This window comes from Lolium rigidum, chromosome 7 (assembly GCF_022539505.1).
Source record: "Lolium rigidum isolate FL_2022 chromosome 7, APGP_CSIRO_Lrig_0.1, whole genome shotgun sequence".
In the NCBI taxonomy this organism is placed as follows: Eukaryota; Viridiplantae; Streptophyta; class Magnoliopsida; order Poales; family Poaceae; genus Lolium; species Lolium rigidum.
Window position 1 is genome coordinate 288,482,307 of NC_061514.1, and position 66,085 is coordinate 288,548,391.

Consider the following 66,085-nt stretch of genomic DNA (forward strand, 5'->3'; position numbering starts at 1 on the left):
AATTCATGGGAGCCGCTCTTTGAAGGTTTGTCTGGCAAGGGGGTTAGAGTACCCATTACCATTCGTTGACAACAACAAACACCTCTCAAAATTTTACTTTTTATGCTCTCTTTATGTTTTCAAAACCAAAGCTCTAGCACAAATATAGCAATCGATGCTTTCCTCTTTGAAGGACCATTCTTTTACTTTTATGTTGAGTCAGCTTTACCTACTTCCTTCCACCTTAGAAGCAAACACTTGTGTCAATCGTGCATTGATTCTTACATACTTGCATATTTGCATTCATCATATTACTTTGTGTTGACAATTATCCATGAGATATGCATGTTACAAGTTGAAAGCAACCGCTGAAACTTATATCTTCCTTTGTGTTGTTTCGATGCCTTTACTTTGAACTTATTGCTTTATGAGTTAACTCTTGTGCAAGACTTTTGATGCTTGTCTTGAAAGTACTCTCCATGAAAAGTTTTGCTACATGTTATCTATTTGTTAGCAACTATAGATCATTGCCTTGAGTCACTTCATTCATTTCATATGCTTTGTAATAGTATGATCAAGGTTATGTAAGTAGCATGTCACTACAGAAATTATTCTTTTTATCGTTTACCTGCTCGGGACGAGCGAGAACTAAGCTTGGGGATGCCGATACGTCCCCGACGTATCCATAATTTCCGTCGTTTCATGCTTGTTTTATGACAATACTTACATGTTTTGCTTGCACTTTATGATGTTTTCATGCATTTTCCGGAACTAACCTATTAACAAGATGCCACAGTGCCAGTTCCTGTTTTCTGCTGTTTTTGGTTCCATAAAGGCTGTTCGGGCAATATTCTCGGAATTGGACGAAATCAACGCCAAACCTCCTATTTTCTCCGGAAGGCTCCAGAACACCGAAGAAGAGTCGGAGAGGGGCCAGGGGGCCACCACACCACATGGCGGCGCGGCCTGGCCTGGGCCCGCGCCGGCCTGTGGTGTGGCGCCCCGAGTGCCCCCTCGCGCCGCCTCTTCGCCTATAAAAGCCCTTTCGACCTAAAAACGCAGTACCAATTGACGAAACTCCGGAAAGACTCCGGGGCGCCGCCACCGTCGCGAAACTCCAACCCGGGGGACGGAACTCTCGTCCCGGCACCCTGCCGGACGGGGAAGTGCCCCGGAAGCCATCTCCATCAACGCCACCGCCTCCGCCATGCTCCGTGAGTAGTTCCCCCATGGACTACGGGTTCTAGCTGTAGCTATGTCGGTATTCTCTCCCCCATGTACTTCAATACAATGGTCTCATGAGCTGCCCTACATGATTGAGATTCATCTGATGTAATCGGTGTTGTGTTTGTCGGGATCCGATGGATTGTTACATTATGATTGTCTATCTACAAAGTTTATGAAGTTATCGTTGCTGCAATCTTGTTATGCTTAATGCTTGTCACTAGGGCCCGAGTGCCATGATCTTAGATTTGAGCTTTATAATTATTGCTTAGATTGTATCTACAAGTTGTATGCACATGTCACTGTCCGGAACCAAAGGCCCCGAAGTGACAGAAATCGGGACAACCGGAGGGGATGGTAGTGATGTGAGGATCACATGTTTTCACGGTGTGTTAATGCTTTGCTCCGGTACTCTATTAAAAGGAGTACCTTAATATCCAGATGAGTTTCCCTTGAGGCCCGGCTGCCACCGGCTGGTAGGACAAAAGATGTTGTGCAAGTTTCTCATTGCGAGCACGTACGACTATATATCGGAAAACATGCCTACATGATTAATGATCTTGATATTCTTGTCTTAATGCTATTTCAATCCTATCAATTGCCCGACCGTAATTTGTTCACCCAACACTTGTTATTGGAGAGTTACCACTAGTGTAGATAGCCGGGAACCCCGGTCCATCTTTCATCATCATATACTCGTTCTACATGTCAATCGTTTTCCGGTGCTATTGCTCTCATATTACTACTACCGCCGCTGTGTTACCGTTATTATTGCTCTCATATCATCGCTACTTTCACATCACCCCTGTTGCTAGTGCTTTTCCAGTGTGCAGCTGAATTGACAACTCAGTTGTTAAGGCTTATAAGTATTCTTTACCTCCCCTTGTGTCGAATCAATAAATTTGGGTTTTACTTCCCTCGAAGACTGTTGCGATCCCCTACACTTGTGGGTTATCATGGTGCCTCCGACCTAGCGTCGTGGACGTCTAGATATGGGCTTGGCCGGACTATGCCAGCCATCGTGTGTTTTCCCTGCGGTTGAGTCTAGTTGGGGCTAGTTCAGTGTGCGACTTAGCTTGGAGGCGCGGTTGTGATCTCCGCCTTGTCCGTTGTGCGCCCTCATGACGGTGTCCTGAATTTATGACCAGGCTTGGACCTCGACGAAAGCAGCGCATGGCTATGGCATGTGCCGATGGCGGCGTCACCTGCGGGTGTCGTTCCCTTGTTTAAGGCGTCCCGATGATGGCCCTCATGTTCGATATGATGGACTCTGTGCCTCCGCCTCAATGTGCTCCCCTTTCGGGCCTCTCTTCGTGTAAGCTTATCTAGTAGTGTTTTGTGGTTCACTTTGTGACCTCTCGCTGGTGTCGCATCCCTCTCGCAACATCGACCTGGCTACTTTTACACGGTTTGCTGCGGTAGCTGACTTCCTTCCTAGCGCCTTGGGGGGCTTTGCTATGTTGGCGTCTGGTCGCAGCTCTTGCCGGTGTGCCTATCCCAACGCCGATGGAAGATGTTGTGTATTTGGTCTGGACCTAGCCCGAGCTCCATGGGTGGTGGTTCTCGGGTCTGGGTGAAAACTTTGCAGGACCTCTGTCTCTGCTGACGATGATGACGCATTCTTACGCCTTTCACCTTCTTGGAGGCGTCGCCGAAAGACCCCCCCTCCTTTGGTTCCTCAAGTTCTGTTAGGTGGCCGACCCGTCGTTGAGTTCCCCCTTGGGTTGCAATCTTGGAACGGGGGAGGTTTGTTGGCGTGGACCGAGTCGTGATCGCTCCGGTGCAACAGAAGACAATGCTCCCTCTTCATGGATCAAAATAGCGCTTGGGATTGACATTTCTATGTTGTCTTTTGTTGTGGTTTGTGGTGTGTGCTTGGCGCGTGTGTGTTATAATTCTTGGTGTAACTCCTAGCCGGTTGATGGCTTCGTTAATTCAAAGCCGGGCTCATTTCTAGCCTTCCGTCTAAAAAAGTCTCGAATCTTCTGTGGGATATTCCCTAGCAATCATATGAAAAAGGCGATCCCATGTGACTTTAATATTTATTCCTATTAATATTGATCATTTTAAAATGATAAAATAAAAAAGATCACAAGTTTTAGCAAGAGTTGGATCCGGGCTGGATGTGTCAGTTCCGCACTAAAACCTTAAGAACCGTGACAAAAAATATTGTGCTCAGAGAATTGCCATGATGGGAACGATGTCCCAAAACTTAGGGTTCCGGATAGGAGGTGACATACTATTGGGAGAATATCAATGTAATCCAAGCCTATGTGGATGGATAGGGGTGGCGGCGGCGAGGTAGCAATGTCAATTGGGGGTGGGGGAGGCGTAGACAGTTAGGCTGGTGGAGGGGGCCAAGTCGCAACAACAAAGAAGATACACTAGCGGCGGGGGATGCATTTAGCTAGGCTCGTGATGGTGGGAAGGACGCGGTGGTACGGTGGAAGTAGGTATTTGATCGCGGGATAAATCCTAGTGGAGGCGGGAGGGTCGTGGCAAAGAAAAGCAAAGGCCATTAAAACCAAAGCTACTCGACGCAATTAGACACCCTAGTTTCCCTAGCTCTTCCTTGGCCGGAGTGGCATTTCATGCCTACAATTTCATGTGCGATATAAGTCATTATTACACATGTAGACTCGTATTGCATGCACCCTTATAATACCTATAGCTTTCCGGGAGCTTTCCAATACCGCCGGAGTTACTCCAATAGGTGTCGGTATGCAAAAGTTAGGGCACGTGGGTGGGCCGGTGCAACTTTCTGAGAGCGAGAATATTGGTCCGGAGGTTGTGGATCTATCGTTGTTCCTCAACTTCGTCGACAGGATGTGGTGGCTCTTGGTTCAAGGAAGCAAGGGACGTCCCCTGGTCGACGTGCCACAACAACATGTGTCTCGCTGGTTGCAGCGGGCAAGTTCATCGACTCACAAAGCCTTGTTGGTGATGGTGCTTCTTTCGATCTAGCAATGGTGGAGGCTCGGTGTCTCCTCGAGCGTGTGCCTAGGCGGTGTTGGAGTTTGGTGGCGGCAACTAGTTTCGGCGAGTAGATGGGCCGACATTGTGATCATCCCTATGTACATGGGCCGACATGAATTACATCGTCTTGATACCTATTATTTGATGCACGCCAACTAGCATTAAAATAACAGCGTGTGCCTTGTCACATGACATGATAGGTAACACGTAAATAGAGAGGGACGCCGACGAGATGGCATGCCAATGCGATAGGAAATGCGATGAAAGTACAACCCGTGGAAACCCTAGCTCCCCAATGCCACTAGTAACCCTGGCTTCCCTAGATCTTCCTCGGCCGGAGTGGCATTGCATGCCTATCATTCCACATGCACTATAATTCGCTGGCGCGTGCGCATGCTCATACTCCATGCACTTTTGAAAGCGGTGTCTTCTCAAGAGCTGTCGAATGCCGTCAGAATCGGCCATATCAGAGACTGTATGCAAAGTTAGCGTACGCAGGTGACCGATGCAACTTTTGGTGGGGAAAATGCCATTGGGCATGCATGGACCATGGAAAGTGACCGATGTAACTTTTGGTGGGGGAAATGCCATTGGGTATGCATGGACCATAGAAAAACCAACTATGATGAAAGATTGGTCTCATAGAAGTGATACGATGGGAACGGTGTCCCAAAATTTGGGCGGGAAAACTCCCAGGCTAAGATTTGGGAGGGAAAGCAACTGGAGCGGGAACAAAGTGACGTACTCCCTCCGTCTTAGTTTAACAGACACGCACATAGTTTAAGAAATAGCTTTGTCCATTATTTTAGTCAATAAAATATGAAATGTATGTCAACAAAATTATATCATTGGCAAGCTTTTTTCATATGAATCTAATGATATAGATTTTGTAGACATAACATTTATATTTTGTTGACCAAATCAATGGTCAAAGTGAGCCTTAGATTGTGCACGTGCTTGTTAAACCGAGACGGAGGGATAGATCCCTAAATTTTGGGAGGGACAATTCCAGACGTCTCTCGCCGACCCCTATAAAGTCTCGTAGTTTCTGAGACACCCGATCTCAGTAAAACAATGCTAACTTTGGCGTAGGCAGTTCGATTGTGACCAATTTTATGTCCATTAATACCTAAATAAAAATATACATGCCAGTTTTACCGGCTTCGGCAACGCTACCGAACTGTGGTCAGATTTGGCTTGTAAATTTGACTAACTAGCAAGGTAGCCCACTAGTACAAGTCCCAATGATGTCAGCATGACGTGACGCTGACCTCAACGTGTGCTCCTTGATAGAAAACCCGTGGAAGATCGATGTACATAGCTTGTTAATTAGTAGTAGTATACTTATGTTCAGTTCCGACCAGCACTACAAACGCCACATTTAACGAGCTACTCACATGCATTAATCATCGCTTGGAAAAATACCGGCCTATCATACTCCATTTATATTTGAGTTGAAATTATTCCGAAATGAGTTTCAAACTGTCGGTGGGTCTTGATAATTTTCTTGAAGACGAAACACGAAAACCCTGCAACACAATGGCACATCACTCGACGACTATGGCTTTCCTTGGTTTCGACCGCTGCAAAGAAAACAAAGCTAGTAGCCAGAGAATAAAAATTGGTCTCAACTTGTTCAGACTTGTGAATGTCTCCACTACTATAAACGGAGAGTTTCGTGATCTTGCACCGGAAAATAATCGGATCCTCCCACTTGGACATGATCAACCCAATTTTACATATGAGTAGTAGATGTAAAATCCATTGATAACCAGATTTTTTTAATATATAAATGCCTTCGTTAATTGTACTTGACCTACCGCAGAACATCGCAACGGGAAATGAGAATAATTTCTTGTACCCATGTACACCTTTAGAAAATAATAAAGGTGGACTTTGACGAGACAAAAATAGTCACCATATACAAGTTTCCAGATCTTATGCTTTACATCATTTTAAAGTTTTTAAAAATGTATTAAGCACCCCAATAACGTTTGGGGGGCGGCAGCGAAAATGGGCTTACACCGGTGAGTCCCAAACAGCGCCGGCGCTTTTTAGAGCCCAATAGAAGCGCCGGCAACCCCGTGCCGGCCCCTTGGCGAAGGACGCGAATCGGGCGCGCCGGCGCCTCGCGGAACGACGGTTTTCACGGGTGGGGCGCCTTGTCAGTGAGAGGACGCGGTGGTTCGCATCAGAAACGACGCATGAAGGTTGGTCGTCAGCGTTAATGGCCTCCCGCGCGGAAACCCAAGCGGCGAGGGCGACGACTGGCCACACGGCATTCACCTACCTTACCCACGCGCCTTCAATGCGCGTCCGCCGCCTCCCTTAAAACCCACTCTTTGTTCCCCGCCTTCCAACACTAGTCGCCGCCGTCCAACCGCCGCACAAAACTCCCACGCACCCACCGACGATGGCGCACAATGACGAGGCCGGCGACAGCGTGCTCCGCTCGTTGCAGCTCAGCCTCGACGAGGCCGATGTACTGTATTGGCACCGCGTCCCTGTGCCAGTACAGTACGAACTGCCGCATGGCTGGCACGTCTCCAACGACGGCTTCGCCGTGCCACCGTCGCCACCGCCAAGACCACAGACGCGGGCCCTCGCTAGGGAACGGTGGAGCCTGATGACGGCGGTGGAGAGGAACCTGCCGGCCAACGTGCTCGTCAGCCCGGCTTGGGCACGGAGATTTGAAGATGAGCGCGCCGTCGAGCTCGCGCGGGCGGCCAGACGCGCGAGTGGCTGCTTCAACACCGTCGGTCGCCGTTCCTAGTGGCACGACCGCGACGTCGACGCCACGATGCGGCAATACTGCTTCCGCCAGCGCGTCCCCACAACGGCGTTCATGGCGCCGGTGGCGCCGGCTCTGCACAGGGCGGCGGAAAGGACCGCGACGTCCGAGAGCTCGCGCAGCAGATCGTCCGCAGCGGGCGACCGCACGCGCTCGGCCGCGCCCGGGCTTCCTTCCGGAGGCGTCGTCATCCGCGACGAGGCGAGGCGCGCGTCCTCTGCTCCGACCCGTTGGACGATGGGGTCGGGCCGCCGCGTAAAGGAGGAGGGCGCCACGGCCTCACCACCACTTGAACCGGCGAAGAAGAAACAATGGTGGGAGAAGGAGGCGGAGGCGCAGGCGGCTCTCCGTGGTGGTGACGACGATGAGGAATTCCCCGGCCTAAACTTCATGGTCGGCTGCTCCGTCGACGAGGACTACCGGCATATTACGTTGGACCCGCGACAGGCGGCGGTGTGGTCCGCCAGAGACCACGGTGCCAACTTCGTCGACCTCGCCGGACCATCGGAGTTGCCGGTGCCAAAGAAGGAGAGGGCCGACGAGGAAGAGGCCGATGAGGATGACAACTGGTCCTTCGGGGCATCCTCCGACGACGGCGACGACCTGGACTTCAGTGCCTTCGACTCCCGGCGTCGCTAGATGTTTTCTTTGTTTTTTAGTTTAAATTCGCATTAAATTTGTACAAATTTCGTTCGAATTTCATATGAATATGATTTTAAAAATGTGATTTTAACTTTCAAAATCTATAGGGGCCGCCGGTTTGGGGGTGTCGGTGTGCGAGCAGCATCCCCAAATAGAGGATGCTCTGCCGGCGCCTATTTAGGGGCGCCGGTGGAGATGCTGTAAGTGCATCGTCATAGTAAAATGTTTCCTACTCTAAGTTTGCTTTTCATGAAGATTTCAAAATAGAGAATAGAAAATCAATGTCGTTAGAGGAAATAAGAAGCAATAGTTTTTTCGAGATCCCGTGTTGCGGAAGAGCCACCTATGGGAATTCGGGATGTCATGCAATATAGACCTTACCCCGTAGAAGGTTACAGAATCCAGCGGGAGCTTTTCAAAAAATATTCAGATTGGCGCCGAGTGGGAACTTTTGGAGCCAAACAAAGGCGCGAGTCCTATCCCGAAAATATTCGCGGGCAGTCGCCAAAATATTCGGGTTGGCGCCCAAGCGGGAGTTTTGGGTCAAAACTTTGGGAGTCAAACGAAGCGCGAGACGAAATCGCCTCCTCTCCTTCCCTAGCGCGATCCCCTTTCTCCCTCCGTCCCCACGCCGCCGCCGCCTCCTCCCCGCCGACCACGCCGCCCCTCCTCATCTACCACACCACCTTCCCCTGCTCCCCAAGACCCGCGCCGCCCCTGCCTCCACCAAACCCTACCGGAGCGGCTGCTGTCCGGCGTCGAAGACCACCGCCCGGTGCTGGCCCTCGCCGGACGCCGCCGCCAGCCGGGGCAATGAGAGGCCCTCGTCCGGCTGTAGATGCACCAACCGCGGCGACAAAGCAACACCACCAGCACATCGGCAGAGGATGAAGACGGCGCTGGATCTGCCTCACGGCGTCCGCGCCGAGCTCGCCGGCCACGGTAAGATTTCGATCCCATCTCCTCTCCGCCACCAGTACCTCAATTTCGTCTTGATCAAGCTGCTCCCGTGCAGAAAATGAAGAGGAGGTCAAGGCAGGCCTTCCCCAGCTCCTTCTCGTGTGTGGTCGTCGACAGAGCCAAGGACAGGCCGCGCGCCGGACCTGCTGCAGCTGGGCGTTTCTGGACAGCGACGAGGACGCACAAGGTTACGGCGTCCTTGACATGGCCGACCAGGAGGAGGAGCTCGCCCAGATCGATCCATACACCACGACGCCCACAAACCTAAAGGTCCTCTCTCTCTCAAGCATGGATGTGTAATAGTTGTGTATCAATTGGATTTAGTTTGAGAGAATATTCTGTGCAGCTCAGGGATTGAGGCCATTCCTCATCCTGGCCATCTCCAAGGTTGCCGCCATGGAGGGCCTCTTCGAGTTCCTCTGTAAGTTATTCCTCCTTTTCCTCCTATGCTAGTTCTTCCCCCCCCCCCCCCCAAAAAAACTGCTCTGCTCCAACAACGTGTTGCTGCACTACTAATGGCATTTGCAATTTTCTGTTCTGGTATGTATCGCTCATGACATGGTGAAGAGGAACTGGCCTGCTGGAAGGATGATGTGCCCCAGTTCGATCTGAATTCAGAAACAATTCATCGCCGAGCAGCCCGAGGCAGAGGCAAGCCATTTCCCCCCTTGTGTTGTCCGTCTTGGCTTCCTCGGAGAAGGCTTCGGTTCGAAATCTGCGGCCTTGTGCATGATCTGTGGTATGGCTTCATCACTTGATTTGTCCCTATTTTGCTCTGGTCTGTTGTATGCTATGTACGATGTGTAGCTAGATAGGTATGTATTTGTAGCTAGATAGGTATGTATGAGGTGGTGATGAGCTAATTGAAATTTACCACACTTTGGGCAGACTTGTCTTGATAGAGCGATAATTAGTATTTCGTAGTTTTTTTTTTTTTCCAGGCAATCCCCCACTGGGGATCGAATTTTCATTATCATGGGATAACGAAAATACATCGTCAGTTTTTGTCAAGTTATATATACAGCAAAAACAACAGCAAAATATGAAAAACTACTCCAGCACCAACGAGCTAAGTGGCCATAAGCTACCCCTTCTGATCAAAAGAAGAACTCAATTAGTATTTCGTAGTTGCTAAGCTAAGCAATCCAATGTTTGTTTAGTGCAAAAATGGCCTTGCTTTTCTGCAGTCTGCACTTGCTATTGGCCGAGAATGTCAATGACATGTACCAGTAGCAGTTCTGTCCATCTATATGCATATATCTGTCCTGCTTTTTCCTAAAGACTAATTGTCAGCAATGTTAGATATGCCTTCTGCAAAATATTTTGCGCCATTTAATATGTCTGTACCTCTATGTGCAGCTGCAACATTATAGCTTGCTCTTAAAAATATCATATTATTGCTTATGAGAGTGCTGTGATGTGTATACTACTGTATGCAAACCTTCTGTACATGTGCAGTTTGAGAAATTGAGGAAGGACATTTAGTCTGCTTGTGATTAGTATATTAATCATGCATTTTTTGGTGTTACTGAGCTGTCAATCAGTTGCAGTGAGAAACTGAAGAAGGACATTTATAGTACTGTATGAGCACCTAACTAGTTAACTAAATTGAAATGTTTAGTACTCCCTCCGATCCATATTATTTGATGCTAAAATGGACGTATCTACAACTAAAATGTGTCTAGATACCTCTATATTAGCATCAAGTAATATGGATCGGAGGGAGTAGTTGTTTCTGCACTTGATTGAGTGTTAGCTGAAATATTCTGTGCTGTTTGAGAATTGTTATCTGTCAATTTTCATTATTTATCTATGAATTTTCAGGTTTAGACTGTACTCAAGGGGAGTATTGCTCTGCGCAGTTGGTAACCAGAGAAGAGTAGAGGGTCTTTAAAAAGTCTGTTGAGCCATAAATAGTTTGAGGCTATACACACATGCCAAGGAAAGCTAGCGGGAGGGGATACGGCTTACCACAACGGCGATCATGGCGCCGTAGGGCGAGCCCTCCACCTACAATTCGACAGTCCCCGCCCTATCCTAGGCATCGGCAATCATTGCTGCAGAGAAAGGTCCGAGCTTGTTTGAATCTGACCATTGCTAATTTACTATGCTGGATTGGAGTGTTTTGTTCCAGTAACCTGAAGTTTGAGCTTATGTTCATCTTTTCTGAAAACAATGGGAGTGCTGCTTACGTGTATGCTTAATGAACGGTAGCTGATGATCATCTTATAGATGGACATGGTATATTGAAATATTATTTCATATATGAATAATTAAATGGGACAACTATCCCTTTGATGTATGCTAAATTAACCACAGTAGTTTAGCTAGATTGCAAATTAGGAGTGACTAAATTCTGGAGACATTCAAGAGTACGTTAACTCTCATTCATACGCTGATGCTCTTGTTTTAACTTTTAAGTATGCAATTACAGAGCACATTCAAGAGTAGCTAGATTGCTCTCATATTCATATCTTTCCCATGCATATTGCTGCATTGACCCAAAATTTTGACGTGCAGTAAGCTTCGCTACTCAGTCCGCGCCGCTGACGGGAGCAAGGATGGGGTTCTTCTCTCTTTGTAACAATGAAAATATCACACATGGCTAGAGAATCAAATCTGTATAGGCTGAGGTTAAATGAGCCTTAAATCTGTGCTGTTTACTTTGGCTTGAGAATCAAAATAGGTACCTGTTCTGTTTCTCGAATTGTGGTCTGGATATGCAAGTAAAGTAACCAGGTCATCCTAAAAAAAATCAGTTGTTGAAGGATAACCAGGAAGAGCACATCCAGGTTAGCAGAGAAGCTGGCAGACCTGTAGCAGCAACAGCCTGGTGCACCATTCTCACATGTCGGTAGCTAGAAGAAGACCCATTTTTATGCATGCCGCAGCCTTGGTCATGCCTGCCACCTGAGATCTCACATTCGACAGAATTTATTTAATCCATGTTTTGTTGTAATAGTTAACCATCAGTGTTTGTCCTAGAATTGGAACTTATTTGATGCTGTGCGTGGATCTGCTGGCTTTACCTTTGACGTGCTGGTTATGATGGTTGAGTTTGAGTCTTAAATGCTTAGATATGCCGACCTGTGCAAATTTGTTACTCACTGTTTTGTTGTGTGCTTGGGATGTCCCAGAAACAGAGCTAGCCATGCCCAAAAAAAAAATCGATGCAGAGAATATTCTAAACATATCCTTTTGTACTTTCTTAGCAAAGAATATTCTCAGATTTGGCAGGAGAAACATATGGTGGTGAACCGAATTGGCAAAGTGATTTAAGCTTGCTTTATTTTAAACATATCCCTGTTTTTCCTTCATATCATTCCTTCATATTTTCTAGCTATCTAGAATAGGACGTAAAGCAAGCCTTTGGTTTAGAGAAATTCGTGATATTTTGCTACAAGAATGGATCAGTTTCAGCTGTACGTGTGTTGCGGTTCACGCTAATAGGTGCGAGCTGGACAAAGAACTTCTCCCCAAGTTTGTTTTCGGTGGCGCCGGACTGCCGGAGGCTAGAGTCGATATGAAGACTACACTAGGGCGTTACCACCAGTAGCCTCCTCCGCAGGACTGAGCATTCAATAGAAAAAGTACTCAGTCGAACAGAGTTGAGCTCGGCAAGAGATGAGATAGAGGAGAGACTTGATGTTAAGAAAAAAGGCTGACAAGGAGAAAGTCAAGAAAATCAAAGGGAAGAAGAAATCTCGGCACACTTGTAAGATGCAGATGCGGAGAGATGAGACCTTCATCTCCAGCCCACTTTTAGTACAATAAGCAACCTGCCCGAGAGAGAGAAAGAGGGGAGACAAGACATAGATGAGAGCGAGAGGAGAGAATCGCCCCGACCCCCACGACCACGCCAAAGTCCAAAGTCACAAGTCACACGCGAACCTCGCACGCGGTTTTACTCACAATACCCTCATATATATAGACCAAGTGAGAGGGTGTGGAGGAAACTCATACCTCACTTCAGATCACATGCCAATGGGTAATCGTTTTGAGCTGTCGGATGGGGGAAGAATAGACGGTTGAGATTAGGTGGCGATGGGTAATCCGTGGGTGGTGGACAGCTGTGCTCTGATTGGTCCCTCTGGAATGCTGGAAGTACATCTAGTATAGCGGTGACCCCTGCTGGCTGTGTTGATGCTTGGCCTATCTGGGAATTGCCTTCACGTGATAGACCCAGTGGCATCGTGTATTTTAATGAACAACTGGTTCTAACAAACCTACCCTCTTGTTTCGGATACAGAATATCTAGATCTAGATTCACAATAGTGTTTCAGCTCGATGTAATTTACTGAAAATAATGATTACAAGGCAACAGATTCAATATCACCACTGAATATTTCAAAATTTAATCATTAGAGTTTAGCCCAATCGATATCCCCAAGAAAGAAACAAAGATAGTTAATTGTAGGGCTGTAACATATGAGATTTCCACAGACATAACATGAAACAAAGTAGAAGATAGCCGACGCGATGACAGAGGCCTTTGAAATTTGAGATCTACCACTCACGAGGTTTGATGAAAAAATCCTTAGCGGCCCTATCAGAATAATAATGGAAATGACATGAAAAATGCATACTAAGTTTCCGCGACCTCCCTGTAACATCTGACTGGTCAACTAGGCGACTTGTAGCAAAGAAGCTTCGTTTTAATTTTGAAATGCATATTCTTAGGAAAGCTAACATCTATCAACAACCGTGAAAGCATATTCCCTTGTAGGTCTAACTGGGATGGACAAAAAATGGTTGGCATACAGTGATCAACAACATTAAGTGTTACTCAATTACATTTTTTAATAATTGAGACACAGGAAGAAAACACTCACGCATTATCACGATTCATAAAACTATAAACAGCATGCTTATAAGAGAAAGGTGCTTGCAAACGGTTCTGAAGCAGCAAACACCTATTATTAAATCTCACCATCGGCACAGATCGCAGCGATGATAGGCTACAATGGAATGTAAACAGCAAATATTACCTCTGCTATTACATGATATTGGTCATTCTGATGATCACTTCGCACCATAGGCATACAGCACTAGAATTACAGCAGTGGTCCACTCACACAATTAAAGATTGAGAATAATCCCAATGTTTGTGATGGATGATAATACGCAGCAACCCAGTACAGTCAATTCCCTCTACCACCTTTGTGGTGGCCAATGGTAATTCTGTCGAGTGCTCTGAAATGGTGCCAGCCTTGGAATGGGGTACACAGGGACACACATTTCAGCATGATTGCAAGGTGTTTCCGCTGGGGTCTTATGACATGATACTGGGGGATGACTGGTTGAGTGAGCACAGCCCCATGTGGGTGCATTGGAGAAGGCGTATCATCAAATTTACACACAAAGGGCGTCGTGTGACATTAAGAGGTGTACAAGACACTCTCGCAGCCTGTCGTCCAATCACTACAACCAAGCTGCATGGATTGCTTCGCAGGGGTGGAGTCACGCATATGGTACAAGTGACACCGGCAAAAAAGTACCGCAACACTCCTGTCACAGTGCCTGACATTGCTGAAATTGCTGTTTCTGATGATCAAATACCGGAAGGGGTGTTAACTTTACTGCAGGAGTTCACTGATATGTTTAAAACTCCATCTGGCCTCCCTCCCAGGCGTGAAATTGATCATCGCATCCCCTTAATTCCTGGAGCTCAACCAGTAAAGAGTAGACCGTACCGGTACACACCAGACCAGAAGGACGAAATTGAGCGTCAAGTGTATGAGATGCTGGCCAACGGTATAATCCAGCGCAGCCATAGCCCTTTTGCTTCTCCAGTTCTGTTAGTTCGTAAAAAAGATGGAACATGGCGTTTTTGCATTGACTACAGACAACTGAATGAGTTGACAGTTAAACACAAATATCCAATGCCCATAGTGGATGAGTTGTTGGATGAGCTGGCAGGGGCTGGGTGGTTCACCAAATTGGATTTACGTTCGGGCTACCATCAGATACGGATGGCTGAAGGCGAGCACCCAAAAACTGCCTTTCAAACACATCAAGGGCAATATGAGTTTACTGTCATGCCTTTTGGCTTGACAAATGCTCCCGCCACATTCCAAAGTTTGATGAATTCTATTTTTGAACATCAGTTGAGAAAAAGTGTGTTGGTTTTCGTCGATGACATCTTGATCTATAGCAAGACTCTAGAAGATCATATTGCTCACTTGAGGACGGTTTTCAGTTTGCTGACCAAGAACAGTCTGTTTGTCAAAAGGAGCAAATGTTCGTTTGCTCGACAAGAGTTGGAATATTTGGGCTATATCATCGGAGCTGCGGGAGTGTCCACAGATCCGAGCAAACTCACGGCCATTCAAGCATGGCCCGTTCCTAGAACTGTCAAAGCTCTCCGAGGATTTTTAGGCTTGACAGGGTATTATCGGAAATTCGTCAAGCACTATGGCATCCTGGCACAGCCTCTCACTCAGTTGTTGAAGAAAGGAGTATTATTTCAGTGGAACACATCGCATCAACGGGCTTTTGAGGTGCTGAAACAAGCTATGATCAGTACTCCAGTTTTGGCGTTGCCGGATTTCACCCAACCTTTCCTCTTGGAGACAGATGCTTGCAACACCGGGGTCGTTGCAGTGTTGATGCAACAATCACACCCAGTGGCTTTCATGAGCAAGGCCCTCAGCCCTCAGAACCAGACCCTCTCTGCCTATGAAAAGGAGTGTGTGGCCATTTTAATGGCTGTTGACAAATGGCGTTCATATCTGCAGCACCAACCATTTGTCATTCGCACTGACCATAAAAGTCTATTGCACTTGGTGGATCAACGACTCCACACTCCTCTCCAGCACAAAGCATTTGTAAAATTAATGGGACTTCAGTATACCATCCAGTACAAGAAGGGCAGTACTAACCAAGCTGCAGATGCCCTTTCTCGTCAGTTTGATAGTGCTGCACTCATGGCTATCTCTGTGGCTACACCTGCCTGGTTGGATAATCTCCAGAATGGATACAAGGATGATCCTGTGTGCCAACAGCTCATTGCCGAACTCAGCATCAACCCAAGTAATGATAAAGGATATTCTTTGATCAATGGTATACTAAGGTATAAAGGTCGCATCTGGGTGGGGGCTAATTCCACAGCCCAAAATCATATTTTACAAGCCCTACACAGCAGTGGTGTTGGAGGACATTCTGGGCAGCTAGCCACGTACAAGCGCATCAAACAATTGTTTGCTTGGCCAAATCTCAAGAAGGAGGTCAGTCTATTTGTTCAATCTTGTGAGATTTGTCAGCAAGCCAAAGCTGAGCATGTACGCCTGCCTGGCCTTCTACAACCACTTCCGGTTCCAGATCAGGCCTGGGATGTGGTTACTCTGGATTTTGTGGAAGGTCTTCCAAAGTCAACTGGATATACTGTGATACTGGTAGTGGTGGACAAACTGACTCGCTATGCACACTTTATTCCTTTGGCCCATCCGTTTACAGCTCTGCAAGTGGCACAAGCCTACATGAATAATATTTTCAAATTGCATGGGCTACCGAAGGTAATAATCTCTGACCGGGACAAAATCTTTACTAGCACTGTGTGGACAGAACTATTTCGATTGTCAGATACGGCACTCCATATGAGTTCAGCTTACCATCCACAAACGGACGGCACAACTGAACGCATCAATCAGTGCTTGGAGGGATTCCTTCGCTGTTCCGTGCATTCGTGTCCTCAAAAATGGGCACTCTGGTTGCCTCTCGCCGAATATTGGTACAATACGGCGTATCATTCCGCTCTGGGTAAGTCCCCTTTCGAAGTTCTGTATGGCCACTCACCGCGTCAGTTGGGGATTTCATCTGGTGACTGTGCCTCACCTGATCTGGAAGCCTGGTTGAAGGAGCGTGCTACAATGACTGAGTTGCTGAAACAACAACTGTTGCGTGCCCAGCAACGCATGAAGACCCAAGCTGATAAAAAACCCAGAACGTCAGTTCCAAGAAGGAGACATGGTGTATCTAAAGTTGCAGCCCTACATCCAGTCGTCTGTGGCAACCAGAAGCAACCACAAGCTGGCTTTCAGGTTTTTCGGGCCATACAAAATCTTGCAGCGCATTGGTGCAGTAGCCTATAAACTGGAGCTTCCACCAGCGAGTCGCATACACCCAGTCATTCACGTTTCTCAATTGAAACATCATGTACCTCCAGCTACACAGGTTAGTGCCGATTTGGCATCTCTCACTGCTTTTGACATCCCTGTCCAGATATTGGAGCATGCATGGCGTCGTCGTGCGGGAGCAACACAGCGCATGATCAAGGTGCGTTGGCGCGATCCATCTTCGTCGTTCGTCACCTGGGAGATGAATGATCATCTGCGTCAACAGTTTCCGTGTGCCCCTGCTTGGAGACAAGCAGCTCGTTAAGCGGAGGGGAATGTCACGACCTGGTGTTGCATAGTCGTGTTGGGCTCGAACCCATGGGCCAGTGAGTTTGGCCTTGGGCCGTTGTTGGATGTTGTTTATCGGACGTCGTGGTATAAGGCGCCGAGAGCAGGACAAGGAAGGCAGCGATGGAAAAGAACTAATTCCCCAATCTCCGTCTCTTTCCCTGGCCATGCTCTCGTCTGCCTTTTCCTAGCCCCAATTCCTTCCCAAATCCCACAAATCTCAACAGATCTGAGTTAGGAACGTAACACATAGTCTACGATGGAACATGAACAGATAATATTACTTCTTCTAATACATGATATTAATCATTTCGATGATCACTACATAAGAAAGGCATAGTGTAGCATTGCGTCTGTCACTCTGTTGGCCACTCACACAATTGAAGATTGAGACTAATCCCAATGTGTGTCATCAATGGTGATATGCAACATTAGTAAGAGGGAATAGCAAAACCATCATTGGTTATATATAACAGTACTCCGTGTTACCAAAAAAAACCAGCCAATTGGCAGTAGGTTCTGCATGTAGGAAAAATCATTGCAAATACACAACTCTAGTGGCACTGTTTTAGTATTATTAGGACGTTTGTAGTGTACAGAAGATATGGCTCATTAACTAGGCGACCATATGGCTCAACAGATGCAGGGGAAGCGAGGGGCGGGTATATACCTCAACAAACTGCCACGCTGAGTCCTGCTTTCCTGTCCGCCTGGTCCTTCCTCAAGATATGCAGTGCGAAAGCTGGAATGATAACAAAGCAAGATATCGCATGGAAGCCAAGCATCCCCACATCCATGATCACAGAACCAATCATTTCTCCCTGAGATGTCGATCCCTCCACAGACGGCGACATACACATTACCAGAGCGCCAGCAACACTTAGCAGGGTGAAGGCCAAATCTGCGACCAATCCAAGGACCACGGCATGGGGAAACACAAACTTAATGAACTCCCGAATCGACTCCCGCGTGATTGGTCCAAAGGCGCGCTGGGGAGGGCAGCAATTTCAGTTAAGCCACAGGGAATGGACAATGATTATATATGGAATGGTGCAGATGAAGTGATAATTAAGCTCGAATGGGGAACTAGTACTACTAGTCATTAGAACAATTTGAAGTACAACTTAATCCGAATGAAATAATCTAGAGCTCATCCACCATACTAGTATAGTATATTAGTATCTGCTGCTGTATTCAATCGAAGTAATGATCAGATGGAGCTATGGAATGGTTCGAAACTGGAATGGTGCGGATGAAGTGATAATTAAGCTCGAATGGGGAACTAGTACTGGTAGTTATGAGAACAGCTTGAACTATATATGACAACTTAACCCGAATGTAACAATCTAGAGCTCAGTCAACTATCGTATCTGCTGCTGTAAAGATCAGAGCGAGCTATGTGCACGGCGATACCTTCCTGGGCTGAGAACCAGATCGAGATTCAACCGCAATCACGTAGGCGAGGCCGATGCCGCACAGCAGAACGGCTGGTACGAGGAAGAGGAAGGCGATGCAGATGGAGACCTTGAGAGCCGCGACCGTGAGCGCCACGAGAAAAACGAAGGGGGCGGAGGCGTCGCCCCAGGCGAGGTGAGCCAGGGACATGGCGGCGGCGAGCGCGGAGAGAACCCACGCAGTCGCCAAGTCCAGGCAGAGGAGCGGCCGGGCCGCGGCGCGCACGAGCGCCAGCACCGCGGCGACGGTATGCGCCGAGGCAGGCGGAGGCGGCGGCGGCGAGGGACTCGCGGCGTCTCCGGCGACGGCCATCGGGGCGGGAAACCCTAGCTTCTCGAAGCTTCTCGGCTTCTCCCTCTCGTTGTCGTTGGGAGCGGAGACGCGGAGTGGTTGGGATTAGCGAAGTGAGGAATGGGATTAGCGAAGAACACGAGGTGGGGTTTTACGGTGAAAGCTCTTCCCTTTCGGGTTCTAACCCGTTTGCGTTAATGGATTTGGGGTTTAATCGGTTATTATCCGGAACGGTTTGTCGAAATAACGCCAAAACTTTGGATCTTGATATTTTCTCGAAAATTTCACCGTTCTATTAATAATTAGCAAAAAGTAGCATAAACAATTAAAAAGTAATAAAAATTGCAAATAAGTATTTGCACCACATAGCGAAGACTACGGACACTAGCACGAGCTGAAGACGCGCCGTCGTCCTTGCCCCTCCATCATTGGAGTTGCGCAAAGCTTGTCATAGTAGAACTTGTAGTAGACATATGGGAAGTAGTTGTGCTAAAGCCGCGAAACCAATGCAGCAACTATCGTTAATAATGACAACTGTAGATCGGAAGAGACTGAAATAAAACCACACCAACGAATATGAAACCCGGCCGGATCCGAGGAGATCCGCCAAGCACACAACTCCATTCGTCCTCCGACGCTAGACGCACCATCGGAGCAAGGATATGACGGGAGGACCTTATTTTGACTTCCACCCCTGAAAAAACACTAAAAAATCAACCTAAAAAAATAGAAACTCCCCACGAATGAGGGATCGTGATCTGCCACACCTCAAGACCACAAGGGCATCGAAGGCATAGAGCGGAATGGCAGCATCACCGATGAGGAGAACGGAACCTTGGATGGGTTTTCTAGCCGCCGCCTCTTGATCGCCTCTTCCTTGCACCTCGATATATTAATAGATAAAAAAAGTTATATACAAATCCAATAAAGGCAACACAAGATTACTAGGTGTTCCGCAAGGCCCGTTTGAAATGTATGTTTTTGCTGCTATTTTTTAAAATAAATTATTAGTTGCGAGTTTTTGTAGGAATTCTTGATTTCGTGCTAGAATGATGTTGATATTTTCTGAGAAAAAAAAGGCTAGAATTCTGTCTTTTGGTACATATTGTATTTACAGAGCTCTAAATTTGTCAGTAGGGATTCACAAGTGAGCAACACTAATCTTTTAGACCAGAGTCGATCTACTATGACAAATTTAATTAAGAGCTGGTTTAGATCACACATATTGCCAAAATGATTTAAGAGTTTTGGTTGATCATGATGTTGGTTGATCATGATGTTGGTTCAAAAAATGGTTTACGTGACGAGTGCCTTAGAATGTGCCTTAGAAGTTAGAACATAGGTTCTAACCAACCTACCCTCCTGTTGGAGATACGAGATGTCTAGAGCTAGATTCAAAATAGTGTTGCAGCTTAATGTAATTTACTCAAAAATAATGATGATACGGCAAGATGAGAACATTCACATGTAACAGTCAGATGTAAACATTGGTAGTAAATAGATTCAAAGGTACCAAAGATTTTTCCAAGAAACAACACATAAATGCTACCCCAAGGGCCCTCACGAATCAAAGGCAAGATCAAGCCACTAAAGATATGTAACCATTCAACTTGAACATTTGTAGTTATAGATTGAAGATCGCAATTGTTAATTTCTGAAGCTTAAGCTACCAAAGATGAGTTCTGCAGACTGAAGATGACAGACCCACAACACAAATGAAGATCCTCTACAAAACTGCACACACATAACATCCAAGATCACCACACACATATCATGCTGTGATAACTGCTAGAGCCAACACCTCTTGCAAAGAAACAGTAGTCATCCAACATGAAACTGCAAACACGACCAATTCTATAGGCATTTAAAGCACTATCCTCCGGCAGGGTTTCAAACGTATTCCAGGCAATCCCACTAGCAGGTAAACACTGAAGTCTGAAACACCACAATGTCCAATCATGAGAGCTCCTAGCACACATGGAGCATTCAGTGGACCAATATACAGTCGTGGAATACATGTACTATGATCCAGTACTTGTCAGTGGCCATAATCTTCAGCGAAGTCTCTTGTATCTGCCCAGCGTTTCCTCACACCTTCAGTTCAGGGTTATGTCTGTCAATACAGAAGCCCATAATTTAATTAGACTAGCAGCATCAAATAGCAACTTGAGTGAGTATGTGTATGTTTAACAATATTAAACACCCAATACTATAAACCATATATGGTGATCTATGTAGAGGATAACAGTATGGCAATGGTCACTACAATGGCAGTGCAACTAGACCATTGACAGGGATTTTTTAATCAAGAATGGGAAGGGTTAGATTGCATGTCAGATCAGATGGAGAATACAACAATTGCAACTCAGCATATAAAGCGCAACTCTTGTTTGTCCGCATAACACAGGGTGCCTCAGTGGTGCAAATTCAATGTACATGGTAGCTAGCTCAAAACAGATTCTGAATTATAGAACACTCAATGGTAAATATGGCCTAATCAGTAGTTACCCACATATGGAAACCAGCTTGAGATCACAAGCCTCATAAATCAACATGCATTACACTATGAGGAATAGTGGGCAGAGCAAAGCATCACAAGCCACACTCCACAGGGCACAAGAGAATGGTATCAATAGTGGAAAAGGCAATTTCAATACTGTAGATCTAGTGGCATCCTGTAGCTTGTCTTTGTCGGAAAAAAAAATCATGTAGCTTGTCTGAATGAAATGTATTTGTCATTATGCAATTGACCTCATGACAGTAGTATTCTTCAGCACAAGAAGTGCAAATATAAGCAAAAAATACTATATAAAAAATATTTCTTACAAATTTCGCTAGGAAAACAAATCACCATTTTAGGGTAATAAAAGTACACTGAAAACACGTAAATTGGAAGAATTATCACTAAAACATCAACATGTGTCCTCAAAGGGCTTTGACAAAAATGTCATGGAACAACACCACAGGCAAGTATATACTAGCTACGGATTGAGGGAATGTCTGTCCTATATATCACCATCATAGTTTACCTACTTGAATAATCAAATTGAGTTTCTATTTGCTATCTTCACTAAGACAAAACGCCAAGTTGGTACGTAACAGATAAAACAGGGCATATGAATAACAAGCTAATGCAACAAAGTAGAAGATGGCCGACACGATGACAGAGGCCTTGAAATTTGAGATCTACCACATCGAGGTTTGATGAATAAATTCTTAGCATCTGATTGGTTTCCACTATTTTACTTCTGAAATGGAAATGACATGAACAATGCACCTATCAGAATAATCATGGAAATGACATGAACAATGCATACTAGGTTTCCACTGTTGACCTCCCTGTAAGCATCTGATTGGTCAACTGCAACTTGTAGCAAAGAAGATCTGTTTTACTTTTGAAATGCATATATTCTTAGGAAAAGCTAACATCTATCAACAGCCGTGAAAGCATACTCTCTTGTAGGTCTAACTAGGATGCACAAAAAGTGGTTGGCATAAAGTGAGCGACAATTGCAACAAAAGAAGAAAAAACTCACACATTATCACGATTCATAAAACTAGAAACATCATGCTTATAAGAAAGGTGCTTGCCAACGGTTCTGAAGCAGCAAACAGCTATTATTGAATCTCACTATCAGCACAGATAGCAATGATCATAGGCTACAATGGAATGTAAACAGAAAATATTACTTCTGCTATTACATGATATTTCATTTTGATGATCACTTCGCACCAAAGGCATACAGCACTAGAATTACAGCAGTGGTCTACTCACACAATTAAAAATTGAGAATAATCCCAATGGTTATGATGGATGATAATAAAAAAAAACGTTGACCAACGGGATGATGGATGATAATATGCAGCAACCAGAGGGAATAGCAGAAGTTTCATTGGTTTAATTTTTTTCCAAAAGGAGGATGATTCGTTTAATATAACAGACAAAAATCAACCACTAGGCATTAGGTTCTGCAGCTAAGAGAAATGGTTGCAAATACACAACGCTGGAGGCAGTACCTTCATGTTATTAGAAGGCTAACAATGTACACAAATTATGCTAATTAGTTGAGACGATAATATGGCTCATAGACATGGGAGAAGCCAAGGAAGAGGGGAAGGTATGTACCTCAGACAGTGAGTCCTGCTTTTCTGTCCGACTGGTTATCCCTCCAGTTACGCAGTGCTAAAGCTGGAATGACAACGAAGCAGGATATTGCACTGGTGCCAACTACCCCCACATCCACGATCACAGATCCAATCATTTCCCCCTTAGATATGGATCCATCCACAGGTGACGGCATCATGTCTTGGATCAGATAACCAGTGAAAAGCAGCAGCATAAAAGGCACATACGCGACCCATCCAAGAACTGCAGTGCGGGGGAAAAACTCCCGAGTCGAATGCTGCTTGAATGCTCCAAGGGCGCCCTGGGAGGACAACAATCTCAGTAAAACCCCAACTAGCTACATGAGTATATGCGAATGGAATGTTTCCAAAGCTGAACGATGCAGATGAAGACTCACATGGAACACTACTACATCTCATCAAGACAATTTAAACTCTGCTTGGCAAATTAATTGGAATGATGGACATGTACAATCTGACCGCAGCAAAGAGCAGAGGGGGTTATTTCGAAACTACCTTCTTGAACTCGGAACCGGAGCCAGATACAGCTGCCACCATGAAGGCCAGGCAAGCGCCGCACAGCAGAACGGCGGCAAGCGCGAGCAAGAGAAAGGTGCCGCGTAGGGAGACCTTGAAAGCCGCGTCCGTGAGCGCCTGGAGAAGCACGGCGGGGGCGGAGCCGTCGCCCCAGGCGCGGGCCGCCACGACCTTGGCAGCCGAGGCCGCGGCGAGAACCCAGATGACCGCGTAGCCCAGGTAGGGGAGCGCTTGGGCCGCGAAGCGGACGACGCGCCCGAGCGCCAGCATCGGGGCGAGGACGAAGGGCACGAGCGCTAGCACCGCGAGGACGAACCGCGGCGGCGGCGGCGGCGAGGGCTTCGCCGTGGCGTCGGCGATGGCCATTGGGGTGGGAAACCCTAGCTCCTCGAAGCTTCTCCCTCTCGGTGGGGGCGGAGTGGTTGGGTTGCGCAGCGGAGTGGGAATGGGGAATGGGGTTGGAAAGAACACGGGAGGGGGTTTTACGGCGAAAGCTCCTCTGTTTTCGGGTTTCTAACCCGTTTTTGTTATTGGACTTAGGTTAACCGGGTATTACCTGAAATGATGCGTGCCCGAATCAACTACACAATTACCTTCTCTCAGTCAAGCAGTGCCTTTCAAGCCACTGGATGTAATGTTTAGATTGGTTTTCTTGTCTTGGAGAAAAAAATAGATTGGGTGATTGGCTGCTGAATTTTTTTCCAAAAGATATAAAATTGCAACTTCCAGTTCAAATTAAAAAAATCCGGCTAAAGGTAAAAAAAATATTGTAGTTGGTTTTTTTCAAATTACAAATCAAAGTATAATAGAGTTCGGGAGCATATACTATAAAAGTCTGCTTGTGATTCTTTAAAGGAAAATGATCTATATCCTCCCGAGGCTACAAACCTCCCAACCTCCAGATTCCCCACCGTTGGATCCAATCAATCTGAGTCGTTAGATCGGGTTCTCTGTTCAGTTTTGCTTTAAATCCCACTTTTGCTTCACTAAAGCAGAAAAAACGGTTCGACTAAAAACAAAAACACAAAGACCATTCGGTTGTGGACCTCGCCGGAGACTTCGCTGGAGCACCGTACTTCGCCGGAGAACTCACCGGAGCACCGTATTTTGTGGTTAATAAAAGCGAACATGTCTGATTTCAGCTTGCTTCCAGTCTTAATTGTCAAAATAAGACCATTCATACATATGCAGTTGCAATACTTTTTACCTTGGTTGTTGATACCTAGGACAATTCTGTCTTTATTAGTATTTATGATGATGTTGAGTGAAGCCCAATGATTGTTTTGTTACTATTAGTGCTCCAGACCACAGCTATAATTTTTTAATCAGCATGATTTTATATATTCTTATTCTACCCCTCCGCCCAACAAAAGGATACCTTAACTTTCTCTAAATTTGGATGTACCTATACACTAAATCACGTTTAGATACATCCAAAAGTTGTTTTGAGTTTTCAGCCGGTGAACCCCGTATCCCCAACCCTGTTTTGAGTTTTCAGCCGGTGAAAAATGAATACAGGACCCTCTACTCGCGTTTTAAGGGGCAGAAAATAAGGGGTCTGTTAGACATGCTCTTAGAATTTCTCCTACTCCTTTACATCAGCATGAAAGGTGTTTTTATTAGAATGCCAAAGGACTGCTCATTATATGGAAGGGAAATCTTATGGTGTGATTAGGGCCTTAAGGGACTGCTCACATCGATGAACCCTCTCATGTCTTGGCATCCCGTTGCTTACTTCTGCTACACCCATATGTTCTTTTCTTATCTAAAGGTTGCTAAATTTTGTGAAACAAATTCATAACACAAATACAACAACTAGCTGTTCTGCCATAAATTTCCAAAACCAAACTTAATATGTAGTTCGGTTTAAAAAGAAGACAAACTCAACATGGATAGAGTTCATGATCAAATTCACATCCCAAATTCCCTCCAAAAAGGATCACATCGGAGTTTGAACTAGCTATTATTCACAGCTATATTGGTTTGCGGAATAAACATTTCAAGCGAGGCTTGCGGAACTCTCTTGGGGGTGTTGCCTTTGTTGGGTTTGTATATAACTTTTTCTCTATTAATATATCGAGGTGCAAGGAAGAGGTGATCATGAGGCGGCGGCTAGAAAATCGATCTACGGTTGTCATCATAGGCGATGATTTCTGCTCTAGTGCGCTGGTCCTTTTCGGCTTTAGCACGACGACTTTTCGTCCGTCTACTATAATAAGCTCTACTACGGTAAATTTTGCCCGACCTCGGCCGAGATGTGAGGACGACATCGTGCGTGCGGCTCGTGCTAGTATATGTATTCTTCTTTAGGTGGTGCAAACACCTATATGGAATTTTTATTTCACTTTTTAGGATGTTTGTACTATTGTGAAATTTTCGCAAATAAAATATCGAGGTGCAAAGTTTATGCATTATTTTGAAAAATAGCCGTGCAAGAATCAAGATCGATTGGAGACAAACCGTTTCAGATAACAACCGATTAAACCCGAAATCCACTAACCCAAACGGGTTGGAAGAGGTTTCAGCATAGAACCCCACCTCGTGTTCTTCGCTAATCCCATTCCCACAAACCCCTCTCACTACGCTGCGCAGCCAGCCACTCCGCGCCTCCGCCCCCATCGAGAGGGAGAAGCCTAGCAGCTTCGAGCAGCTAGGGCTTCCCGTCCCGATGGCCGTCGCCGGAGACGCCGTGAGTCCCTCGGCGCCGCCGCCTCCGCCTCCGTCGGCGCGGGTCGTCGGCGCGGTGCTGGCGCTCGTGCGCGCCGCGGCCCTACCGCTCCTCTGCCTGGATTTGGCGACTGCGTGGGTTCTCTCCGCGATCGCCGCCGCCATGTCCCTGGCTCACCTCGCCTGGGGCGAGGGCTCCGCCCCCTTCCTTTTTCTCCTGGCGCTCACGGTCGCGGCTCTCAAGGTCTCCATCTGCATCATTTTCGTCTTCCTGGTGCCAGCCGTTTTGCTCTATGGCCTGGGCCTCGCCTACGTGATTGCAGTTGAATCTCGATCTCGTTCTGAGCTCAAGAAGGTATCCCCGTGCGAATAACTCCCTCTGATCTTTATACTTCGATGTTGAATACAGCAGCAGATACTATAGTACGGTGGATGAGCTCTAGATTATTTCATTCGGATTAAGTTGTAGTTCAAATTGTTCTACTGACTACTAGTACTAATTCCCCATTCGAGCTTAATTATCACTTCATCTGCAGCGTTCCAGTTTCGAACCATTCCATATATTATCATGTCCATTCCCTGTGGCTTCACTGAAATTGCTGCCCTCCTCAGAGCGCCTTTGGACCAATCACTCGGGAGTCGATTCGGGAGCTGATTAAGATGCTGTTTCCACATGCCGTGGTCCTTGGGTTGGTCGCAGATTTGGCCTTCATCCTGCTAAGTGCTGCTGGTGCTCTGGTAATGTCCATGTCGCCGTCTGTGGAGGGATCGACATCTCAGGGACAAATGATTGGTTCCGTGATCATGGATGTGGGGATGCTTGGCCTCCATGCGATATCTTGCTTTGTTATCATTCCAGCTTTCGCACTGCGTATCTTCAGGAAGGACTCACCGTGGCACTTTGTTGAGGTATATACCTTCCCCTCTTCTTTCGCTTGCCCTGTATCTATTGAGACATATATGATCTTCCTAGTTAATGAGCCATATCTTCTGTACACTATTAGCGTCCTAGTAATACTAAAATAGTGCCACTAGTGTTGTGCATTTGCAATGATTTTTCTTAGAGGCGCAGAACCTACTGCCAATTGGCTGGTTTTTTGGTAACACGGAGTACTATTATATATAACCAATGATGGTTTTGCTGTTCCCTCTTACTAATGTTGCATATCACCATTGATGACACACATTAGGATTAGTCTCAAATCTTCAATTGTGTGAGTGGCCAACAGAGTGACAGACGCAATGCTACACTATGCCTTTCTTACGTAGTGATCATCGAAATGATCAATATCATGTATTAGAAGAAGTAATATTATTTATTCATGTTCCATCGTAGCCTATGATCTTTTCTATCTCTGCATTTAGTGAGATTATAAGAAAAGGTGCTTGCTATTTCACAACCGTTTGCAAGCACCTTTCTTATAAGCAAGATGTTTCTAGTTTCATGAATCCTGATAACATGCGAGTTTTTGTTTTTTGCTTCCTGTGTTTTACTTACAAACAAATGTACCGAGTAACACTTGTTAGTGTTGATAATTCGATGTCAAACCATTTTTCTATGCATCCTAGTTGACCTTCATGATATTCTGCTTTCTCCGCTGTTGATAGATGTTAAGAAAATTTGCATTTTACATGGATTTGGTTTGTTACAAGTTGCCAGTTGACCAATCAGATGCTTACAGAGAGATCATCAGCAGAAACATAGTATACACTGTTCATGTTAAGTCATTCATGATTCATGTGATTATTGTGATTGGGCAGATAAGAGTTCATTCATTAAACCCATCTTAAGTTGTAGGCCTCAAATTTCGAAGTGCTAGATCGTCGTGTGTCTTTTACTTCATTGCATTATCTTGCTGTGCATTTGCCTTGTTTTATCTGTTATGAACCAACTTCGTTTTTCGTTTTAGTGATGGTAGCAAGTAGAAACTCAATTTTGGTCATTCAAGTAAAAAAACTATGATGGTGTTATATACAACAGACCCTTCCCTTAACTCATAGCTAGTATGTACTTGCATGTGGTGGTGTTCCATGTCATTTTTGTAGAAGTGTCTTTGAGAACAACTGTTGATGATGTAGTGAGAAAATTTTCTGTTTTACAGATTTTCAGTGTCATTTTATTTCCTCAAAAGGAGATTTGTTTCACAAGAGCAATTTGTAAGAATTGTTTTTGAGATTCTAATATGTTTATATGTACTTATATTGGTGCTTCTTGTGCATTGTTTTTAAGAATACTACTGTCAGAGGGTCAATTGCAGGATCACAAATACAGTATGTTTTATTAAGACAAGATACAGGGCTGCTAGTTCCATTGAAAATTTTCTTTTCCTCTATTTATACCATTCTTGTGTACCCTCTGGAGTGTGGATTGACTTGATTTCTTCTGCTAACTGATCCTCATAGTGTAATGCATGCGAATGTATGGGGCTTGTGATCTCAAGATGGTTTCGAACTTTCCATATGTGGGTAACTACTGATTAGGCCATCTTTTGCCATCAAGTGTTATATAATTCAGAGTCTGTTCTGAGCTAGCTATCATGTACACTGAATTTGCACCACTGAGACACCCTGCCTTCCCAAATTAGGCTATTATCAGATCTGACGTGCAATTAAGCCCTTCCCATTCTTGATCTAAAAATCCCTATCTCTGGTCTAGTTCTATATACGCTTTATAACATTGGGTTCTTAGTATTGTTAAACATGTGATCCTCACTCATGTGCTATTTGATGCTGCTAGTCTAATAAAATCATGGGCTTCTGTATTGACAGGCATAACCCTGAACTGAAGGTGTGAAGAAACGATGGGCAGATAGAAGATACTTCGCTAAAGATTATAGCCGCTGACAATTACTGGATTATACTTACATGTATTCACGACTGTATATTGGTCCCCTACTTAGTATTGCATACTCCATGTGCTAGGAGCTCTGATGTTTGGACTTTATGGCGTTTCAGACTTCAGTGTTTACCTGCTGTTGGGATGCCAACACTGCCAGAGGATAGTGCTTTTCTAGGCGAATAGAATTTGCCATGTTTGCAAATGTTGGATGACTACTGTTTCTTGCAAGAGGTGTTGGCTCTGTGGCAGTTATCATAGAATGTTATGTGTGTCTGTCTCGGATGTTATGTGTCTACAGTTTTGTTGAGCATCTTCATCTGTGCGTTGTGGGTCTGTCTTCTAGAGAGCTCATATCTTATGTAGGTTAAGCTTTAAAAATATGCAATCATGATCTTCAATCTACAACTACAAATATTTAAGTCGGAGGGTTACAAGTGTTTAGTGTTTTGATCTTGCCTTTGATTTGTGTGGCGTAACATTTTTGTGTGTTGTTTTTCGGAAAAACCTCTGGTAGCTTGAGTTCATAAGTAATCAGCCATGATATTGAATCTATTTACAGTACTATCTGTGTTCACATCGAATGGATATTGTGAATGTTCTCATCTTGCCATGTCATCATTTTGTTTTTGAACTGCATGTCATCATTATTTTGAGTACATTACATTGAGCTGAAACATTATTGTGAATCTAGCCCTAGATATTCTGTATCCGAAACAGGAGGGTAGGTTGGTTAGAACCAGTTCTTCATTAAAATCTACACTTGTGAAGTCATAATAGTTTGACTCTAGTCTAAAAGATTAGTGATGTTCACTTGTAAAACATTTTTACCACGGATAAGGAAACCACTATCGTTCAAATTTGAGTTCTGCAAAATATTTAGAATCCTGATTGAGATTCTTTTTTGAATGACTAGCTTGAAATCTAGAAATTCCATCAGAAACCTGCAAAAAGTTTGAAAGAAATTTTTAGCAACAAATCTGAACATTTCAACCGGCCCTCTGCTCCCTACGGCACCACGCAGCAGACTACGGCCGCACCGAAATAACTGTTTTTTTATGGTGTGGCGATGTTCCAGCATTCGCCGCATACTACGGCTAGCCCAATTTTTCTACGGCAGGCTAAAAAAAAACCATAGGATGCACGGTATATATGTGGCACGCCTGACATCGCGTCGTAAACTTTAGCCTTTCTCCACCGCTTCCCGACCACTCTGAAAAATCCTCCCGCCGCTCTCGCCAAATAGCCACCGTCCGATTCATGCCACCGCTCCCCACCATAGATGCAGCTTTTCCCTACCTCCTTCGACTCGCGCCGCCGCCAATGGCACCGTGCCCCCCCCCCCCCACCCAGCTCTGACGGCTTCTTCGGAGTCCGCGAGCACCCCGCCGGCAACTACGCGGAAGAAATCTCCGCCGGCGGGCGGCGGTGCTGGATGGGGACCTACGACACTTGCCATGAAGCGGCGCGTGCCTACGACATCGCCGCATGGTGGTTCGGCCGGCCGCACGCTTATTGAACTTCCCGGAAATCCCCAACCATGAGACGGCAAAGATGCTCGTGCCACCGATGCGCCTTGTTTCAGCGGAGGAGGCCGCCCTGCAAGGGCGGTGCAGCAGTTGTTGGTCGCGGAGGCGGACGAGCGCCGCATGGCAGAGTGGAGGCAGCTGCATCCTTAAGACATCGAGTACAAGAATAATTATTGGGCGAAGGAGATATTGGAGCGTAGGGCAGCGATGGCGCCAAAGGCCTTCTCCGACGAGCAGTACCGGCTCATGGAGCTAGGACTGCCGATCATCCCCGGCAACAATGACCGCTAGCTCGACACCTTCCTGATAGACCATGAAGACACCGACAACGATCCAGAGTCAGTGTTTGTCGCGCCCTAAAATGCAGCTTTTGGAAAAGCACTAAAATTTTGGCCTAATACTTTTAGGCATGTGGATTGGCAGCAACCGTTTGCGCGTCATATACATAGACAGCCCGTGCTGTAAAGGCGAAAAACGGCATCTCAGTTTGTGCCGTCTGTTGGAGTTGCTCTTAGGGTCATGTAATCTCGAGTGCTCCTATTTTTTGAATTTAACTCGTTTTCTATTAATATATCAAGGCGCAAAGCTTTTGTGTCTAGGATCATGGGACGAACCATTTCTGATAACAGCCGGTTAAAACCAGATCCACTAACCCAAAGGGGTTAGAACCCGAAAAGGAACAACTTTTACGGTAAAACCCATCTCCTATTCTTCGCTAATGCCATTCCCACGAACCCTCACTTCGCTTCACAACCCCAAAGTCCCAAACCACTCCGCCCCCCATCGAGAGGGAGAAAGCTTACATGAGCTAGGGTTTCCCGTCCAGATGGTTGCCATCGCCGTGAAGCCCACACCGCCGCCACCGCCGCCCGCGCGGATCATCGTCACGGTGCTGGCGTTCGTGCGCTTCGTCCTCGCCCCGATGATGGGGCTCGTGAGCGTCGCGGCCCGAGCGCTCCGCTACCTGTGCTTAGCGACTGCATGGGTCATCTCCGCGTCTCGTCCACAACGATCGTCGCACGCCACGCCTACCGCAAGGGTTCCGCCCCCTCGTCTTCCTCGAGGCGTTCACGGACGCGGCTTTCAAGTTCTCCATCTGCATCATCTGTATCTTCCTCGCGCTCGCGGCCGTCCTGCTGTTTGGCATGTGCCTGGTCTACCTGGTTCCAGTTGTATCTAGATCTGGTTCGAAGGTCAAGAAGGTATCGTGCAAATTACTCCTCTGACATTTACTTCGATCGAATTACATCTGTGGATAGGCTAATGGCTGAGCTCTACATTATCAATTAAGTTGCCATACATAGTTCAAGTAGTCCTGATGACTAGTAATATTTAGTGTTCCTTCCATGGGGATAGGAAGTTAATTGAAATGATTTTTAACTCCATTCCATCATTCAGTTGTATCCTTCCATTTTCGAACCATTGGACATATACTCATCTCAATCTCAGCGGTTTCGGTTAAATTGTTGTGCTCCTCAGAGTGCCTTTGGAGCAATCAGGCAGGGGTCAACTCGGGGTTTGTCTAGGCTTCCCCGTGCTGTGGTCGTTGGATTGGTCGCAGATCTGCCCTTCATCTTGCTAATTGTCGCTAGTCTTCTGGTAGTGATGATGACGTCGTCGCCTGTGGGGGGGGGGTCGATATCTCAGGGAGAAATGATTGGTACAATGATCGTGGAGGTGGGAATATTTGGCTGCCATGCAATATCTTGCTTCGTTAGCACTGGATGTCTGAAGGGATGACCGATCTGACACAAAAGTAGGACTTGGGGTTGCAGATTGTTGAGGTATATATACCTTCCCCTATTCTTTGGGTTCTCCTATGTACATGAGCCATGCGATCCTCTCAGTTTTTTTTTTTTTTTTTTTTTTGCATGGTAATGCGATTCTCTCAGTTAACGAGGCATTATTAACCTCATAATAACAACATGAAAATGGTGTCTCCCTCTAGTGTTGTGTATTTGCAGTCATTTATCTTAGCTACGGAACGTACTGCCTACTTGTTGATATTTGTTAACATGGAGTATTAAACCAATGAGTGTTTTGCTATCCCCTGGTTGTTGCATTCATGACATTGGGATTAGTCTATCTTTAATTGTGTGATTGGCCAACTACCGCAATTCTAATGTATGCCTTTGCTACGAAATGATCATCGAAATGATCGATATCGTCTATTAGAATAAGTAATATCATATGTTTACATCGGAGCTGGTGATCGTTTTTATCGGTGCACATAGTAAGATAATAAAAAAACTTGTTTCCTGTTTCAGAACCATCTGTGAGCATCTTTTTTATAAGCATGATGCAATTATATACATACATAACCGAGTAACACTTGCTAGTGCTGACAGCTTTATGCCAAACCATATGTTTGTGCATCCCAGTTGGACTTACAAGAGTGTTTGCTTTCACGGTTGTTGATAGATTTTAGCTTTCATAAGAATTTTTGCATTTAAAATGGACCTTCTTGGTACAAGGCGCCCAATTGACCAATCAGGTGCTTACAGACAGATCATAAATGGAACCTAGTATGCATTGTTCATGTTTAGTCATTTTTCTTTTGATTGGGCCACTAAGAATTTATTCATCGGACCCATCCTAATTGGTAGGCCCGCAAATTTCGAAGTGTTGGGAACGTCGGGAATCTTCTACTTTATTGATATATCTTGTTATTACTTGCCTTATTTTATCGTGATAGGTGGTGCGTAGGAGATATCCTACCACTGCGCGGAGGTCTCGCGCAATACTGAAATGCGCACTATGTAGCCGCTTGACAAAAAAAAAAGGCCGTTCCGGCACCCCAAAAATGAAAACACCGTCGCCCGTGGGTCGGATTAGAAATCCGCGACCGGGGCCTTGCTTCCCATCCTAGGGCCCACGCACTGCAAAATATGGCCTCATTCCCACAAACTATGTGGTGCCACGGCCTGTTTCCTACTCATTTCCCTAAAAGCCATAGAACTCCGGGCGTGATAGCCCTGTTCGTGAAGGGTTTTTCAAGATAATTTCCGTATCCTAATTCCGTCTTTTGCAGTGGTTACTAGGACACATAAAATGATGCCATGTGGCTCAGCGCGATTTTTTTGACTTTGTTTACTTTGCCAAATGTGCAAAACGGGTCCGCCGGGACATGCGGTATGGCCGTACCGGACGCGCGGGTGCACCAGTCCGCCAACGCACTAAACGGAAAACATTTAGCACATAAAATGACGCGTCGTAGACCTAAATTTTTTCCGGCATTTATTGAGCGAAGGAAAGTGTGGCCCCAGTTCAAATCCGGCCAGTTTGCATCGGATTCGGCGGGACACTGCAGGAAGCCAGGGGGATTGCCAGATGGCTAGCGCGCACATATGACATATGATAACTGGTGCGTAGGAGGTATCCTACCACTGAGCGGAGGTCTCGCGCAATACTAAAATGCGTACCATGTAGCCGCTTCACAAAAAATAGGCCGTTATGGCACCCCGAAAATGGAAACACCGTCGCCCGTGGGTCGGATTAGAAATCCGCGACCGGGGCCTTGCTTCTCATCCTAGGGCCCACGCACGTGCCAAATATGGCCTCGTTCCGAAAAACTATGTTGTGCCACTGGCCGTTTCCTACTAATAGCCATAGAACTCCGGACGTGATAGCCCTGTTCGTGAAGGTTTTTTCAAGATAATTGCCTTATCCCAATTCCTTTTTTTTTTGCAGTGGTTACTAGGACACATAAAATGATACGTCGTAGACCTAAAAACATTTTTCTGGGTCATTTCCACCCCCCGAGGCTCGATTTCCAGGAAAACCCTAATCCGTTGGCCGCGCGGTCTACAACATTGATTATTCCCCTGCGGCGGTGCGGCGGTGGCACTGTGCCTTCCTTTGAGATTTTTTTATGTCATGGGGACATGTGATGGCAATTATGGATCCATGATATCTCAAGTTTCCCTCCGGTTCACCCCACCGGTGAGTTCCGCCCTATACATCCAGGACATGTCTAAGTGCCGTCAGCGCATGTGCGTGTAGCCGGAAGGCCCCGGGGGTACAACATTGGACAAACAACACCCCACTGTGCTAGTGTACACACCATGTGCTCACACAAATTTTTCTGGGTCATTCCCACCCCCGTGGCTCGATTTCCAGGGAAACCCTAACCCGTTGACCACGCAGTCTACAACATTAACTACTCCCCAGCGGCGGTGCCGCGGTGGCACTGTGCCTTCCTTTGAGCTTTCTTAGGTCATGGGGACATGTGGTGGCAAGTATGGATCCATGCTATCTCAAGTTTCCCTCTGATTCACCCCACCGGTGAGTTCCGCCCTATACGTCCAGGACATGCCTAAGTGTCCTCAGCGCATGCGCGTGTAGTCGGAAGCCCCTGGGGGTACCACATTGGATCAAACAACACCCCACAATGCTAGTGTACACACCATGTGCTCACACACATTTTTCTGAGTCATTCCCACCCCTCGAGGCTCGATTTCTAGGGAAACCCTAATCCGTTGACCGCGCGGTGTACAACATTGACTACTCCCCAGCGGCGGTGCCGTGGTGGCACTGTGCCTTCCTTTGAGATTTTTTAGGTCATGGGGACATGTGGTGGCAAGTATGGATCCATGTTATCTCAAGTTTCCCTCCGGTTCACCCCACGGTGAGTTCCGCCATATACGTCCAGGACATGCCTAAGTGTCGTTAGTGCATGCGCTTGTAGCCGGAAGCCCCACGGCGCAGATCTCCCGCCGGTACTCAAAAAAAAATTGATGACTCCAGAACATTACCGATGTCAATCTCCCAATCACGAAACCATCAAATAAGTTTCACGGCAAATCAAACTACTTTAAGCATGTGACCAAAAAGTTCGATAATCCTATTTCAAGAAAAGTTATTTACCAATTCAAAATATTCTATAACAAATATGATTGCATAGTACGTGCTTAATTTTAGTTATTAAGACTATAATATCCCAAAAACTACAAAATTGGTCGGCCCGATTCGCCACTGATCCTCCCGTAGGAGCTTGTTTTTTTTCATTGGTCGTGTCCCTTTGTGATACTAGAAAATTCTTGTCGATCCCTCAATAAAAGGAAAATCTTATCGAGATCGTGAACAACCATGGCTCAAATTTAAGGCTAGTGTAACCTAGGATCGATTTCAATGGATCATCTAGTAAAGAAGATGCGCGGCGAGGTTTATCTGGACGAGGGCGTGGTCACCCAGATCCTGGTCCACCTTCCGCCGAAGTCCGTGATCCGCTTCGGCGCCGTGTGCAAGGAGTGGCTGGGCATCACTGCGTGCCCATCCTTCGTCGCCGCGTACGGGCGCCGTTTCCCGCTGGAGGTGCTCCTCTACACCACCAGAAGGTCCAGAACTACCGCTGCCTCCGTCGAGCTGCAGGAGCTGGACGCTTTGGACGTCTCTGCTGACCGGCCGGTGCCGCCGCGGCGTCCTCTAGCGCGCTACCCCGCGTGGGCCGGGCTCCCACGAGAGTGCGAGCAGAGGCAGTACTGCTCCCTTGTGGCCTCGTGCGACGGCCTCCTCGTGCTTCAAAACGGTGTGATCGCCGACGCCGATGCCCGCGAGCAGTACCTGGTTTGCAACCCCGTGACGCGGCAGTGGAGCCACCTCCCGCGGCTGAGACTGGGCCGGAACGTCCAAGTCAGGCAACGCAAGTGCGGCTTCTACTTCCACGGGCCCTCCGGCGAGTACCGGCTCTTGTGCCACATCTCCTTCACGTCCACGGCCTGGCCACGGGCGCCGTGCTACTGCATCTTGTCGACCGGCGCCGACAGGCCGCGGCAGCTGAGCGTGCAAGCGACGCCCATTGACGACCGGGGCGTCGACTCCGATCTGTTGTTCGAGAACCTGATGACGCCGGCCGTTCTGCACGGCCACCTGCACTGGCTGAAGCACATGGAGGGCGGGGTCGCCGACGAGATGGTGGCCTTCGACACCGTGGCCGAGACGTTCCGCCGGATGCCTCCTCCGCCTGTGACGTTCAGGGAATGCTCGAACCTGCTCGTCGGAGACGGGTCGCTCATGGCCGCCGAGCTGGGCCATCGCTTCGTGTTCGTGGACCTCTGGGTGCTCCACGGCTACGCCGGCTGCACGGGGGAGGAGATCAGGTGGGTGCGGCGGCACCGCGTCGAGGTGCCGTGGCAAGACGACAGGCTGCTGTTGCAAGAGGACAGGCTGCTGCTCGCGGAGGCCGGCGACGGAGGGGACGTCCTCCTGGGCTGGCGCCGCGGCGTGGTGGCGTACAACGTGAGGAGCGGCACCGTCAGGCAGGTCGTCGGCGTCGACGCTTCCAGGCACGGCATTATTTCGCTCTCACGGCGTGTGTTTAGGGGGAGCCTGGTGCGGCACGACTTCTTCCAGGCGCGGCCGCATCCAGGCTTGCCGCTCTTCAGGTTCTCTGCATGAGTTTGATGCCCGATTCGATGAGCTAGTTAGGGTTCTCAACATTCGTTTACAGAAAAAATAAATTTGTCAATATCAGCCTGAAGAATTTAAAGCAAATAATGCGACAGCTTTCAGTACTTGGTATACTACCCAAGTCCAATTCGATGAGTTAGGGTTCTTAACTGTTCTGCACAATATCACGTTCCGCGCATTCGTTTACTTTGTGAGCATCAGCCTGAAGAATTTAGACCAAAGAAAACTGCGACAGCTTCAGTACTTGGTAATTGGTACTACTCAAGTCCAAACTAAACTTCTCTTTTCCATCCTCACCAATTAATTAACTAGCTTGTTCTTAGACATTCTCTACGTGCTGCAAATGAACTCATTGTGTTCCTTTGAGAATGTAAAAACAGGAGAAAACCCAACCACTAAGCTCTACTATTCTGAGGTTCTCGGTATTATGTGTACTCCTGTCCTGAACAAGGATAAAACCCAACCAAAACAGGAGTATGATGTTGATTGCTCATAAGTACTGAGTATAAAAAAAATCGATCGCTGTCTGGCTACATGATTACATTAAGAAAAAAAGACAGAGCGGGTGTCAAAATATGGAGATGTTTCTGTGATGATCTGATGAAGTCAAACGAAAGCTTTTGATTATGGTCTGTGTCAGTTTGGCGTTGTAAACCTGCTGCCCTTCCTGTAGTTTCGTTATTGTGATGATAATGGAACCCGATCCTAATCCTAGTTTATTTGGGATCCTATAGAAGAAAAATAACACTGCGTATGGTACTATCCACCGTACCGGCTTGTGTATATAGAGCTAGTACCCATCAGCAGTTCAGTACTACTAGCAATATACATATAAACACTAAAAGGTACAGACGGTTTAATATTATTCTTGATAAAGACCGTGTAATATTATATGATGATATCCCGGACACCATTAAAACTGTCCGACTTCACGACACGAACGTTCCTAGCCAAAGCCTGTGAACCTTGCATTTGAAGGGTGCAGATCACCTGTATGTCACGCACACCAGGTGACACAATTCCCGGATGTTGCCGTGATCTCAGCAACTTAACTCAGATTCAGGGAAAAATGCAGTATACAGAGAAAAACATCATCATGGATTACCCGCAAAAAACGCTCATGTAGAATGTTTCTTTTTTGTTCCTTCATTCCTTCACCAAAACACTACTACACTATAAATTAAATCATCCAACCAGTGTTTCCATCATAGTCTAACCATGATACTGTAAACGGAGTAACATATTCAGTTTCAAGGTTCATAACACAAAATCTATCTCCTCCAAAGTCCCTCCAGGAACCAGGAAGAAGCACATTTGAGTTTATAATTGAGTCAACAGCAATGAAGCAGTACCATGAAGGGAATACTAGTAGCAATAAACTACCCTTTCCTTCAAAAAATAAAAATAAACTGCCCTTATGAAGCTTACCATGTATTGATAGCTAACCCTAGGAGAATGCCTGAGGCAAATAGGGTAGATGAAAAGAAGGGTTTACATGGAGACACGAATGCTACCGCAACTTTTTTGTCCGCCCTTCTGGCAACCAAAAGGTTAAGTAATCACATCTATGCGTGATCACAATGGTCAAATCATTTTCAAGAAAAGACAGATAACATATAGGTGATAAAGTGGAGGGGCAGAATAAGTACTGAAAGTACCATGTTGTCATTAATATAGCGCGATTCAGAAATTTGGATGCAGCATTTAGCGAGTTGGAAATCCATCTCAATCATAAGCCATTTTCAATAAAACACAAAAGTGACAACTTGAAAGCGCAGAAAAACTACTGAAAGTACATCTTGTTTGCTAAATATAGAAAGCCTCAGGAATTTGGCTGTAGCATTAGAAAGTAAGAAACAAATCAGACCATCATAAAGGGATCATGAGAACGCGCCATCATACACTACAGATCTGAAACTGGCTATAAAATCAATGTACCAGCAAATTTGCTGAAGAACATTTCAGACATAAGAGAGGCAACAGAAATGTAGATATCCGGAGTAACGAGTTACCAAATTTAGCTTCTAACCGATTGGTTACAGAAACCAGATTTCATTAAGTTGATTCCTCCACCACCTTAAAGACAGTATGATTCCCTTAGATCATGCCGGTAACACAGAGGTCAGACCACCAGAAAAGGATGGATGTCGCGTACTCCAGGATCACCAGGCAACCTGCTATATGCCACCTCAACTGTCTTGGCTCTTATGTTGAGAAAGAAGATATGATGGTAATCATTGGTTCCATCTACCAAGAACACGGAATCAGCGTAATCCCCAGCTCTGAATAGGCGCAGAACATCATAATCCACATTATCTGGTTGCACATTCTGGTCAGAGTTTACTTCATCTTGCCCGATCAATCCAGCCAGATCACCAAACACCTGAGGCAGAGATATTACAGCGTCCAACAGCCAAATGTTTGCAGCATCGTGAGCAACCTTCATGACCCACACAGATAGAACTGATCCTTGGAGCTGGATGAAGTATACACTAGAACCATGACCTCTGGATATTATGTGCTTGTCAAAGATTTGATCATTGTACATTGCTACAAAGTCGATGCCAGCCGGAAGTTCAATGGTAAGAAACGTCATGGTCATGGGGTTCAAATGACTGAACTCAAGCTGCAGAATATAGCCAGTGGAGGACAGCATGTACACATTTCGGTGTTGCAAACGGTTATCCACTCGAAGCCCACCAGCAGCTAGACCAGTGGCATTGAAGATCTCTGTAGACCAAGCATCATAGCGCAACAGGGACAACTGAACTGTAGGAGATGCAATGCGGAACACAGAAGACATATCCATCACGAGAACTGAAGTTCCGTCCCAACAGTCATCGGGGAGGTGCCAAACAGATTTGTTGCCGTCCATGGTATGAGGAAGCTTGGGCAAGAGCGAGATGACTGACGGCTCATCCAGCGGTCGGAGCACAGCATAAGTCCCGTCATCGCCCCGGTGTAGATTGAGGAGAACAGTTCCATTCCTGCAGTCGAGCACAAGCGATTGCTCTCCGGGGTCGCCGCCGTTGACGATGTCAGCGAGCACCGGGCTGTGGGGCATGGGCACAAACTTACTCCGAGGGGGCGAGCTTTCGAAGACAACGTAGAAGCCAAGGGGTCGAGCCCGCAGCGCGAGGCGGTCGAGGAAGCGGGAGACGAACTTGGGGTGGCGGCGGCGGTTTCGCCAGAACTTGTTGGTTTTGCAGGCGAGGATGATGTAGGCGGGGCTGTCGAGGCGGAGCAGGATCTCGTCGAGGAGGTCGCCGTTTCCGAGCACCTCCGGAAAGAGGGCCGGAAGCTCCTCCACCGCCTCCATCTCCGGCTGGTCTACCTCCATCTCCGGCTGGTCTACCTCCATCTCCGGCTGCTCCGCCTCCGCCTCGACTTGGAGAGAGTGGGGTTTTTTTTTCTCTCTTTTCCTCCGGGGTGCGTTGTTCTGGGTGATTGGTAGGGGCTTCCGGGGAAATGGATGAGGAGGGTTTCACGTGGGGAGAAGAGATGGCCTCTTTACAAAGGCCACAATGGGCTGCAATTTTAAGTGGCTATTTTATTTCGTGGAAATAACGTTGATGATATTTTTTAAAATAATCATATCTCGTTGATGACATTTTTCAAAATAATCATATATTTCATTATACAATCCTTTTAAAGAGATTATATATATGGTCACCACATTATAAAAACATGCATGTCAATTAACTTTGCACAAAAAATCTCGTAGGAAGTACAATTAAAATTTCACCCTTGGACAAACTTGTGCCTCGCCTAATCGTCGTCCACCCTTGTCCTCTGACGATGCCACCATGGCAGCGCCGAAAAAGAGGCGGACATCTACCATACTTGATCTAGGAGAGCAAATTTGCATACCAGGATGTTTTTCGAGCCGACGAACCGGGCAGTCGCATGCGACAAGGCAGAGCCTTCGTGGCACATCAACTAGGGATATATCCTCGTGGTCACAAGATCCCAACATCGTCAACATCCTCCAACGCGTCTAAGTAGAGGAACGTTGCCACATGTCGTTATCCTCGTGCACAACTGCAAGACACCAAAACACAACTAATCCGGCAGACACACCCGCCACCCACGAGAGTGTCGATCGTCGACCACCATACACGAATCTCGCTGGAGCCCCCCCCCCCACCCCCACCCCTTCCCGACAACACCGGTTGGAGCGACGCCGAGATGGAGGAAGAGAAGAGACAACTTATTTTAACGTGTCACCCTCTCCTCCATAGAAGCAACACCCCAAGGAAACACTAGGCCAGCCCAAGCACCGGGGTCCCCACCCACTCCCGTTGCCGGAGCGACGGATGAAGGAGGCAGGGATCGCGGCTTTGGCACTATAGTTGGGGCAGATAGATCTCCGCCACCCATGTCCCTTTTTCTCGCTAGAGAGCGGTTCATGGGATTTTGTTTGTTTGAGGATCTTATTTTCTGCAAGGTGAACTCAAACACTCCCTCTGAAAACTTGTTCTTCATCAGCTAAGTCCTCGCATCTAAGAAAAGTTCTAGACAATATTTCTTACCCTTAGATTTCCTTACCCTCGAATTCCATGAAGAGGAACATGATTGAGTAAAACAACTATTTTGGAGTTTTACCATGGCCCGTTTGTGGTATTGGGTTGGCACTGAGACCAGGTGTACTTCATGTATTCTTGATGTAAATACATTATTTAAATAAAAAAAAAACCCCGACTCGCTTGTCTAAGCAGGACTTGGTCTTTTCAAAGTTTGTACGGGTTGCCCACGGCGTCATCATCAGCCCAACCCATTTAACTCGTTAAACTGGACACCCACAGCAAGCACAAAGAAAAACTAATTATATCAAGTAATAATTATCGATCAAGTAATAGATCAATATTACATTTTTCTATAGGTCTAATTGCAAGCATATTATACAGATCTTTTGATAAAACAAAAACACTAGATCCTAAATTTAATATAGCATGCCAAGTTTATTTTCAATGGTCACTTGCACTTTTGGGATCCATAAATCCTGAACTTAGGTGTTATCATGGCTTATCTATTATATCGTTATATATTTTATTTAAGCACACGATTAGCTATTAAAGATCAAAACCCCACTGATGAATATTAAAAGAGGAATCACCAGCTAATTTTTGCAATAGATTAATTAATGCATGCAAGCTTCATTTATCAAGATCACATAAAGGTTTAGAAATAATATCACTTAGCATTTTAACTTCCTTATATCGATCATCAAATGGTTCATCCACAAGTCCTTTTTCTAGACTTTCACAAATTTTAATTTCCAAAAGCATGCCATCTAGCAAAACATGAGCATCCGCAGTAGTCATATTCATGAAAGCCTTTCCACATTCATTGTCTAGATTAGACATGGAGTTCATTTTTAATCCACTATGGAAGTTGTGCATTAACACCCAATTTCTAAGCCCAGGTCTAGTTCCATAAACTAATCCACTAAATCTTTCTCAAGCTTCTACAAGTATTTCATAATCCACTTGCTTAACGGAAAATGTTAACTCTTTATTGTAACATATGACATTAACAACACCAAATCTTTCTACAAATGAAGCCTTAATATTGAACCAAGAGATAAAGTTTCCAACAGACCATTTTTACACCCAATCTCTTGATTTTCCAGCAAGTGAGTAGGGAAAAACTTTACATTTGAATATATTACTGCTAATATCACTCAATTTTAAAGCCTCGCATCTATGATTAAATTTTCTTAGATGCAAAATAGAATATTCCCCACATTTTCCATAAAATCTATCATCATAAATTAATTTCAGTAATGCATGATTGATGCATCTAAAATGCAAACATGAATTTTGTAGTCTATTGCCACATATTCCTTCATATTTGCATCTCATATAAGGTTATATCAATGTTTTATATTTTTTGGGGATTTTCCAATGATCTCCGTTATTTTGGTTATAACTCGATCTGCAAAACAAGAATCTCGATCTTGTTCTGTGTATTTTTTATTTTCAGGGACCTATACGGAGTCAAATGTATCTGGGCTTTTTTGAGGATCAATATTTTGATATGAAGCTTTGAAATCACGCAAACGGAGCCCGGAAGGGGGAAAGTCTATGGGTGGCGCAGCCCACACCCCTAGCTGAGCCGCCTAGGCATTCTACCTCCTCGAGCATCTTCAGCTGTCCATCAAGAGCCCCAGATGATGGTCTTTACCTAAAAACCCCTATATAAAGGACATCCGCCGTATATCGGAAAGGAGGCACAACGTAGATCAGAAACACCGAAATAGAGTCACCACCAGATGAACTAGATTAGGGGAAAGTTTTTTTCAGGTAAGAGGAAAAGTTTGGAACTTGCCGCCTCGAGTTCGTCATAAAATTACATCGGAGAGGAGATTATCTAGAATGAAGCTAGGGGGCTCATCGACCCAATTATAAGAACTACCCAATTATAAGAACTACGACTAGTATAAGAGTTCTGAGCTAAGACATGAGCAACTTGGTTGGCCTCGCGGTGGACATGTCTAACCGAGACCCACCCAATAGTCGCCATCTTATCAATGCACTCAGTGAATATTGCTGTTTGGGCACTCCACCATGGTTCCCTGTCATTGAACGCTTCCACCATCTCCGAGCAGCTAGACTCGATAATCAATCTATTACATCCCAATCTGATAGCCAAGTCCAGGCCATTGCTCAGTGCCAAAGCCTCAGCCATCACCGCTGTATCGACCCCTGCAAGAAAGAGGAAGATGCCGCAATAAAGTCGCCCTATCTTCGCGGAGCACAGCGCCCGTTGCTCCCGCCCTTCGATCATCATGGAATGAGGCGTCCACATTCAACTTCACGTGGGGAGCCTCTGGCGTAGTCCATCTAGCCACCTCATTTTGACTTTGCTTTCCATAAACTTTTAGAGCATTGGCCACTATAGATAGAATCGAAAATCTACATTTAACCATGGGCGGGGTAGACTCATCATGGGTACGTTGGCGCCGCAGCCACCACGGGTACCAGCACATCGTGATGACAACTTCCTTGAGATTCACCGTGGTAAAACCTTGAATATTATTATCAGGAATGCACATTATATGTTCCAGAACGGCAGACCCAGACCTGTCCACCGCCAATGCATCCGTTATCACATGCTGCAGATCCATTGTTTCCCAAAGTTGTTTAGCAGCCGGGCAAAGGAATAACAGGTGACAAACATCTTCAACATCAAGCTGGCAGATAGGACATTCCCTGCTCACTCCAATATGTCTATTTGCAAGAACACGCCTTAGTGGAATAATACCATGCAGTGCTCTCCAAGCGAAAATTTTAATCTTGGCTGGAAGTTTTAATTTCCAAATAGAACTCCACACAAGGTTTTGGGCCGAAGAACCAGGTAGAGCCAGATGCTACGCCCAATGGCCAAACTGATGTTTCCATTGTAAATAGTATGCAGATTTAACCGTATATCTCCCATGAGGGGGTAGCGCCCCATGCAATGAAGTCATCAAAACCAGAACCATTGAGAGGGATCCGAGAGATACGCTCTACATCAGCAGAATTAAACAGATCCATTAGTAATTGTAAATCCCAATTTCCTATCATCGGGCAGATCAACTCACTAACTTTTGTAAAAACCGCCCCTGTCCTTGGCGAAGTGACCTTCCTGTCAGGGCTCGACGGAATCCAGGGGTCATTCCATATGCTAATAGAATCTCCAGTTCCAACCCGCCAGATGTACCCTCTTTTGAATGTGGGGAACAAAGCCATGATACTTTGCCAGGTGAATGAGGCACCTGCCTTTGAACCCGCCTTAAGGCCATTAGGGTAATACTTTGCTCTCAACCCCCGAGCACATAGAGAGTCCGGAGTCGAGATCAGCCTCCAAATTTGTATAGCTAGGATTGCAAGGTTAAAAGATTGGAAGTCCCTAAACCCCATGCCACCCTCCTTATTTGGATAACAAAGCTTCCACCAAGTGAACCAATGCATATGTTTTCCATTTTCACCATCACCCTACCAGAATTGGGCAATAGCATCCATCATCCGTTTACACACACCTTTTGGGATTTGAAACACGGACATGGCGTAAACCGGAATAGCCTCTGCTACTGCCTTTAACAAGATCTCCTTTCCCCCAATAGAACGCATTTTCTCTTTTCAGCCATTAATCATTTAGATAATTCTTTCCACAAAATGCAGGAAGCACTCACTGTTCTCAGCCCCAACAAGCGTAGGGAGGCCAAGATATTTGTCAGAAATAGCTTCTGTATTGATATGAAGGGTCTCACAAATTTCCGCCCGAACCAACACATTTGTGTTTGGCGACAAGAAAATGCTTGACTTAGCCACGCTCACTAACTGTCCAGAATTAGCACAGTAAGTATCCAGAACTTGTTGCAAGGAGGTTACATTAGTCGTATTTGCTTTCATGAGAATAAGGGAATCGTCGGCAAAAAGTAAATGTGAGACTGACGGTGCATTTCTGCACACCCTAACTCCATCTATGCTACCAACTTCTTCATACAACAAGAGACTAGATAATCCTATGCACAAAACGAACAAATAGGGGGAGAGATGATCTCCATGCCTAAGCCCTTTAGTGGGAACAAACATATCAGTTTCCTCGGAATTGAACCGAACTTGATAGTTTACTTATCTTACAAAAGCTATCATTAACTTAATCCATCTTTCAGCAAAGCCCATCTTTCTCATCATATTTTCTAGAAAAACTCACTCCACTCTATCATAAGCCTTGTGGACAGCACATGCACCATTAGAACCTCCCCTTTTATTTTTGATAGCATGAATCAACTCATAAACAACCAGCACATTATCCGTGATCAGCCTTCCAGAAATAAGTGCATTCGGCATAAGAGAAATAACCTCTGGAAAATACCTCTCGAACAATACCTAAAAGTTAACGCCCCTTCCGACGGACGAAGCAGACCTAGGGTGTGTTTGGATTGTTACCAAATCATACCCTACCAATTTTTTGGTCATGACCAAAAGATTGGTTGTTCTTTGGATAGTTGCCAATTTTTTGGCTTGCCAATGCTCCACTACCAACTCTAGTTTAATTTTTTAGCCAATGTTGGCCAACTTGTGGGCAAGAAATAGCTCAACCAAAATATTGGCTAGCCAAAATTTTGATGGGAATCTTGGGCACAAACCAAACACACCCCTAGTTGCTGGGAAAATGGGCCAACAGGACGATGTGGTGGAACCAGACCAGATAGCAGGACGGCAGCGTCGGGTTGGTTGGACTTGGACACGACAGACGAGATCCCAAACCGACCCCTGCACTCCGCCCGCCGGCAGCATCTCCGATCCAGCCGCCGCTCCCCGCGATGGCGCTCCTGTCGGGCTCCGGCGGCGGCTCAACGGCGCGGCTGCTCACAGTGCCCGCGCTGCTCCTCCTGCTCTCCTCCGCCGCGCTCCTCGTCTTCCTCCTCCTCCCCGCCATCTCCCCCTCCACCTCCACCGGGGCCCACCTCTGCGCCTGCACCGACCCCGTCACCACCCACACCACCACCAGCGTCACAACCACCACCACCACCGCCTCGCCGGCCCCCGTCGCCACCTCCCCGGACGACGTCGCATGGCTCAAGACGCAGCTCGCCTCCAACTCCCTCGCCCTCCTCGCCTCCACCGACGCATGGCACCGCCTCCGCAAGGGCATCAACCCCCGCACCCGCCAGCAGCAGCTCTTCGACATCAACAGGTAGATGCCATTCTCCCCCAATTAATTACCCAAACCACGCCACTTCGATTTCGATGCTTCCCCCTTATTACTCTCAAACATTAGATCGACCATGCTGTCCTGCTAGGATCGAGTGCGCATTCTCAGTAGTTCCAGGGCTTCAGAAACTGAAATTACCATCTCAATGTTACACCCCGATACACTGCAGGCACCACGGGATCTCTCATTACCCAGACGAGGAGGTGACCAACCACACCGCGCTGCCGTGCCCCGGGGAGCTCCTCGTCGAGGAGCACCACAGCAACTACGGCGAGCCATGGGCCGGCGGCCGCGACGTCTTCGAGTTCCTGGCCAATGCGTCCACCCTCGTGCCCAAAGACCAGGTTCTCGAGATCGGGTGCGGGACGCTCCGTGTCGGTCTGCATTTCATCCGGTTCCTCGAGACCGGGCGGTTCCACTGCCTGGAGCGCGACGAGCTGTCCCTCATGGCCGCGCTTCGCTACGAGCTGCCCTCGCAGGGGCTGCTGTACAAGCGGCCGGTGATTGTGAGAGGGGAGGACATGGATTTCAGCAAGTTCGGGGATACTGTCATGTACGACCTTATCTACGCGAGTGCCGTGTTCCTCCACATCCCAGATGCGCTTGTTTGGACTGGGCTCGAGAGGCTTGCAGGGAAGCTGAGGCCGCAGAGGGGCAGGATTTTCGTGTCGCATAACATCAAGTTTTGCTCGAGATTGGGCGGCGACGAGTGCACACGCCGGCTTGCTGAACTGGGGCTCGAGTTTGTTGGGAAGCACACTCATGATAGCTTGTTGTTTAACCATTACGAGATATGGTTTGAGTTCCGGAGGCCGAAAGTTTAGATCATGATAGCTCAGGAGGATACACAAGTTTGGTTTCTGTATTGCAATTTTGAATGTGTGAAGCAAAGGGCAAGCCATGCCATGTACACTGAAGAGTTTTGCCTTTGGACTGGAAGCACTGTTTGCTCGGCTCTGAGCTGGAACATGTGCACAAAATTCATGATAGGAAGGTACAACTCCGCCAGAGTCCAATTACATTCTGGTGAATGGTTGCTCAACTCTTTAGCTTTAGTTACCACCAATTATTGGCTGTACTGTAATCTTGGTAATGTCTGAAAGTTTTTTTGGTAGTTGAGGTCAAACTGATATGTTCACATCTTTTACCCCAAATAGCTTCCTACAATGGTCAAGCAGCAATTGTATCACCACGCAAGGTTTAGTAAATCGTGACCAGGATAACCTTGTTATCCTGTTTCTGTATTTAACGAATCTGAAATACACTTTTGTTATGCTATGGTGGCTTGCTGAATTGTTTGATGCATATGCATCTATATTTGTTCTTCATTATCCACCTTGGAGTTGGTGTTATAATGAAATGGTACTGTCTCTTTGTGTGGTGACTAAATGTGGAACATATCTCATTCCAGCTTGCTTTATGTCTTCATATAGTTGCAGTTGCAATACATTTTACATGGGTTGTTGGTACCTAGGACAACTCATCTTTATTAGTACTTATGATGATGTTGAGTGAAGCCCAATGATTCTTTGGTTACCGTTAGTGCTGCACACCACAGCTACAACTTTTCATGAGCATGATCTTATGTTGTGTGTTATCTGCATCTTCTCTGTATGTTAGGGTTTGCTTCTTACCATCATCCTGGAATCCATGTTTCTTCATGTACAAGTTCTGTCTGATTTCATGCATGCCATGTTAGTCTATGTGGTCAAGTGTCTGGTACAAACGTCTGATAACTAATGTGCATGTTGACTCGGTACTCAGTTTTGTCTGTGTTGTTAGCGAAGACCATAGTACCACACAACCAAAATTGCTGAAATGAGGGCTAAAACTTGTTTAACCATTACGAGATATGGTTTGAATTCCGGAGGACAAAAGTTCAGATCCTGATGGCTCAATAGTATGTGCAAGGTTGGTTTCTAGCCTCTATTATAAGTTTGAATGTGTGAAGCAAAAACACAAGCCATGCCATGTACGCTGGTGAGTTTTGATTTCAGACTGGAATCAATTGATTGCTCGGCCCTGAGTTGAAGCATGTGCACAAATTTATAATGGGAATGGTACAACTTGCGCTAGAGTCCGATTACATTTTGGTGAATGGTTGCTGAAGTCGTTACTTACCACCAATTACTGACTGTATTGTAATCTTAGTAATGTCTGAAACTTTTCTCGGTAGTTAAGGTCAAAACTGATATTTTACATACTTTTTTTTAACCCAGTAGCTCCATAAAATGGCCGAGCATCAGTTTTATCACCACGCAAGGTTTAGTGAATTGTGAGAAGGATAACTGTGTTATCCTGTTATTGAACGAAAGGCCTTTCTGGTTAATGACTTCTGAAATACACATTGTTATGCTATGGTATCTTGGTTAATAGTTTTGTGCCTATGCATCTGTATTTGTTTCTTCATTATCCATCTTGGAACTGTTTATATCATTGGATAGTACAACTATCTATTTGTGTGGTGACCAAAAGTGGACATGTCTGATTTCAGCTTTGCTTCCTGTCTTGATTGTCAGAATAAGACTATTCATATATACGCAGTTGCAATACATTTTACCTTGGTTGTTGGTACTACTCTGTATTTATTAGTATTTATGATGATGTTGAGTGAAGCCCAATGATTTTCTTGTTACGATTATTGCCCAGACCACAACTATGATTTTTAATCAGCATGGTATTATATATATACTCTTATTCTTTATGTTATATGTGTCTTTTCCTTATGCTAGGGTTTGCTTCTGCCCTCATCCTGGATTCCATGTTTCCTTATGTAGATTTTCTGTGTAATTCATATATGCCATGCCAGTCTATGTGGAGGTACACGTGTCTGATAACTAATGTGCATGATGACTAAGTACTCATTTTTATCTGTGTTGTAAGCAAAGACCATAGTGCCACAAGCCAAGGTTGCTGAAATGAGGGCTATAGTGTTCAGCATTTAGTCACAGAGGAGTCCATCATTCATTAAGAACCATTCGTCTGAGTATAAATACAGAGATCTTGTAGCATCTCACCCGTCACCAAGTTGTTGCGGACCTGATAACGACGCCCTTGATTCCAAGGAAATCCACCGCCATTTTCAGAGCATATGCCTCTTGTATCATGGGTCATGGGTTTGCTTGATTTTCAGTTGGGGATCTCCTAAGACGCTGACACATGACCTGTCTTGTCCAGCACCTGCGGCCAATCAAGCCACAGCTTGATTTCTTCTTTGTGGGGCTATAAGTACGGCTCTCTATTTTTGCCTATTATGGAGCATAATAAAAATAAACATTCTCCTTCCTCGCCCTGACAGTGCTCTTCTGCCTACCAATTGATTTACTGGTGTTGATCTCCTTTTCTGCTTCTCTTCTCTCTAAGGCAAACGTATGTTCTAACCACTTCTTGGAGTGCTATCTATTGATCACAGGTTTTCATCTCTTATTATGCTAGAGTAGACCGCATCCTGGAATGCATGATTGATCATGTAGGAGTTCTATGTGATTTCATACATGCCAGGTCAGTCTATCTGGCACTGTTTGGTACAAGCGTCTGATAACGAATGAGCATGATGACTCAGTACTCAGTTTTATCTGTGTTGTTAGCCAAGATCACAGTGCCACAACCACAACGCCAAAATTGCTGAAATGATGAGGGTTAAAAGTGTTCAGCATTTAGTCACACGAAGTGCGTAATGTTCTAACCCACTTCTTGTAGTGCTTTGCTATTGATCATCAGTTTTCATCTCTCTTATTATATGGTGAAGATGAGCAATAATTGCTAACGCTGCTCTAAGTAATGCGGAATACTGACATCAGCTGCAGTTCTTCCTACGGTTTGTCAAGATTTGACCATTAATTCCTGGTAAAATTTGGATAGTGATCTTCTGCCTGGCCATTGATTTTCCAGTGTTCATCTCCCTTTCTGTTTTTTTCTGTATCAAGCAAGTACTCTCTCTGTCCTGAAAAATATGTTGTAGATTTATTTAAATTCGGATGTATCTATATACTGCATCCTTTCGGAAAGGAGGGAGTACAATGTTTTTTACGTTCGTGTAGCGATCACTGCTAGCAATTGGTGGTGAGTTTTTGTTTTCTCTTATTACAGTGAGCTTTTCATCCTATCCAAGTTTCCTGTCGGGAAATTCTAGCTCAGTAAAGTGCTGACGGTCTGACGGCACCAGCAGCAACTCATACTTGGCTTTTTTTCGAAATCTGACCATGAATTCCTCCAGGAATTTCGAGTGGCACTTGCTCTGAACGACAGCAACACTATATCACCGGTTTGGACCAGTCTCCCTCCAGCGGAACGAGAGGCAAGCAGAGCTTGAAGACGAAGGAGGTCCCTCATTGCGTGTCCTCTTGTGGCATTTCGACGTGCCGGTGCAACCGACATCGACATATAGCCCTCGTATTCGGATCTCTCATCATTGTCAAGTGGGTGATTGTCACGTGCTCATTCAACGGGGGCGAAGACAAAGGACAATACCATTGTGGCCACCTTCGTTGCATCATGGTGTTATAGTGTTGCTGTCGTTCAGAGCTACCAATAAACAGTGGTTAGTGGTAATTTTACATACTCCCTCTTCAATAAAATGTAGTAATAGTTCATATTATTTTTCTAGAAAGCTAACGGTATAAAGATTGACCAAGTATGATAAAAAAATATGACAACATCTACAACACCCTAATCCATTTCTTAGTATGTAAAGTTTGACCAAGTAACCGAGAATTAGTTTAATTTTCAGCTGACTCTCACACCATTGGATTGCATTATGATCCGTGCTAACTAAGTTGCAGCTGAGATTTTTTCAGTTGCACATGAGGTTGCAACTAAGATTTTACTACTTGTAACATAGTTGAATTGCTTTAACAGTTCTTAACATTTATGTTAGTCATGAGTTGCAACTAAAATTTGATGACTTTACCTTGAATTAAGTTAGCTTGAATTAGTCACTCCATATAGAAATATATTTATGGTTTTGCTAGCTCTGAGTCGATTGAGAATTGACCTAGTTTTCAGTTGACTCCTAAACCATAGTACCACATCGTAATTCGTGCTAGACATGAGCTGAGATTTTTTCAGTTGCACATGAGGTTACAACTCAGATTTTACTACTTACGCATAGATGATAGCACCTGGCTCAAAATTAGCTTATTTCTTAGTTCATAGACAACTTGTCACACCCATATATTTAAGCTGATTCTACTAATATTGATGTAAATGTTGATATATTTTTCTACATATTTAGTTAAACTTTATATCATTTGAATTAAAAAATAAACTAAGATGCATTGCATTTTAGCAAAGAGAGAGTATTAATTTTTCGTCAGGTTCTACAGTGATTGGCTTAGCGTAATATTCTTGATCTAACTTGTGACTGAAGACTAATGATCTCATAAGCAAGGTGAATTGCGTTCATATGTACTGTACATTGCATTAATTACCTCCAGCCCATGAACCTGCGATAAGTATTTAGGCAAGAGGAGCAGTACTAAGATCAATTACTCTGTGGCAAATCCAGCGGGAGTAACAGTTTTGCCAAGTTTTCTTCGCCTTTCTATGCATGTGTTCATGTGTAACTTATGCTTGCTGTTTTTGTAGTTTTGTGTGACGAAAAGTGCTTTTCGCTCATGAGTATCAGTTCTCCCTTTTTTTAAAAAAATTCTAGGATTTCAAAAATCTAAGGTTAAATACGCATATACATAGAAATATTCTGAAGGTACGGTGGAAATTTCGGAGGAAAATATGTTGTATTATGAACTATATAAAAAAGTCAAATTTCTGACAAAAACTTTCCCTATACGCGTCTATACCTTTTTTTTTCCTGTAGCGTAAAATACGACACAATTTCTACCGAAATTTCGCACGAGTATTCAGAACATATGTATGTATCCATGGAATAAAAATTATGATTTTTTGAAACATAGAAAAAATCAAATATTTGAAAAACCCCAAATCTGCTCCTACATACCTAGAGTGGTGCGAGCCAGTGAGAGTGACACTGAGCGCCTCTCGGCTCGCCCTCTTCCCGCTCTGCACACGTACTTGGAACTTGGAAGAAGCGTCTTCTCCACCTCCTCTCAGCGACCTTTCGAGCCCATCGATTCCGTCTCTTTACTGCGGCCGTCACACTTGTCCTCCACCTCCGCCCACCCGTCAAGCACGCGGGTCATTCATTCATGGCGTCCACGGGAAGCCCGGCCACCTCTCTCTCTTGTCGCTTCCGCGCGCGGTGCCTATTAAACCTAGTGCTACCAACAAGACTGCCCGACAAGAAGAGGAAGCGGAGAAAGCCATATCATGTCTGGAAGCCGCACGGCACCACCCGGGCCTGTTGTTGCCGACACCACCGTGGCGGCTCCGGCGCCTGTGGCGACGATGGCCGAGTGCTACTTCTGCGGCGACATGCCGGCGGTGGTGTACTGCCGCGCCGACGCCTCGGGGCTGTGCCTGCCGTGCGACCGCCACGTCCACGGCGCCAACACGGTCTCATCCCGCCACGCCCGCGCCCCGCTCTGCGCCGCCTGCCGCGCCACCGGGGCCTCCGTCCGCCGCGGAGGTGCCGCGCGTTTCCTCTGCTCGGACTGCGATTTCGAAGAGCGCAGCCGGGGCGGGGAGCCGGTGATGCACGACCGTGGCACGGTGGAAGGGTACACCGGGTGCCCCTCGGTGGGCGAGCTCGCGGCGATCCTCGGCGTCGTCGTCCACGGGTGTGGCGGCGAGAAGGCGCAGACGAAAGAGGGGTGGCGGCCTGTCTGGGAGGAGCCCCAGGTGCTCACCTTCGACGACGTCATCGTGCCCACCACCTCCTGCCATGGACTCCAGCCTCTGATCACTTCGTCCTCCCGCATGGTTGGTGCCAACGCACCATCACTGCAACCTGTAGCGTTCATTTACTGTTCACCGTCCGACAAAGGTAAAGCAAAAGTTTCTGATATTTTTTACATTTTGTGTGCAAGAACCGGAGTCCGCCCAGTGGGGAGCCGGACGGGGAGGTTATCCGGCAGCTGGGTGAGCTTGCCAAGTCGGAGGTGGTGGCTGCGTATGTCGAAGCGGAGCCGGCCAGTGATCTGATGCATCCATGGGCATCTTCAGGTTATGGTTTTGGGCATGGCGATTTGGGACCTCTTGGGACCGAGGCCGTCAGCAAGGAGGCACCAAGCATCGTTGTGCCTTGTCAGGTTTATTTCTTGCACTTCACTTGAAAATATCTCAGAGTATACGCGACGATCTGCAGAAGTACTCAACTCTGAATTTTTGAAGCAGACAGTTTATCGAAAACTCTGAAAACCTTGAAATCTAAAAAATACTACCACAAACCATAGTCTTCGATTTCTCACAATGTACATTATTATATGGGCCATGCCATAACGCTCTCAACTCCTATACCATCACATTGATTCAACGTAATCAGAACAATAGAGACAGGAGTAGCTAAGGATATTTCAGTTGCAACCGACTAGTACACTATTCTTAATAGAGATGATTATGACATTGATAGTATGCTAATGATATCTTGATTTTCTCGGTCTACCAAAATCACTTTCAGTAGAATCTCCACACCATGACAGCTCAACCAACTCATGTTTCAGCATCGTCATGTTTCACTCCTACAATAGCAGTTGATTTTTTTGCTGAAACCACTCGGGCTATAACCTCATTCTGGTCTTGCCACAGCACCATGATGCATGGACTGCAGTCGATCGCAGCGACGTCTCTCCAGACAAGCACGAGCAAGTCCCAGCGAGTTCGCCGGCAGAACCGAGCCTGTCGTTGTTCGTGGAGATAGCAGAAGTCTGCCCCGCCCTGAGCTGCCGCAGCAGCAGCATCGACCTCGCCAACCGCGGCCACGACGACCACCCGCCGGCACCGGTGGCGGCGATGCCGGCGCCGGAACCGGAAGCGGCTCAGCCCAAGAGCGGCAGCTACGACATCGCCTACCCCGACCGTAGCGTGGTGATCTCGCGCTACAAGGAGAAGAGGAAGAACAGGATGTGAGACAAAGTCCATGCCACGTACGCCACAAGTAATTTTCACCTCATACTGAACCTAACTCCATGAACGTTCTTGTGTTTCTTCTTGGGACTGTTGTCGCAGATTCGGGAAGCAGATCCGGTACGAGTCGCGCAAGGCCCGCGCCGACGGCAGGCCGAGGATCAAGGGGCGCTTCGCCAAGTCGACCGAGATTTGATTTAAGCCTCTGTACGTGGAGTACGGACATAGGGCAGCGTCGCCATGGCAATGCTAGTGCTACCATGTACTCGTTACCTCCACTCCACATGATGTGTGTATGTGCCAGCTTGTACTATCTTCCAACCAGTACATTTTACACCGTTTCACTAGCAGGTTCTTCGTGACTGGTTGGATTCACCTGTTGGTGGTGATGCTTCAGTTGAGTGTGTCACAGGAGCAGTAATCTTGTTAGCATTTCTCCTCCTACTTGACATCACCATATATGAAAGGTGCTTTTGTTAGAATGTCAAAGGACTGCTCATTATCCAAGAAAAATCTTATGGTGTGGTTAGGGACCGCTCATTATCGAAGAGAAATCGTATGGCCCATATCTTGGCTACTTCCACTACACCCATATGCTTTCTCTTATCTAAAGGTTGCTAAATTTTGTGAAATTAATTCATAACACAAATGCAACGACTAGCTGGTGTGCCATAAATTTCCAAAACCAAACTTAATATGTAGTTCGATTAAAAAAAAAGACGAACTCAACATGGTGGCTCTAAGCTAGGATTGGTCTCGATCTGGTCTCTAGGAGGTTGATGTGATGGGATCGGTGTTGGTCGTGGCATGGTTTCCCTGGTGTTGGTCGTGGCATGGTTTCTCGGTGGTCGGCAGCGAAGGACTTGTCCCCCACTCACATCTTGCTCTCTTGGGATGTGTGTGTGTGTGTGTGTGTGTGTGGAGCGGGGAGGGGAGGGGATCTGGGCAGAGTGTGTCAGGTCTCGTTCGGGCAAGGGGTCCATAGTTGGGGTGGGCTCGTTGCCTCGACCTTAGAGCATCTCCAGTCGCGTCTCCCAAACCGTCCCCCAAAGGGATTTGGGGCGCGCCGGACAAAAAAAGCGTTCCAGCCGCGTTCCCCAAAGCCCTTTTTTGTCCGGCGCGCCCCTATACGGTGTCCGGCGCTCCGAGCCTGTCCCCGTCCCACAGGGGACGCACCGTGCACGCCGGACACAACGAAATGAGAGGCGAGGAGGCGCGGGGCCGACGCGTCAGCGGCACAGTTAATTTTAACCTAACCGTCGCCTACCTCGCGACGGAAGTTGATTCGCGCGCAGCGGCATCTTTGCCTTAATGGCGACGGAGGGCGGGCGAGACGTCTTGTCGGTGTTGCGCAGCCTCCACGCGTCGCCGGCGTTCGCACGCCACCGCCCGTTCCCGCGCGATCTTCTCGCCTCTTCTCGTCCGTTCCCGCGCTTTCTTCCCGACGCCGGCGTCTAAAAGGTCTCCCGGCTCATCAATGGTAGCCACCACACCCCGCCGGCAACAAACACGGCCCTCGTCGCTCCACGGCCGTCTCCTCCATCACCGGTGGCAATGGCGAACCGCCCGGCGATGGCCACTTCCTCCACCGCCGTCTCCTCCATTGACGAGCCGGCGGCGGCGTGCGGCACTCGAGGAGGCACTCGAGGAGAGGCCCGCCGGCGGCGTGAGGCGCGGCGGGCGGCGGATCTAGCGGCGTTCTCCGCCCGCCTCCGCCGGCGCCGAGGAGGCCGCGGCGGCGGCGCGCGTGGCGAGAGCGGCGGTGCGACACCGTTGCGGCGTTCGACGCCTCGACGGGACAAGAGGCGCGGCGGCGCCGGCACGGGAGGAGATGGAGCGACGATGGGGCGACGAGCGCCGGCGCCGGCGCGATGAGCGGCGGCGGCCGGCCCGTGAACGGCGTGACTCGATCTAGCGCCGGCGGCGTGAGTCGATCGAGCTCCGAGCGAGCGAGGCGACGGCGGAGGAGCGTCGACGGCGGGAGTCGGCGCTCACGGCGCTATGGGGGAGGCGGGCGGAGCAGTTGGCGGCGGCCGACGCGTTTGCGGCGGCGATGATGGAGGCGCCAACAGATGTGGAGGAGGTGGCGCCAATGGAGGAGGAGGCCGAGGTGGAGGACAACGACGACGACGACGAGTTCGACTGGTCCGACGACGACGCCCCGCACCCGGACGAGACGGCCGATCAGCAACGCACCCTCGTCGAGTCCTTCGAGTCGGAGAAGAAGCTCCAGGACGACGCCCGTGCCCGCGAAGAGGCGCGCGTTCGTCGCGCCGTCGAGCTCTCCCTCCGGGCGGCCCGGCGAGGGAGGGCGGAGGAGGACTATCGGCGGGAGCGGCACCGTCTGGCCACCGCCGAACGCAAGGAGAGGAGGCGCGCGCAGGAGGAGATGCGGCGTAGGGGAGGCGACGGTGGGGCGGGGCCGTCGAACGCGCCGCCGGGCGGTCAGTAGTCTAGGTTTAGATGAAATCTGGCCGTTTTCATTCAAACTTTGTAATATATAAATGGAAACCTTTATTTTCGTGCACAAATATTCATTTGGGGGCGGCGTTTGGGAGACGCGGCTGGGGAGCGACGTCCCCCAAACGCGGCACGAACAAAACACGTCCCCCAAACGCTCGATCCGGCGCGGTTTGGGGGACGCGACTGGAGATGCTCTTAGGCTTGGACCACTTCGCCGCCTAATGGTATCTATTATCATCTAAAACTTGCCGCAAGGCAACCAAACTGTTCACATAATGTGACTTGCATGCATTTCAACGGCTGCGGGTTAAACTTACAGACCCTAGAGCACCATCAAGGATCTCCCTGCCACCAATCAATATATCAATACAACATTACACGGGGAGTGGTGTTTTGAAACATGGATGCATATGCTCCCTATATTTTGAAATGCATCTTACACATGTTTTAAGTTTCAAAAAAATTGAAACAAAAAATCCGCACGTACATCTTTACGTGCTACGCGCTTACAAAGTTGTTTCATAAAAAATCGATTTAACATGTGATGTATGTAAAAAAGACAAAATTCAGTGCTAAAAATAATGCTTTCCACAAGATAAACTTTCTCCTTTTTTACATAGATCACAAAAAATATTAGTTTTTCGTGAAACTTGGCAAACATTCATATATTATGGAGATGTACATGTAAAAAAATTTGTCCAAATTTTTCGACATTTCAAAATATGATTTTTTTGGTAGAGGGAGCATACGCACCCGGGAGTCGAATTGAATTTCCGATACACCACACCGAACCTTCGTAGGGCTAGGTATTCTCTCCCTATAACCAAACGCCTCATTTATTTGAGGCATGGTATCTGAATCCTGGCCCTTCTCTAATTGGAAAAATCAAATTTGTATCATTAACAAATAATTTATTGTTTTAATAAATACCAATTGTTTTGATAAACACATCAAGCTGGCTCCACTAACAGATCTAGCAAATGGCTACTGGTCAGCAACTAAGGATCACCTATTACACTAATCAAAAAACCAGAAAGAAGCCCTTGGGTTTTAAAAAATGGGAAGGACTTTGCATAACAAATCTTACCTTAGAGGGTATAGCATCTGTTCCATGGATAAGCGAGGAGATAAACTATTGCACAACACATCATCAACTGGTCTAAGCACGACCTTTTACAAACACAAGCATCAAATAGCCTTCTACCATATTTACAAAGCATCAGATAGTCTTTCACCATATTTAGGAAAGCAGATATGTGACTATATCCTAGCTTTATCTCTCTCTCTTGCTAAGATGGCAAGGTCAGGAATGGGCCTGAAGATTCGAAAGCAAGTTCATTTTACTGGAGCATTGGAAAGCAAGTTCTCTTCTTACTTGAAGTAACACATTTTCTGTATGATGGCCTCCAGCCCCTATGAAGAACGATCGTACATGTGCAGAACATTAAAAGAGGTGGACAACTATGTCAGATCAACTTACACATGGTAACAAATCTAATAAGGACAACATTTTTATTCGAGACTGGAATAAAAACCTACTACACTGACGTTATAATTGAGCGGGCATCTGCAGCAAGATACAAGAACCTCGACTCTAATTTTGAGATGACAACATCTCAATCCTCGGTATCATCCAAAGAAACAACAGAAACAGAGTTCGGCCTTTTTGCAATTGACAAAATAAATGAGATAGTTGCATCGCAGATTGGATTTCTTATACGTGACAAGAAGGAGCATTGAGGCCACTGAAGAGTAGTTTCCTCACGCTTGCTCTAACCACTACTCGTGCTCATTTGTTGAGGATTCTTTCACTAAATTTCAAGTGTAATATGCCATAAGAAGCTAACGTGTGGGAAGAGCCAGGTGCAGCCTGATATCAAGAAAAGACACTAATTAGAAACATATTGCTAATCTAATGCACAAAGATCTTCTTGTAAGACTGAAATTTTGTTACCAGTGCAGAAAAGTGTACTACTACCATAAGTGATAATAATTTGAAACATTTTTTTTTTCCAGAAACCTGATGCCATATTGAAGTTCTAAGATGAGGGCATCAACGGTTAAACATCGCAGATTGGATTACATGATTTAACATCACATATCTAAAGAAAATGGTACACCTTACTCATGCCATCGTCGTCAGCAGCAGCAGAACGTCATCCACGGTTCGCATATGTTCCTACCATCAAGCACCTGAAAATCAACAATTATCATCATGTAGGAAAGCTGTGTTATCGAAAGGATAAACACTGCATTAGGCCCTGCAAAAACTTGATAACAGATGTATGGAACACACAGTTTACCTCATCGCTCATCTTCTCCAATGTTGTGCCTGCTTCGTTTTCCAAATCAAACCTGGCAAACCGTATCTCAGCGGAGGCATCAATAATCGGCTAGGACCCTAATCAGCCAATGCGATTGCGCTCCTTGCCGCATCCATCCATCCTTGCATCGGAAAGTAGTATTCCAGCAAGAATAACGCCACGCTCCTTGGACTGACGCTGCTCCACCAGGAGATGCGCTCCGGTGGTCCGCCAATTCCTTCTCCACTTAGCATCTGGCGGAGGGGCCAGGCCTGGATCCTGTGTGGCTTCGGGAAACTGGCGGAGCATCTGGCGGAGCATCTGGCGGAGGGGAACATGGGTACTCCTCTGGGCTGGGCTGGGCTGCTGCGGCAGCGCGCTAGGGGTGGGTCGTTGGGGCGGCGTGATGCGGTGGTCGAAGGGGAAGGGAGCCATGAGGTGCGCTCGGGGAGTCGGGGACGGGGATGGATGCGGCACTGAGCGAGGGATGTGTGGTGATTTTTTTTTTTACTTGTGCGGTGGTCTTCTTTCGGTGGGACGAGAAAACGAAGAGATAGGACGAAGGACTACGGACCATGGTTGAGGATTGAGGGCATCTCCAACCGGCCGATCCAAACGGACGCGCTGGGCCGTCCGTTTTAGGTCGTTTGGGTGGCCGAACGGACACCCGGACAGCGCCCCGCGTCCGCGTGTCCGTTTGGGTCGCACGCTGCGCCCAACGCGCGGACGCACCGTATATAAAAATAAAAAAAGAAAACAGCCAAAAATAACATTAAACTAGTGGTTAATTAAACTTAGCCCTATTTTGGGCAATTTATACACAAAAGAAAGCCCTATATGGGCTTTAAACTAAAAAAGAAAAAACCCTAGACAGGGTTTGCGAGCACGGTGGCCGCCGGCAGTACTACCCCCAGTAGTACTCGTCATCGTCGGCGTCGATGACGACGACGCCCCCCGGCGGCGACGCGATGTTCCGGCTCGACACGCCGGAGGGCACCGGGGACTCCGGCCAGGGCTCCCACCGCGCCCTTCTCCCGGGCGGAGTGCGCGTTCGGCGGGCTCGCCGGCCCGCGCAGCCGTGCCCTCCGCGCGGACTCTGTCGGAGCTGCTCCTCCGCTGCGGCCTGCGTGGCCGGGCGCTCCTCTCCGCTGCGGCATGCGTGGCCGGGCGCTCCTCCTCCGCCGGGCGCGCGGCCGGCGCTCCTCCTCCTCCCGGAGCGCCGCTCGACGCGTAGCCTCCTCCCGACGGCGCGCCGGCTCGAGGAAGGCCCACGCGTCCGCCTCGGGCGTCCTCCCGGGCCTTCCCCGGCCGCCTCTCCGGCGCGGAGGTGCGCAGCCCCTCGGCGAGGTGCGGCCATTTGGCCGGCTCGTCGAGGTCCTCGCTCGCTCGCGGGACGCCGCGAGCGCCGCCTGCAGCTCCGGTCGTTCTCCTCCTCCGGGGCTGCGGCTGCGGCCGCGGGCCGGGGCGCGGGCTCGTTGATGTAGAGGCCGCCGGGCGGCGGCCAGCCCGCCTAGCGGCCGTGCCCGGGCCGCGCGCGAGGCCGCGCCGTCGCGGATGTGAAGCATGTGCGCCGGCGCGCATCGTGCTCCACCTCGAACCACAAGTCCCAGTTGGGACTTGCGTCGCCGTACGCGGGGTCGTGCCGGAGGTCCGCCGGCAGCTAAGCGCGGCGCCTCCATATCTCGGCGTAGCGGGCGCGGCCGGAGCCCGGGATGGGCGGCACCGGAACCCGATCCGGGCTCGAGGTGCCGGCCCGTGGGGAGGTGCACGTCCCCCCACGGCATTGGGACGCCGGCGTCCCAGAACATCTGCGCCACCGCTACGGTGACGTAGATCCGCTCGCGTCTGGGAGGCGCCGGCGGCCCCATTGCGAACGCCGGCGGCGCGACTTGCCGGCTGCTGCCGGCCTCGTGGTCGTTGGCGGACGGCTCGAACTCGCGCTTCGGGCCATGGCGGCGCGGAAGCTTCGAGCTCGCGCGTGCGGCCGGAGTGGGAAGTGGGGACCGGATAGGGACGGTCCCCGCTTCCCCGATCCACATTTAATAGGGACCGGGGCACCGACGGGTGGGCCAGCCACGTGGACGGGCGGACACGCGAGGACGCCGCGTGTCGTCCGCGGCCACGCAAACCCGGCCCGGATTTGGGCCGGGTTTGCGTCGTTCGGACCGCCGCGGCCGTCCGCTTTTGCGGTGGGTCCCCGCGTTGGGCCGGGTTTTTGTCCGGCTGGACCCATCCGGACGCGCGGGCGCGGGATGGGTCGCCCCGTTGGAGATGCCCTGATGACGGAACACTCGGCTACTTTTTATTAAGTAGTAGAGATAGAGACTAGGTCCGTAGGGAGCAAGGGGCCGGTTGAAATGTTTGGATTTGTTGCTAAAAAAATCTTTCCAACTTTTTACAGGTTTCTGATGAAATTTCTAGATTTCAAGCTAGTAATTAAAAAAGATTTGTTTTACAGTATCTTTTACCACAACCTATTCGGCTTCCAAGTCTCAAAAATAACGCTATGTAAACGACCAGGACCCTGCGCCGCCGACAGGCAAACTCTAAACCTAACCCGAAGAAGGCAACTGGGAGCCATTGATGGATCTCCCCGATGAGTTGTTCGTGGACATACTCCGTCGCCTCCCGCTGCAGGCTCTCGCCGTCTGCCGTAGCGTCCACAAGGACTGGTGCATCGCCGTGGACACCCACGGATTGCTGCTCCTGGGCCCTGTCCGCGGCGTCTTCGTCAACTACCTAAATAAACGGCGGCACGGCTTCTTCTCCCGAGTTGCGCCGGCGCAGGGGATCTCCATCGACGGCACGCTCCGATTCCTGCCTGCAGGCCGGCCGGCGAGTTACCGAGGAGTCCTGGATCACCGCAACGGCCTCCTCCTCTACGAGAACACGCTTGAGATGTACGTCTGCAACCCGGCGACACGACGTTGGGCGACGCTGCCCCCGCCGCGTGTGCCACCCATCTGCCACCGCCTGCCTTTCTACCGCCGCCGTCTGTACCTCTTGTTCGAACCTACCATGTCGCTGCACTACGACGTCATGTTCCTCCCCGATGCGCCCGAGAAGCCTGACCACTTTGGTGCTGGTAACGAATCAGCTGATTACGACCATGAGTACAATACCACCGGACAGATGGAGTGGCCCCCGTACTCGTACCAGGTGCAAGTCTTCTCGTCCAGAACCGGACAGTGGGAGGACAAGAATTTTGTCCGAGAAGGAAATGTAGCGGTTAAGGTGTTTGACGTGTGGTCAGATCCTACACCACGCACTAGTGGTATGGAGGCGATCCGACGGCACGGCGTGTACTGGCGAGGAGCGCTCTATGTCCATTGCTGTGGTGATTTTGTTATGAGGTACCAACAATTTATGCATTCTGAATTTTATTGATTTTTTCTGTTGTCCTTGTTAGGTTTGTCCCACATCGAAATTGTCTTCCCTTTTTAAGTTTTTATCAGTTCGAACTTCTCATTATGTTGGCTAGTGCATCAATTAAATGTGGCATCAAAGTCAATAAGTCTCAAGGTTTAAAACTGGTCAATGCACTATTAAATATATAAATTAGTTGCGTCATTTCATCGATCCCATGTATAAGGCTATCATGTAGATCTACAATCTAGATGTCAGATGAGTGCTAGCCTAGACACGAGGGGAAATGTTAAAATATATTACCTAACTCTTTTCATTAGTTCAGACTTTTAATCACTTTTGCTATTGCATCATTGCATTAGTTCGGCTGTGTGCTTAGATGGACCTGAGCTAGTAGGACATAGTTTGTGTATGTCGGGGAAATGTTAAATTTACTCCATCAAAAGTAAGTTGTGAAAAAACATAATTTATAAGGTGAGGCAGGCCTTTCGTCAGGCTAGTCTTCTGAAATGAGGTTTAGGCCCTTATTTGGTTCCGTGTTCCGGTAGATCTGGGATGGTAGGGCGTAACTGTATGTTGAGCTGGGCATATGCGCTATAACAATCCTTGGTGCGTTGTTCAATCTAACACACATGTTTGCACATTCTTGTATGTTTTGTAGGTTGTCATTACTGGAGGAGAAGTATCGTGTGATTAGAACTCCAAGGCTACAAGTAACTGAGTGCAATGAAGACTACAAATATATTAGAACCTTTGGATATCTGGGTAAAACCAGCAATGGGATCTGCTACAGCGCTATTCATGGGTACCAACTTCAGGTATGGATATTGCATGAAGCATCAGAACCGCACCGAACACCGGAGTGGGAGGTGAAGCATCAAGCTAACCTCAAGCCTACTTTTCTGAGACACTACAACCGGCGCAACATAGGAACAAATACTGCCAAGTCTTGGATTTTAAACCCTCCTGACAAAGTACTAAATGACGAAGAAGACCATGAATGGGACTCCAGTGATGATAGTGTTGTCGACAGGGAAGAACAAGGGATCAGCAACCTCGAGGGCTACAGAAACTACGGCATAGACTTTTTAGGTTACCATCCGTACAAGGAAATTGCATTTTTGGGCAACAGTTTCAACGGGTTTGCTTACTACCTAGACAGCTCAAAGTTACAATATTTGGGGTTACTTTACCCACGATTTAGCCTTAGTATCCCTCCCTGTGCACCTATGTTTGAGTCATTCATCTACACTCCCTGTACTAAGGATGTGCTTCCGGCTAACCATGATATGTAAGTAAATACTTGGTGTAGGTAACTACTACTATAGATTAGAGATCAGATATAACTATAGTTATCACACCCGCCTCTGATAAAATTTCGTTCGAGACGGCCATTTCAAAAAGCGGGCTATAGTTATTACCACCCATCTCTAATCTAGGTTTTCCTAGTTGGAGCTGGCTACAAATATTATCTGTCTCCGATAGTCATTTCCCCTGGAGCCGGTCACAAAAATAACTTTCTCCAATGATGCAATTGCTAAAGAATGTTATGTTTTTCAGTCGTCTAGGGGTCTGGTATCAGAGCCAGTACCTGGAACCGGCTCTAATGATGCAATTATTATTATTATTATAGACCATGTGCCAGAGCTAGATAGGATAACCGGCTCTGGCCTATGTGCGAAATAAAGCTCATTAGGTATGGTCATGTGTCCTCCTCCATGATGCTACTTAACTGTTTTGCGATCATTTGGAAATTAAATGTTCACTAATGATGCTATCTCCACTCTGCTACAAGTCTTCTTATAAAATGTGGTTCAGTACTATTTGACGATGCACTCTGTTCTCATTGGTATCGTTTGCAAGAAGTAAACAATCAGAATAGTGTTTTTTCATGGAGGAAGGAGCAAAAAAGAAACATTCTACATGAGCGTTTGTTTGCGGGTAATCCATGATCATGTTTTTTTTTTCTAGTACTGAACTATATATAGTACCTTAGTGTTTATGTATATTACTAGTACTGAACTATTGATGGGTATAGCTCTATATACACAAGCCGGTACGTTGGACAGTTAAGAACCCTAGCTCATCGAATTGGACTTTTTACGAGAACCAATTTGTGGTTGGACGTTGATAGCGAGGCGTGGTCTGTCGTATGTGTGGGCGCCTTTGATTGTACCGTGTTTCACAAAAAAAAATTAGACTTTTTACTAGTCTTTACTATTAATAAAGTGAAAGATGCAATATCACACTTCCACATGATATTCACACTTCGTACTACTTACATATCAAATACCACCGCTCAACAACCTATCCCCTAAAATAGCTACCGCCCACATAAATAACCTGTCCCCAAGAATAGTTTTCAAAAAAAAAAAGACCTATCCCCAAGAATAGCCACCGTGTTACTCTCTCGCCTAACAAAAAAACGAAATCGGATTATCACCGCACACCACAATTTCTAACAACGTGTAATCTAACTCTTGGCTGACCACTGTGTGACTTACAGCGTGCTCACGCGCCGCGGCCGCGCGATTCCGATCGGACGGGTCGCGTCTGTTTCCATCTTCCTCCTGCTCACGTGGTGGGGACCCACGGCCACGGAGACAGACGCGCGTCGTTTGCGGCACACGCGTCGATTCGAATTTGCTCGCCCGAAGAGAGAGAAACCAAATCCCCATTCGCTCCCCTGAGCTGCTCGCAGTAACCTCGTCGCCGGCGGCCGATTCGCTCGGTTTTCCGGCTGAGAGGTGGTCTCTGCATCTCCAATCGACGTATCGAAGATGGGTGGGTGGATTTGGTAGTTCCGGCGGCTTGAAGGGAGAGGAATTTCGTGGCCGTCTTCCTCGCACCAACCTCATCGCCGGCGGGCGATTCGCTGTGGTTTGCGGCTGAGAGGTGGTTCTCTGCATCTCCGAATCTACGTATCGAAGCGGGGTTGGGTGGATTTGGTAGTTCCGGTGGCTTGAAGGGTGAGGAATTTCGTGGCCGTCTTCCTCGCACCAACCTCGTCGCCGGCGACGATTTCGCTGCGGGTTCCGGTGAAGCGTGAAGAGGCGGAGGTTCCTCTGCAACTTCGACCCTCCGTATCGAAGCGGGTGAGTTTCGATTTGCCATTTCCTGCCATATTCTCCACTTGATTTCATTTCTCGAACCGCGATGAGTCGTCGCCGGCCATGATTCGCTCGTATTTTCGGGCGTAGATTGGTGAGGCGCAACCTATGTTCATCCGGGACGACCCCTCTCGCTTTTGTGTTCACGAATTTGTGACCCCGGCCATCTTCATCGTTTTTGTAGGGATTTCATCTTCGATCAACCTCGCACCTGCAAGTCCTCGTGGGCGTGAAGTTCACCTCCAAGTTCACCTCCAACCTATGATTTGACTTCCTTCCAAGTTCGTCCGGAAGCCGTGTTCAGGTTCACAAGGTAATCCATGGTTGAGTTCAAGT

The 66,085-nt window shown here is 47.2% G+C and overlaps 4 protein-coding genes across 4 annotated transcripts; 2 read left to right on the plus strand and 2 right to left on the minus strand.

The window, feature by feature from the left end:
* Positions 1-17,645: 17,645 nt before the first annotated feature.
* LOC124672936 lies at positions 17,646-18,579 on the minus strand. Its single transcript, XM_047209089.1, has 2 exons — positions 18,388-18,579; positions 17,646-17,963 (listed from the first exon to the last, which is right to left on the minus strand). The coding sequence occupies exons 1-2, from the start codon at positions 18,577-18,579 to the stop codon at positions 17,646-17,648; spliced, it is 510 nt and encodes a 169-aa protein (XP_047065045.1).
* A 2,087-nt stretch (positions 18,580-20,666) lies between these two features.
* On the minus strand, positions 20,667-23,748 carry LOC124672938. The gene is made up of 3 exons (XM_047209090.1): positions 23,362-23,748; positions 22,847-23,147; positions 20,667-20,833 (listed from the first exon to the last, which is right to left on the minus strand). The coding sequence occupies exons 1-2, from the start codon at positions 23,746-23,748 to the stop codon at positions 22,848-22,850; spliced, it is 687 nt and encodes a 228-aa protein (XP_047065046.1). The 3' UTR covers positions 20,667-20,833; position 22,847.
* Positions 23,749-46,135: 22,387 nt separating this feature from the next.
* On the plus strand, positions 46,136-47,805 carry LOC124678202. The gene is made up of 2 exons (XM_047214115.1): positions 46,136-46,509; positions 46,697-47,805. The coding sequence occupies exons 1-2, from the start codon at positions 46,136-46,138 to the stop codon at positions 47,349-47,351; spliced, it is 1,029 nt and encodes a 342-aa protein (XP_047070071.1). The 3' UTR covers positions 47,352-47,805.
* Positions 47,806-52,890: 5,085 nt separating this feature from the next.
* Positions 52,891-55,026, plus strand: LOC124672939 (zinc finger protein CONSTANS-LIKE 15-like). The gene is made up of 4 exons (XM_047209091.1): positions 52,891-53,364; positions 53,472-53,693; positions 54,190-54,506; positions 54,610-55,026. The coding sequence occupies exons 1-4, from the start codon at positions 52,891-52,893 to the stop codon at positions 54,701-54,703; spliced, it is 1,107 nt and encodes a 368-aa protein (XP_047065047.1). The 3' UTR covers positions 54,704-55,026.
* Positions 55,027-66,085: the final 11,059 nt, after the last annotated feature.

Excerpts from the sequence above, each read along its gene's own strand:
- LOC124672939 (XM_047209091.1), top strand. The coding sequence starts at position 52,891 with ATGGCCGAGTGCTACTTCTGCGGCGACATGCCGGCGGTGGTGTACTGC. Across the intron at positions 53,694-54,189 it reads GCATCGTTGTGCCTTGTCAG|CACCATGATGCATGGACTGC; the intron begins GTTTATTTCTTG and ends GTCTTGCCACAG. Across the intron at positions 54,507-54,609 it reads GAGAAGAGGAAGAACAGGAT|ATTCGGGAAGCAGATCCGGT; the intron begins GTGAGACAAAGT and ends CTGTTGTCGCAG.
- LOC124672938 (XM_047209090.1), bottom strand. The coding sequence starts at position 23,748 with ATGGCCATCGCCGACGCCACGGCGAAGCCCTCGCCGCCGCCGCCGCCG. Across the intron at positions 23,148-23,361 it reads CCGGTTCCGAGTTCAAGAAG|GGCGCCCTTGGAGCATTCAA; the intron begins GTAGTTTCGAAA and ends TTGTCCTCCCAG.
- LOC124678202 (XM_047214115.1), top strand. The coding sequence starts at position 46,136 with ATGGCGCTCCTGTCGGGCTCCGGCGGCGGCTCAACGGCGCGGCTGCTC. Across the intron at positions 46,510-46,696 it reads CAGCTCTTCGACATCAACAG|GCACCACGGGATCTCTCATT; the intron begins GTAGATGCCATT and ends GATACACTGCAG.
- LOC124672936 (XM_047209089.1), bottom strand. The coding sequence starts at position 18,579 with ATGTCCCTGGCTCACCTCGCCTGGGGCGACGCCTCCGCCCCCTTCGTT. Across the intron at positions 17,964-18,387 it reads CTGGTTCTCAGCCCAGGAAG|CGCGCCTTTGGACCAATCAC; the intron begins GTATCGCCGTGC and ends TGCCCTCCCCAG.